The sequence below is a fragment of the Miscanthus floridulus genome, chromosome 12 (assembly GCF_019320115.1).
Source record: "Miscanthus floridulus cultivar M001 chromosome 12, ASM1932011v1, whole genome shotgun sequence".
In the NCBI taxonomy this organism is placed as follows: domain Eukaryota; kingdom Viridiplantae; phylum Streptophyta; class Magnoliopsida; order Poales; family Poaceae; genus Miscanthus; species Miscanthus floridulus.
In genome coordinates this window covers 80,511,775-80,580,921 of record NC_089591.1, presented here as the reverse complement: position 1 = coordinate 80,580,921, position 69,147 = coordinate 80,511,775, and the positions used below count along the sequence as shown (strand labels likewise).

The 69,147-nt window shown below is 47.9% G+C and overlaps 4 protein-coding genes and 3 long non-coding RNA genes across 11 annotated transcripts; 5 read left to right on the top strand and 2 right to left on the bottom strand.

Moving 5' to 3' along the window:
* The first annotated feature begins 11,028 nt into the window (after positions 1–11,028).
* On the top strand, positions 11,029–14,493 carry LOC136497938 (polyamine oxidase 4). Of its 2 annotated transcripts, XM_066493837.1 has the most exons (10): positions 11,030–11,495; positions 11,702–11,817; positions 11,951–12,039; positions 12,143–12,256; positions 12,351–12,438; positions 12,532–12,617; positions 12,719–12,821; positions 13,059–13,156; positions 13,382–13,811; positions 13,938–14,493. In XM_066493837.1, exons 1-10 carry the CDS (start codon positions 11,468–11,470, stop codon positions 14,247–14,249), a joined length of 1,464 nt encoding a protein of 487 aa, XP_066349934.1. In that variant the 5' UTR covers positions 11,030–11,467; the 3' UTR covers positions 14,250–14,493. The 2 variants fall into 2 exon arrangements, with proteins under 2 accessions (XP_066349935.1, XP_066349934.1); XM_066493838.1 differs by lacking the exons at positions 12,532–12,617; positions 12,719–12,821 and having other exon boundaries at positions 11,029–11,495.
* A 1,449-nt stretch (positions 14,494–15,942) lies between these two features.
* LOC136497934 (uncharacterized) lies at positions 15,943–22,988 on the top strand. Its single transcript, XR_010769468.1, has 3 exons — positions 15,943–16,314; positions 16,600–16,657; positions 22,441–22,988. It is a non-coding gene; the product is annotated as an uncharacterized lncRNA (long non-coding RNA).
* LOC136497936 (uncharacterized) lies at positions 17,164–19,340 on the bottom strand. The gene is made up of 2 exons (XR_010769469.1): positions 18,787–19,340; positions 17,164–17,450 (listed from the first exon to the last, which is right to left on the bottom strand). It is a non-coding gene; the product is annotated as an uncharacterized lncRNA (long non-coding RNA).
* A 2,690-nt stretch (positions 22,989–25,678) lies between the features above and the next one.
* Positions 25,679–29,811, top strand: LOC136497933 (polyamine oxidase 5). Its single transcript, XM_066493836.1, has 10 exons — positions 25,679–26,187; positions 27,393–27,505; positions 27,576–27,664; positions 27,760–27,873; positions 27,967–28,054; positions 28,139–28,224; positions 28,305–28,407; positions 28,568–28,665; positions 28,758–29,187; positions 29,291–29,811. The coding sequence occupies exons 1-10, from the start codon at positions 26,154–26,156 to the stop codon at positions 29,609–29,611; spliced, it is 1,476 nt and encodes a 491-aa protein (XP_066349933.1). The 5' UTR covers positions 25,679–26,153; the 3' UTR covers positions 29,612–29,811.
* Positions 29,812–38,107: 8,296 nt separating this feature from the next.
* LOC136497931 (polyamine oxidase 4-like) lies at positions 38,108–42,098 on the top strand. The gene is made up of 10 exons (XM_066493834.1): positions 38,108–38,566; positions 38,773–38,888; positions 39,558–39,646; positions 39,750–39,863; positions 39,958–40,045; positions 40,139–40,224; positions 40,326–40,428; positions 40,666–40,763; positions 40,989–41,418; positions 41,545–42,098. The coding sequence occupies exons 1-10, from the start codon at positions 38,539–38,541 to the stop codon at positions 41,854–41,856; spliced, it is 1,464 nt and encodes a 487-aa protein (XP_066349931.1). The 5' UTR covers positions 38,108–38,538; the 3' UTR covers positions 41,857–42,098.
* Positions 42,099–42,711: 613 nt separating this feature from the next.
* Positions 42,712–57,539, top strand: LOC136497930 (protein NARROW LEAF 1-like). 2 transcript variants are annotated; one of them, XM_066493831.1, is made up of 7 exons: positions 42,712–43,004; positions 43,290–43,347; positions 54,738–55,290; positions 55,376–55,519; positions 55,720–55,960; positions 56,122–56,622; positions 56,729–57,539. In XM_066493831.1, exons 3-7 carry the CDS (start codon positions 54,814–54,816, stop codon positions 57,109–57,111), a joined length of 1,746 nt encoding a protein of 581 aa, XP_066349928.1. In that variant the 5' UTR covers positions 42,712–43,004; positions 43,290–43,347; positions 54,738–54,813; the 3' UTR covers positions 57,112–57,539. The 2 variants fall into 2 exon arrangements, with proteins under 2 accessions (XP_066349928.1, XP_066349929.1); XM_066493832.1 differs by lacking the exons at positions 42,712–43,004; positions 43,290–43,347 and adding an exon at positions 54,296–54,370.
* A 1,749-nt stretch (positions 57,540–59,288) lies between these two features.
* Positions 59,289–62,696, bottom strand: LOC136497926 (uncharacterized). Of its 3 annotated transcripts, XR_010769466.1 has the most exons (5): positions 61,577–62,696; positions 61,376–61,477; positions 61,195–61,284; positions 60,725–60,814; positions 59,289–59,577 (listed from the first exon to the last, which is right to left on the bottom strand). It is a non-coding gene; the product is annotated as an uncharacterized lncRNA (long non-coding RNA). The 3 variants fall into 3 exon arrangements; XR_010769465.1 differs by having other exon boundaries at positions 59,289–60,814; XR_010769467.1 differs by lacking the exon at positions 60,725–60,814.
* Between the last annotated feature and the right edge of the window lie 6,451 nt (positions 62,697–69,147).

Sequence of the window (69,147 nt, the reverse complement as noted above, 5' to 3'; positions counted from 1 at the left end):
GCACCGTAGGGTCTGCTGGTATTTAGCTGAGTGTAGTAGCGCGACATCTTGGGCTTCCTCCAGTTGATCGAGGGCGTCCTCTCGGGTGGTGCGGTTACTTTGTTTGTTATAGGCTTGTAGCCTTGGGGAACCATATTCCAAATCGGTGGGGAGGATGGCCTCAGCCCCATAGACCAGGAAGAAAGGCGTGAACCCCGTGGCTCGGCTTGGAGTGTTCCTCAGGCTCCAGATGACCGATGAGAGTTCGGCGAGCCATTTCTTGCTAAACTTTTTCAACCAGTTATGAATTCTTGGCTTGAGGCCTTGTGGGATCATGCCATTGGCACGCTCTACTTGGCCGTTGGTCCTTGGGTGTCCTATGGCTGACCAGGCCACACGGATGTGGTGGTTGTCGCAAAACGTCAGGAACTTTTTGCCAGTGAACTGTGTCCCATTGTCGGGGATGATGGTGTTGGGAACCCCAAACCGGTGGATAATGTTAGTGAAGAATAGCACTGCCTGCTCGGATTTAATTCGATTGATTAGACGAGCCTTGATCTATTTGGAGAACTTGTCAATTGATACCAGTAGATGGGTGTAGCCTCCGGGGGCCTTTTGCAGAGGCCCAACCATGTCGAGTCCCCATACGGCAAATGACCACATGATGGGGATGGTTTGGAGGGCCAGGGCTGGGAGATGTGTTTGTCGAGCATAGTACTGACATCCTTCATAGGAGCGTACTAGCTTGGTGGCATCGACGACCGCCGTCGGCCAGTAAAACCCTTGGCGGAAAGCATTTCCTACGAGCGTCCGAGGCGCCACATGGTGCCCGCAAGCGCCTGCGTGCAAGTCCCAAAGCAGGGCTCGGCCCGCCTTGGTAGTGATACATCATTGGAGGACACCTAAGGGACTTTGCCTGTATAATTCGCCGTTGTAGAGGACGTAAGTCTTGGCTCGGCGTGCGAGCCATCGGGCTTTAGTCCTATCGCTAGGAAGCTCCCCCCGATCGAGCCAATCGAGAAACGGGATTCGCCAATCCATGTCCTGGTCGGTCTGTAGAGGCTCGGTGTTGACTTCCATAACCTCAGGCTCGGTCGAGGGGGTCTCGGTAGTAGAGGGGGCGTCGAACTTTGCCATGGTTTCCATAGGTGGGCCCTCCTCTATTACCAAGGTGTAGTCAATGGAAGGTTTATGGAGGTCTCTGGCAAAGACGTTTGGGGGGACCAGGGCCCGTGCCGAGGCCATCTTTGCTAGCTCGTCGGTGGCCTCGTTGTACTTCCGCGCGACATGGTTTAGTTCGAGACCATCGAACTTGTCTTCTAGGCGACGTACCAACTTGCAGTAAGCCTCCATTTTGGGGTCGAGGCAATTTGACTCCTTCATCACTTGATCGATGATGAGCTGCGAGTCGCCCTGGACATCAAGACGCTGTGCCCCAAGTTCGATGGTGACTTGTAAGCCATTGATGAGGGCCTCGTACTCCACCATGTTGTTGGAGGCGGTGAAGTGGAGCCGCACCATGTAGCACATGTGTACTCCGAGGGGCGAGATGAAGAGTAGACCCGCGCCTACCCTGGTCTTCATCAGGGATCCGTCGAAGTACATGGTCCAGCACTCCATCTGAATTTGAGCAGGTGGTAGTTGGGTGTCTGTCCACTCAGCCACAAAATCGGCTAAGACCTGAGACTTGATCGCTTTTCGAGGCGCAAAAGTCAAGGTTTCCCCCATAAGCTCGACAACCCACTTGGCTATCCTGCCTAAGGCCTCCCGATTATGAACTATCTCCCTCAGGGGGACAGATGATACCATAGTCACTAGGTGAGACTCAAAATAGTGACGCAGTTTGCGCTGGGCCAGGACTACGGCATAGACCAGCTTTCTGGATGTGGGGGTAGCGTGCTTTAGTCTCGGAGAGCACCTTGCTGATAAAATAAACAGGTCGTTGGGTGGGCAGAGCATGCCCCTCTTCCTGCCTCTCTACTACTACGGCAGCGCTGACCACTTGGGTCATTGCGGTGATGTAGAGTAAGAGGACCTCATCCCTGGTCGGGGGTACTAGGATGGGAGGATTCGTGAGCAGCGCTTTGAGTCTGTCGAGGGCTTCTTCGGTCTCGGGGGTCCAAGAAAAACGCTCGGATTTTCTCAAGAGTCGGTACAGAGGCAGACCTTTTTCGCCAAGGCACGAGATGAAGCGGCTCAAGGCCACAAGGCATCCCATGACCCTCTGTACTCCCTTGAGGTCTCTGATTGGTCCCATGCTGGTTATGGCTGAGACCTTCTCTGGGTTGGCTTTGATGCCGTGTTCCGAGACTATGAATCCCAAGAGCATGTCTCGGGGGACCCCGAATACACATTTCTCGGGATTGAGCTTGATGCCCTTCTCTCTAAGGCATCTAAAGGCTATCCTCAAGTTGTCGACGAGGTTCCCGGCCTTTCTGGTCTTGACCATGATATCGTCCACATAGGCCTCGACGGTCCACCCAATGTGGTCGCTAAAGACCTGGGTCATGCACCGCTGGTATGTGGCCCCTGCGTTTCTGAGGCCGAAAGGTATAGTCACATAGCAGTACATGCTGAATGGTGTGATGAAAGAAGTTGCAAGCTGGTCGGACTCCTTTATCTTGATTTGATGGTAACCGGAATACACATCAAGGAAAGACAGGGTCTCACACCCTGTAGTGGAATCAACGATTTAATCAATTCAGGGTAATGGGAAGTGGACTTTTGGATAGGCTTTGTTCAAACTGGTGTAGTCTACACACATCCTCCATTTGCCATTTTTCTTCTTGACTAACATGGGGTTAGCCAACCACTCTGGGTGGGACACTTCCTTGATGAACCCGGCCGCTAAGAGTTTCTGCACCTCCTCACCGATGGCCCTACGCTTTTCCTCGTCGAAGCGGCGTAGACGTTGCCTCGCTAGTCTAGAGCCGGCTCAGATGTCCAAGGTGTGCTTGGCGACCTCCCTCGGTATGCCCGGCATGTCCGAGGGACTCCATGCGAATATGTCGGCATTCGCACGGAGGAAGTCAATGAGCACGACTTCCTATTTGATGTCAAGGGTGGCGCTGATCCTCAGCGCCCGGTCATCGGGGCAGGCAGGGTTGACCGAGATGAGCTTGATGGCCTCCGTGGGCTCGAACGTCCCTGCGCGACGCTTGGAGTCAGGCGCCTCGCCACTAAATTGGTCGAGGTTGGCGATGAGGGTCTCGACCTCGGCGTACTTGATGCACTTGACGTCATAGTCGTATGCATGTTCGTACGTGGACTCAATCGTGATGATACCGCTGGGGCCTGGCATCTTGAGCTTGAGGTAGGTGTAATTGGGAACTACCATGAACTTGGCATAGCACGGCCGCCCCAAGATGGCGTGGTAGGCTCCTCTGAATCCGACCACCTCGAAGGTAAGGACTTCCTTACGGTAGTTGGAGGGGGTGCCGAAGCAGACGGGAAGGTCGATGCGCCCGAGGGGTCGCGTGTGTTTCCCTGGCACGATGCCGTGGAAGGGTGCGATGTTGCCTTGGAGCATCGATCGGTCAATCTCCAAGAGCTCCAGGGTGTTGGCGTATAGGATATTGAGGCCGCTGCCTCTGTCCATCAACACCTTGGAGAGTCGGGTGTTGCTGATGATGGGGTCGACAACAAGTGAGTACTGCTTAGGATTCGGAACATGGTCGGGGTGGTCATCTCGATCAAAGGTGATCACCTCTCGAGACCAGTCGAGGTACCGGGGAGTGGCCACTTTGACCAAGAAGACCTCTTAGCGTTCCCTCTTTCGCTGTCGCGCCGTAAGGCATGCTGAGGGTCCATCGAAGATCATGAAGGCATTGTGTACCTCAGGGAACCCATCATTGAAAGGTCCTTGTTTGGTTTTGGTAATTAAGTGACAACCTAGGTGGACTAATTGTGTTTATGTGAGATACATAGGTGATTAGTCCATAGGTACATGTGTGTGAGCAACATATGCCATGAAGGTAAAAATGGCTTGGAGATGTTGAAAAGCTCACACATGTGATGATGAAGGAGCTTATTGCACATGAGACATGACATTGAGTCATGTGATCAAGGTGGAGAAGATCAAGACAAGACTTGGCTTGATGGACCGGTTGCAAGCGTGAAGGGCAAGTCGAAGGCTTTGGAGTGATGGACCACGTGGCGGTGAAGCTTGAGCAAGACTTGGCGCCGATGGACGATGGCAACGGTGAAGAGCAAGTAGAGTCAAGATCGATGAACCAATATGATCATGTGATGATATAAAGTGGATCATATCATTGTTGATCGTGTTGGTGCATGTGTTGCATCAACATTGAAGGAGATGGAATGGAATGCGCAAGGCAAAGGTATAACCTAGGGCATTTCATTCCACCGGTCATAGGTGTGTAGAGAAGTTTATGACCGAGTTTAGGATAGATGGCCGTACTATCAAGAGGGGCAAACTTATTTGCATATCGATCATCTAGTGTCACTCGAGTGATCTAACTTTGCATTGTCGCTAGGATCGAGTGGCGTGGCAAGTTGAGTGGCTAACATCCTTTGGGAAATGATTGTGAAAATGCTAACACACATACACATGATGATGTACACTTGGTGGTGTTGGCACATTTACAAAGGAGGTGGTGTTTGTAGGGGTGAGATGGGTTTGGGTCCCTCTTTCCCTCCCGCCTCGCAAGCTCGGCGGGATTTGGCGCTTTTGGGAAAATGGAATACCTATTTTCTATTGCACCTGATGCAAATTCTTGATGGTTAGCTCATTGGAGCAAGGGTGAAGAAGTTAGAAGTGAAAACGAGTTGGTCACGAAGATGCTGGCGTCGGTCAACTGACCGGACGCTGGATCTAAATGCACCGGACGCTAGAAGGCTATGTCCGGTCAGGCTGACGTACGGTGACGCAGTAGCTGGAGTGTGACCGGACGTTGGCTGCGTCTGATCGTGTTCGACCGGACGCGTCCGGTCATGCTCGGGAGCTTACTGGAAACGACTGGACGCTGAGGGTCCAGCGTCCGATCAGTTGAAGTTGCTACGTCCGGTCAGGTCAAGTGACCGTTGGAACCGGGACACGTGGTCGTCTGCGGGCGACCGGACGCTGAGGTCCAGCGTCCGGTCAACACGATCGGAGCGTCCGGTCGGCCCGACCATTGCCTAGTGAAGGGGTAACGGCTAGTTTAGCCCTTGGGGCTATAAATAGAAGTGGCCTTCGGTCATGGCTGGTGCTGAGCACCTCAAGGGACTTAGTGTCCATGCTTGTGAGTGCTTGGGGAGCCCTCCATCACACATATACTTGATAGTGATCATTCGATTGTGTGAGTGAGCGATTCTAGTGCGATGCATCATGAGGTTGCATCGAGTGGCACTAGGTGATCGAGTTGCAAGCCGGTGGTGCTTGTTACTCTTGGAGGTTGCCACCTCCTAGACAGCTTGGTGGTGGTCTCCATCGAAGCGCGCAAGAAGCATGTCCAAGGTCCAGAGAAGTGCTTGTGAGGGGCATTGTGCTCGCCCCGCGGGAGCCACGAAGAGCAACTCTAGTAAAAACATGTCATTGAGCTACCCTCACTCAAGGGGTAGGTTCTTGCGGCGCCCAACGTGCGGGCTTAGCGGGTGATGCTAATTAGCTACCGAACCACCAAGTGAGCGGTCGACACAACAGGGACTAGCGTGTTGGCAAACACGTGAACCTCGAGAGAAAAATCATCGTGTCAACCTTGTTCTTCCCGTTGGTTTACATCCCCGTTACACAAGCTTGCGTTTACTTTCATATACATTAAGCTTGTGTTGTTGCTTTTGTAATTAGTTAGCTTATGTAGCTTGCTAGTTACCTTCATGCTTGTGTAGCATAGAAGTAGCTCCCTTGCGTGGCTAATTTGGTTTGTGTAACCTTGTTAGTCACATTACTTAGTTTGTGTAGCTAAGTAATTGCGCTCTCTAATTTGGCATTGGTTGCCTTGTTATTGAGCATTGCTAGTGAGCTTAGTTAGCTTTATGCTTTTGCTTACTAGCATGTGTAGGAGCTCCCTTGTTGCTTAAAGTACTAGTGGCATAGGTTTGTGTAACCTTGCTCCTAGAATTGTTTAGGAGAGCTCTAACTAGCCCGGCACCTTTGTTGCATAATTATTATCTTTGCAAGGTGCTAGTGAACATATATAGTGGGATATAGTCTTGGCTAGACCGATAGTTTTAATTCCGCATTTGTATCGGTTAGCCAACGTGATTAAGTTTTAGAAAAGACTATTCACCCCCCTCTAGTCGCCATCTCGACCCTTCAATCGTCCTTGTCATCATCCCAGTCGCCGGCACCCCTCTGCTTGGCGTCGTCGTCGGGGGGGGGGGGGGCCGAGCCTGGCATAGTAACACCGTAGCATGGAGCAATCCTCAAGGGCGTGCTTGACCGGGCCTTGGTGGTAAGGACAGGGTTTCTTAAGCATGTCATCAAAAGGTCTGGGACCCCTGGGGCCTCGGGGATTCTTGCGTTCTACGGCCGCGACCATATCGGCCTCGAGGGCGGCCCGCTTCCCCTGGTGATCCTTCTTCTTTCTTTTGGGGAGGCGGGGAGCCGAGGCCTCGGGGGCCTCATCCCTCTGTTTCCCCTTGGCGTCGTCCGTGGGGAAGATGGCCCCTACAGCCTCCTCGCCTGAGGCAAAGTTGGTGGCGATGTCAAGGAGCGCGGCGGCCGAGCGCGGCATGTTCCGGCCTAGTTCTCGGACCAAGTCTCGGCAGGTGGTGCTAGAGAGAAAAGCCTAGACAATCTCTGAGTCGCCGACGCTGGGCAACTCGGTGCATTGTTTCGAGAAGCGCCGGATAAAGTCTTGGAGAGACTTGTCTGGTTTTTGGCGACAACTCTTAAGGTCCCAGGAGTTTCCAGGGCGCATGTATGTGCCTTGGAAATTCCCAATGAAGATCTGAACCAAGTCACGCCAGTCGTGGATCTGAGAGGGGGGAAGGTGCTCAAGCCAGGCTCGCGCTGAGTCTGACAAGAGCAAGGGGAGGTTGCGGATGATGAGCCGATCATCATCCGCGCCACCTAGCTAACAAGCCAGGCGATAATCGGCGAGCCAGAGCTCGGGGTTGGTCTCGCCGCTATATTTCGTGAGGTTGGTCGGCTGGCGAAACTAGGCTAGGAACTGAGCGTTGCGGATGGCTCTACTGAAGACCCAAGGGCCAGGTGGTTTAGGAGAGGGACTACGGTCTTCCTCGCTGTCATTACAGCCGCCCCGATGTGGATGGTAGCCTCAGGTGGGCCCCTCACTGTCGTGGTGCCGTCGTCGGCCGACCACCTCGTGGTCACCCTATGCCTCGTGTCGGTTATCGAGGCGGTCGTGGACCGGGGGGACCCTATTGGTTGTCGGCACTCGAGCGGGCTCAGGACGAACCGCGGCCTCCCTATTCTACCAGCATGGCGTTGAGGGGTGGTCCGAGGTGGCTCCGCGCCGCCGAGAGGCGGAACTCTCTGCCTGCTGTGCCACGGCGGTCTCGAGGAGATCTCAGAGCTTGCCATGAACCCTTCATCCTTCCGTGGTGGAGGGCTTGGGCATCGCACGCACTAGCATCGCCGCAGCCGCGGCATTCTGGCTAGCACGATTGAAGATTGGGGGACGATCGTCCCCTTCGTCGTCGTTGATGCGATGGTGCACGTCGCGAGCCCGTCGCCGGGCTCCTTCACCGTCACCGCGGCCTTGCTGCTCCTGCTCAAAAGTGGTTCGGAGTTGTTGCAGAAGGAGTTGATCTTGCTCAACCTTGGCCTGAAGCTCATGAAGCTGTTCTAGGTCCGGGCGTCGAAATGGTCCGAGGGCAAGGTTCTCGTTCCATGCTGCCGGGGGGACAATGCACGAAGGTGTCGCATCGCCCGTTCCCTGATGAAGCAGAGTGCGGTCATCCACCCCCTCGTGTTCATCACCCGTGCTTGGCATCCCTAGTCCGACATGGAAACACTCACGAGTGGGATCGTAAGTACCTTCATCGTCAGAATCGGAGTAGCCAAAGCAATAGTCGCTTGCGGCCAAGAAGCGACGCATAGTTTTGTGGTCATGGAGGTCGGAGAAATCTGCTCCGGCCCATGCCTCGTCCTCCTCCGAGGAGTCGGCATGGGCGTGAGTCGACGCTGTGGTGTCGAAGTCAAAAACGAAGCACTGGTGGCGCTCCGAGAGATGCGCGTGAGCGAAAGCGTAGGCGTAAGCATAAGATGCAGCGGCATTTCTCAACCCGAAGGGGTATGGAGACAGTGCCGCCGTTGGGCTCTGTTCTGTCAGAGATGGCTCCTCAAGGATTGGTGGAGCGGAGCTTGATGTCGGGGCGTCGCCAGGTGCCACCGGCGTTTTTCCCTTGTCCATGCTCAGGCTAGATAGATCCGCAACCAGGGACCCTGTGCCAACAGCTAGTCATAGGGTGCCAGCGGAGAGCGGCAAGTCGCCCTGGGTTTGCGTGGCATCGGGATGATCTTGCTCACACCATGCCTGGCGAGCACGGCGAGAACGGCCGCCCGGGTGCTGCCTACGCCTGGGCTGCCGATGCGTGATGTCGTCATCGATAGGCGGGGCTCGGGGTGTGAGAAGTACCATGTCGTACTCGTGCCCTAGGGACATTAACTCTAGGCTCCCGAACCACACCACTGTGCCAAGACGCAGCGGTCGTGCGAGGTCTGCCATCCGGAACCTGTTGGGATGATGAAGCTGACACGCAGAGGCCCCTACCTGGCGCGCCAACTGTCGGTGTTTCAGACCGGGGGGTCCTCAACCAACTAGTAAATTTATCCTACGTGTTCCCGATTTCGGATGGTGATGCAAAGAGACACAAGGTTTATACTGGTTCGGGCAATTTGGGCCCTACGTCTAGTCTGGGAGATCGATCTTGTATTCCTTGCACCGAAATGCTTGTGGTAGGGGGTTACAAGCTAGGTGAGAGAGGGAGTTCATCCCAGGTCTCGGCGAGGTGAGGTATGGGCTGCTTGAGATGTTGCTTTCAGGCGGCTGGGAAGTGTGTGTTACAGGGCCTTGTTCTTCTTCGTCCCTCCTAAATAGCCCAAGTCCTCTCCTTTTATAGTTGAAGGGAGGACAAGAATAGTATATGTGCTAACTATACGGCGTCGTGCCAACAGGGGTGGCATGTCCGAGCCCTGTGGCCTGTTCCTATGGCGGCGTGGTCGTCGGAGTGGTCCGTCCTTGGAGCACTGGGGCGGCGTGCTGGTCACATCCGATCATGTGCGTCATGGGAGCTCCAGGACTGCCTCGGAGTGGGTGCGGCGGTGAACGTGCGAGCCGCTGTGGACTGACTGTGCACGAGGCCGAGGCTCGGTTGGTGCCGAGGCTGCACCGCCGTGGGGGGTCTCGACGGACACGAATCCCGAGATAGCCGAGACCCTGGTGCATAGTGCTGAGGCCCGGAGAGAGCGATTGATCCGGTGTGCTGGCTTGGAGATGGTGATGACCCGGGCCAGGCCGTCCATGTCGTGTTGTTTTCGAGGCGGGGATCACGGGGCACAGTGTAGTGCGGATGCTGATCGTGGGCACAGCGTTAGGATATAGTGACCGGTAATCTCCGCCGTGCCCTGTCTCAGTTGGTATGGTGCTGATGCGACCTCATGTTCCGTCGGCCATTCTACGGTGTCGAGCCATCGTCCGGCTGAGATTGCGGGAGCGGTTGACGTATTAATGGGACATGACGTGCTGTCGGAAAGATCGGTCGAGGCGGGGGGCGACGGGCTACGGACAAGCCGGCCTCGAGTGATACGGAGAATGAGGCCTCGCGCGAGACAGAGTTCGGACTCCTGGCCGAGGCCTTCCGTGAGAGGCCTCGCGCGAGGCGGAGATTGCACTCCTTGCCGAGGCCTTCCATGAAAGGCCTCGCGCGAGGCGGAGATTGCGTCAGGACGCCGAGACCTCCTGTGCGGGGCTCGAGGCGAGGCGGAGAGCCTGGTGGGCTCGGACGTGGTCGGTGAGGAGCCCATGGCTTACCTCCTAGCTTTGTTTTTTATGGGACTTGAGTGACCCTTTTGATGTTCGCTCGGGGTACCCCGTTCTACGGTACCCGACAATTCGGTTCGGAACCGGAACCGAACCGAACTAACCGAAGCCGAACTTCGTCGGTGCCGATTTTTTGGAAGAACCGATCGATACCGACTTTTCTGAGAACCGAAAAACCGAGGATTCGGTTCGGTTCGATAGTACCGAATGCCCAGGGCTGCCTATCCAGCACCCTTCATCGCCTTTAAACTTTATTAAACAAATTACGTAAAAGAGAGAGAAAAAATGAAGGATGAGGATGAGGACAAAAGAAAAGACATTTGAAGGAGAGCAGGTCCAACATGATCACTAGATTCAACGTAGGCGTAGCAATAATGCCGATGCACGTTTTGCCAATACGAGTTTATGTTTACTGCTTGTGCATGTTTATAAAAAAGACATGGTGCATTTACAGCTTGTGCACATTTTGCCAATACGAGTGATCAGTCGAAACAATGTTTTTCTCTCACAATAAATCAGTCAGAATAGTGTTTCGGTTTATTTTTTCAGCGAAACGAACGGGGCCATACGAATGCTCGCCTTCATTCAATCTTAAGTATATATTCATTGATTCATGTTTAGAAAAGGAATGCGTCGACCTATTGGACGATTACTTGCTCCAACAACAAAAAAAAACTCTCGCTAAATCAGACAATCTTAAGTATAATTGGATCATAAAAAATAACATTAATATTTGTATCTTTAAATATGTTTTTATGAAAATATTCTCTAATTAATCTAGTGATACTTATTGTTATTGCCCATCACAAATACTGATATTTTAAATATATTTTGCTACATTTAAAATTGTTTGTTTTTTAGAAAGGGAGATTTCTTTTTTCTGCAGGAGTTCGGACGTAGGGATTATTATTATTAGATATAGACAGAGAATAAAAAAATAAGAAATGCGTGGATGAAAACGAAACACCGGCGCTCGCACGGAGAAGCAAACGAACACAACGCAAGGCGCGCCTGGCCGCCAGCCGCGTGCCCGTTCCGTGTCTAACCCGACTTCCTCGTCCCCCAGTCTATTTAAAACCCACATCTCCTTAACCTCCTCTCATCGCCTTTAACTCCATCACCATCCCAGATCAGGACCACCCGGCGAAGAACAGAGAAAAATATCTCCTCTCTTCCTCTCTCCCTCTCTCCACCGGATCGGTTTCTCGCGCTTCGTTGTGGGAGGAGAGACCGTGGTGCGCGGAGGGGGCCGAGATTTTGCCGGTTTGGAGCCAGATAGGGGTATGAGCTGCTTCGCGCACCGCCGCTGCTCCGACGTCGCCCGCCGCCAGGACGGCCTCCTCGTCTTCGTCTTCTTCCTCTCGATTCCCATACCTAGTAGTAATTCTAATTTAAGTAGTAGTAATTGTAGTAGTAATCTCTTGTAAACTGCGCTCGCCTTTGCGTTTGCGTGTACGGGGACGGAGGGACCATCTGTGGTTGCTTGTTCCTCTTTCTCATCCTATTCTTCTTCTTCCACGGCGGCGCCGGCGGCTGGAATGGATCCTAATGGCCTCAAAACTGGAGGTATTGAAATTTCGCTTCATTTCTCTGCTTTTTAATGAATTTTATCTCTCTATTTGTATTCTGTATATATACTGTCCCGGACAGAAAGGGGATTTTTTTTGGTCCTGTTCTGTTTGTTATCGTTCCGATGAGCTCGTAGATATTTTGTTCTCACCTGATTCCGTATGAACTGAGTGCTGATTACAAATAAATAAATGAAAATTCAGGCCTTTTGCTCCCGACCATTGAGAGGCGGTGCACGTCGCCTCCATCCGTCATTGTCATCGGCGGTGGCATCTCGGGCGTTGCAGCTGCCCGTGCCCTTTCCAATTCTTCATTCAAGGTAACTGATCACTCACGGTTTTTCATCTACAAGTGATTCAGTACATGTGGTAGTGTTGCGTGCTCACTCATAGAGTCATATGGGGACACGTTTTAATTAATTAATGTTACTGAATTTGATTCCACATGATCAGGTGACTGTTTTGGAGTCGAGAGATCGTATTGGTGGGCGCGTCCATACTGATTACTCATTTGGATGTCCAATTGATATGGGAGCCTCATGGTTTGTTGCCTTCACTCAAATTGCTTAACACAAGACACAACCACTGAAGTTTCTGCCCGTGTAAGCTCTTACTTACTTTTCTGTTGATTTTTGTCAAATTCAGGCTACACGGCGTGTGTAATGAGAATTCATTGGCACCATTGATCGGCTATCTTGGGCTGAGGTTATATCGCACAAGCGATGACAACTCAGTTCTGTATGATCATGATTTAGAAAGGTTCTACCTAATATCCCGTACACTTAAAAGTTAAAATTCGTTTCCCATGCTAGTTTGTTCTTGCATCTCATTGTGTTCATTGATCCCTCTGCAGCTATGCTCTCTTCGATAAGGATGGTAATCAGGTCCCAAAGGAGACAGTTGATAAAGTTGGAGAAACATTTGAGAGAATTCTTGAAGAGGTACATAGTGAATTCTTTCATGCGATGTACTTTTTGGTACTTCTTTAAGAGCAATTTCAGCCCACTCTATCTATGGTACGTATTGCATTACAGACGGTTAAAGTGCGTGATGAGCAGGAACATGACATGCCACTGCTACAGGCAATTTCTATTGTGTTTGAGAGGCACCCCCATCTAAAGTAATTTTTCTTACACCACAGTGTCATGTGTTATAACTGAATATAATTCATGAAAGCTGCTCGTGCGATAGTACTTGACTGATATGGTTGCCACTTTGTAGGCTAGAAGGGCTAGATGATCAGGTCTTGCAATGGTGTGTCTGCCGGCTTGAGGCATGGTTTGCTGCAGATGCAGATGAAATATCTCTGAAGAACTGGGATCAGGTTCGTGCTATGCACTGGAGCAAAGTGAAAGCCAACCATCTAGTCAAAATTTTCCTGTTTCCCGCGTTTTTCCTGTGAAATTAAACTGATTTCCGTGAGATTCCTGTAGGACTCCTATGAAATTCCTGCATTTCGAAGGGGCCCTTAGAAATTTAAGTTCTCTACTAGGATAGAATTTGGTAGGTTAATTCAAGTTGTTTCAGTCGTACTAACCTTTCATCCCTTTTTGATCTGCAGGAGCGTGTTCTTACTGGTGGACATGGACTGATGGTAAATGGATACTATCCTGTTATTGAAGCTCTTGCTCAAGGTCTTGACATCAGGCTTAACCAAAGGTTTGTTTTTTTTCAAACATCTTATATTGCTGGATCTGGATTTTTACTCTTGCCAAGCACGGTACTCATGGTTCCAGGGAAATTTTAGTTGGTGAACAGAGCACTAGCAAATATAAGCATTTGAATCTTCATTCTGTCTTGAAAGGAATTACCACAGTTCTATTTTTTACTTTATCCAGTGATAAATAAATTTGCTTACTTTGTTTGAATGATGATGATATTTAGGGTCACCGAAATTACTCGTCAATACAATGGAGTCAAGGTCACTACTGAAGATGGCACAAGCTACTTCGCTGACGCTTGCATAATCTCTGTGCCACTCGGTGTTCTCAAGGCGAACATAATAAAGTTCGAACCTGAACTGCCCTCATGGAAGAGCTCTGCCATCGCGAACCTCGGCGTCGGTGTTGAGAACAAGATCGCAATGCACTTTGACAGGGTCTTCTGGCCCAATGTTGAGGTGCTGGGAATGGTTGGGCCGACACCTAAAGCGTGTGGGTACTTCCTGAACCTGCACAAAGCCACCGGCAACCCGGTCCTCGTCTACATGGCTGCTGGAAGGTTTGCCCAGGAAGTGGAGAAACTGTCGGACAAGGAAGCCGTCAGCTTGGTCGTTTCTCACCTGAAGAAGATGCTTCCAGATGCCACTGAACCAGTATGTTGCCGTTGCGCATGACTGTTGTTGCATTCTACTTGGGTTATAAGGGTTAAGGCAAATTTCTGAATGTTTATTCATGTGGCTGACACATTTGCATTTGTTGGTGATGTCTTGCTGTTGCAGACGCAGTACCTGGTGTCACGCTGGGGCTCCGACCCAAACTCTCTGGGGTCCTACTCGTGCGACCTGGTCGGGAAGCCGGCCGACGTGTGCGCGAGGTTCTCTGCCCCCGTGGAAAACCTGTACTTCGCCGGCGAGGCGGCCAGCGCCGAGCACTCGGGGTCGGTGCATGGCGCGTACTCGTCGGGCATTGCCGCTGCCGAAGAATGCAGGAAGCGCCTCCTGACGCTGAAGGGCATCCCGGACCTGGTCCAGGTCGCGGCGTGGGAGGAGATGGCCGGAGCTGTGGCTCCCCTGCAGATTTGCAGGACCTGACTACCTGAGTGAGCTCGATCAGTGATTCAGTGGCGACCTTGGAGTGGTTTGATCGCTTCGCTGCTTCTTGACGACTGCGAAGTCTTTTGTATTGTGTAATGTTTTTATATTATCTTGAACGTGTGTATTGTCTGGAATAAGTCAAGATCGACTGGTATTGAACTCAAGTGTTATTACGTTACTCTTTCATACGTACTTAAGAAATTATTATGAGTCCTTAATTCAAAGATATACATTGCCCTGATATATCTAGTTTTGAGTCCTATTCCAAAATTATATTAGCTAAAGCATGTCTGTATGTATACGATGGTTGTTCGTTCTCTCGTTAGCTGTGTGCTTGTTAGTTGTTGTTACTGGTACAAAATGAGCTGTTGAGCGAGAGCAAGATGTAACGTTACACGCGATAGCTGACGCTCGACCAAACCTTGCCCTTGCCGCAGAGAGAAAGCAGTAGAGTAGAATAAGTTTAGCAGTAGAGTGGTAGTAGTAGAGTAAGAGCAGCAGCCACTTAGGAGTAGTAGTAGGAGCATCACTGAAAGAAAAGCAGCAGTAGGAGTAGCAAGCACAGGGAGGAGGAGTAATAGGAGTAGTAAGAGGAGGAGGAGTAGGAGTAGTAAGAGGAGTAGTAGTAGTAGTAGGAGGAGGAGGAGTAGGAGTAGTGGTAGCAGCAGCAGCAGCAGCAGCAGCCGCCGCCACTACACATCAGCAGTATATAAGCAAAAAACAAAGGAGTAGTAGTAGGAGCAGGAGGAGTACTAGTAGGAGTAGTGGTAGGAGTAGTAGTAGTAGCAGCAGCAGCAGCAACAGCCACTACACACTAGCATTATATAAGAAAAAAATAGCAGCACCAGCTTGCCAAAACAAATAGAGCAGCTACTGCTGCCAAACATAGAGGAGAGGATAAGAAACACTAGCATTATATAAGAAAATTTGCAACAGCAGCCAAAAGTTAGTAGCTAGAAGTAGCAAGTAGTAGTAGTAAGTAGTAGAGTAGAGTAAGTGTAGCAGTAGCAGCAGCTGCAGTAGTAGCAGCAGTAGTAGTAGCAGTAGCAGCAGCAGTAGCAGCAGTAGCAGCAGCAGCAGTAGCAGTAGTAGTATAATAACAATAATAATAATAACTATAATAATAATAACAACAACAACAACAATAATAATATAAAGGGGTGCAATTTTCTTGCGTATAAAAAAAACACGATAGCAAGCAAATTCAGATTCTCTAGATTCACAACAAAAATTTAACTGTCATAAAATTTGACAAGTTTATAGCTAAAAAAATAGCGCTCACCAAGTGGAGTTCAATGCTTTGCAAATTTCTTATAAAAAAGACGCATGGTAATTCATTCTTGACTCGAGTCGGTGAATACTTAACACATACTACTTCCTCAGCCTTTTTTTTAAAAAAAAATGAAAGATTGAATGGCAGGGCGTTCAAGTTAAACTTATCTAATTTTATTTAAATTTACTAAAAAAAATATCAACATATATATAGAATAAAAAAAGGGAAGGGAGTGTCTTGCGTGCCCATCATTTTCCAACTCGCAATGCTCCTGCTGATGCCACGACCCACGAGTCCACGACTCCACGACTGCTATCCCAGGTAAGCTCGGCCATGTCCATGTCGTCACACGGGCTCAAGAGCAAAATATTCCGGTGCCAGTAGTATCTAGAGCCACTCGTGCATTTGCTTCGTTTTTTCTTTCTTCAAATTGACCGAAATTCGCTGGTGCCTGTGCGTTTCCTATTCTATCTCCGTCACCCTTTTTCCTCCCTTCCCCCTCCCCCACCTTCTTCTTCCTCCTCCCGTCCCCGACGGCGTGCTTCCTACTGCCGCCGTCGGCGAGCTGCTCATCCGCAGCATGACTCCACATCCTGGCCGCCTCGTCCTACCTCCGGCGGCTGCTTCTCCCTGAATCCCGCTGCCCGCCATCCACCACGCCGCCTCTGCCAGCACGCGGGCCTCTGCCGCACCGCGCGGCTTCCAGACGCCTCGCTCGTCCATCCTCTCCTCCTCCCTCCGCGGGCGAAAGTTCGGCCCCGCTCCGTCGAGCTCCCTCCGCTGTTCCGGGTGAGTCTACGCGCCACCTCCTCGTCCGGCGGAGTCCTTGTCGATTTTAGGCGCGCGCCCCTCCGCCGGCGAGTTGTGCTGCGCGGACGCGGTTCGCGGATCCGGCGGCCGGATCTGCGCCGTCCTCACCGCCGGCCTGTTCCCTCTCCTCGCGGCTGGGCGCACACCCCCTACTCCACTACCTACTTTTCCTGGACCGCGTGGAGTGGATTGGGGCCAGGGTTGGCCCTCCGCCGGCCGCCCAGATCCTCCCCGCCCTCACCTCTTTTACTCCTCTTGCTGCAGATCTGCTGGAGCGCCAGCAAGGCGGCCTCGCCATCCCTCCGGGGTCCGGAGCAGCAAGGTAAGGCCTGCTCGTTCTGTACCTCGCCTAGTCGCCCCTTGGCCCTTTGGTTTTGCTTTGAAAAAAATGCTAGCAGCTGGCGGTTACAAGGATGCAACACAAGTCATCAGGCCTGTATATAGAATTATGGACCCCCAAATTAGTTAAGAGTGTTATTAGTAAGCATTTAAGTGCAGTTGCCCATTATTAGCAAAGTGGGTGAAAGACTAGAAGCAGCACTAGTGCAGGCCACCAGCATTTAAAGTTTATGAACCCGAAATTTCAAAACCTCAAGGGCATGTACAACCCACAGACAGGGTCCGTCTCTAAGCACCTCGAATCTATCATACAGACAGGTATAAAGACAAGTCATACAACCCACAGACAGAGGGTCTGTCTCTAAGCTGTTTAATGCTTTGCATGTAGCTAGGATCAACTATAAATAAATTTTGTATACCATTGTGTGGCTATTTGATAGAAAATGTATCAAGGATAAATAAGAGCAACATGATTACAGTCACTAATGCTTCAGTTACGCATGAGAGACATTTAACTGGGAAATTCAGATAGCAGTAACATGGTCACACAAAAATTTAACTGGGAAGCATTCAGATAGCAATCACATGTTCACACAGAAAGATAGCAGAAATTTAACTGGGAAGCATTCAGATAGCATTCAGATAGCAGTCACTAGTAGATGACATTTAGATAATAACTAGTAGATAACAGATAGATCACACCATCAGGTAGGTCACAACTCATCCTCTGCACAGAAAAATTGTAGATCATAGCATCACGTAGATCACACCATGTCCTGCAAAATTGAGAGATAATTGTTAAATCAAAATTGCGAGATGAAGTCAAGAGCACTAGCTCTGTTCAAATGGCATTCAGATAGCAGTTCACAATCAGAATTCAGAAAATAGCAGTTCAGATAGCAGTTCAGATAGCATTCAGATAGTCTGTTGAATGTTCTATCCAAGCGCTCATCAGTCTAATCCTCGTCCTCTGTCCATAGGATCCTCCTCTCAGTCCTAATATTGTCATTGTCATTATAAGGCTGCTCAAGCAAGATTCCACTTCAGGCAGTGAACTTGCTTCACTGGACATTGGTCTATTAGCACATAGGTGGTATTAACAGCATGCAGTTTTCAGAATGGCTGACAGTATTATGAGCAAACATAGATAGTGACTGAAATTACTGTAAATCAAGGAATACAAGCTGAATATTTTTTTTATAGGGCAAACTAAAGTAAAAAGGGGGCGTACCCAGTGCAGAGAGCTCCCACTCTGTGCGGGGTCTGGGGAAGGGTGTTAGTAGCAAGCCTTACCCTTGCCTGTGCAATGCGAGGAGACCGTGACTCGAACCCGGGACCTTCCGGTCACAGGCGGTAAGACTCTACCGCTTGCACCAGGCCCGACCTTCATAGGGCAAACTAAAGTAATTTACTACAGGTAGGACAAAATCATTTGCAAACTAATGATTTACTAGCTCTGTATAACAAAAGTAACAGATATGAGCAATTCTGTTTTCAGAAAAAATTCACCAAAGCAAACACACATGAGCAATTCTGTTTTTAGAAAAAATTCATATGTTAATGGAAGCAACAGATATGATTTTCCTGGAACTGTGAAGAGGCAAGTGCATTGTGATTACAGCAAACATAGATAGCAGCTGAAATTACTGTAAATCAAAGAATAGAAGTTGAATAACTTTTTTTCACAGGACAAACACACATCAGTTAAAAACTTCTTTTACTGGTAATTTTTGGGTCCTCTTTTGTATTGCAGACATCTTAATTGGAAACCTCTCCAAGCTATTAGTACTTTCGTAGCAGGTGACAACAACTTAATTGGCGGACTTCCTGCTAGTGTATCAAATTTAACTAGCCTCCAAACCATATATCTCACAGGCAACAAACTGAACAGGCTGATCCCAGAATCAGCTGTGAACTAATGATTTACTCACAGACTTAATTGAAATACTCACAGACTTAATCGAAATAATCTTCTAGTGCATCTTAACTAGGATGGAACAACAACAACATAGCCTTTCAGGCCCAAGCAAGTTGGGGTAGGCTTTAACTAGGATTGAAAATTGAAATAATCCCAAACTTATAGACACAGATCCACGAGTTTTAAGTGAGTACCATGATGCATCCCAAGCTGCCGAACGCCCAAATCTAGGAGAAGAGGGATCACCGTCGGCGCCGAGCCGCCACGACGACCCAGGGAGAGAGCCGTCAGCGCCAAGCAGCCACCGCGGCCGCGACCGAGGGTATGGGCTAGGGCCGCCGCTGCCGCCGCAGCCAACGCCGACGGTGACGAGCCCTTCTTCCTAGCTGCGGGTGGCATGGACATCTCGGCGCACCAAATCGGAGACGAGGACAGTGCGAGATGAAGATGGATTTGGGGAAAAGTGAGGATGCGGGGATATATGAAGGTGGAGATGGATTTGGCGCGGAAAAATCCCTCGCGCGCCCAAATCGACTGCTGCTGCGAGCGCGGCTGCTGCCCGCGCGGGATCCGAGCGCGCCGTTGCCTGTAGGAGACGAGGCCGTACAATGGAGCCGCGGTCGTCTGTTCCGCATCGGAGCACGGGACAGGGCCGTCGCCTCGCGAGGCGACGATGCGCCCGTCTCTCGGCTGAGCTGGGGGGTTTTCTGAAAAAGGGCCATCACCGAGACGAGAAAAAGACGCCCGTTGTACGTGCCCTAACCTTCTGACTTGATACTATGACTACTTGATGAACTTGTGACAGTAGCGCTTGATCAATCGTGATAATACTATGGGAAATACATTTCAAATAATACTACGTTGATGATCTGTTTTCAGTGTGCTTAAGATAGCAATATTAAGGATACAAAACATAAAAAAGGTCACAATCCAGGAAATTTGTCCCACTCTCTCCTTGCCATTCCCTCTTTCTCTCTCCAGACTACAAGACAACAAGCAAGGGTGCCCTGCACTCCTACTGGCCACTGGATTGGTGGTCTCTGTGCGCTCACATCAACTACTTGCCATAGTCTTGGCTCCTCCGCTGGCCGTGGCGTTCCACTGCCTGGCGCCACTCCGCTCCCAGTCCCCGGTAGCACTCCTCCAAGGCAAACCAAGAGAGCGGTAGAGAGACGACCGGTCGAAAGGTGTATGAGGAGTTAGGAATATGAGACGGCAGAGAGAGAGGTCCCTGGCTTTCCCCTTTATCGCTGCTGCTGGATCCTCCGCCCACCATTGTGGCTGCTCCTCTTGTGGTCAAGTGGAGTGGCGGTGGAGATCTGTCTGTGCGGTCTTTAGTTGGGTTTCCCTTTTGCTGGTGACTAATCAGACTAATCAATCCATCATATCTTTGCTGTCTTGGATGGATTATTTCAGTTTGTGCAATAGCTGGATTGGTGCTCCCAATCAGATCCAAATCTTTCACCTGTCTTCCCCACAGTGGTTGTGAACTCGTGTGCTGCACAGGTGATTTGTGACAGCTAGGCTGAATCCGTTCATTCATAGTTCCATTAGATTCTTTGTTTTGTTTTTTTGAACCAAAAATCGATACTAGTTCATGCCCACCCACGGGAACCCAATTAAGCTGGGAACTGGGGAGCTAGTGCAGCTTTCCCGAAAACATTGGGGTTTAAAAAATGATGTAGGATTTAGGTCAACTTTTACTCCCTTCCCTTGTGCTAGTAAGGTTTATAGGTTTATTACATTCTGTATAGAAAATTGGATTAGGGTGTTCATTTATTGATTAGGTATCATGCTAGCTAATGTTTACATTGTAGAGCAAAAGTATATTTATAAAATGGACGCTCTTTTTTTGTTTCTGATTGGGGTTATGATAAGTTGATAACTGGAACACCGACTACCTCTAGTTTTCCAGATCAATGTTGAGGTTAGGCACCTTATTTAGTTATTACGCTGTGATTTGTGTGGTGGAGATCCACATGGAAAGATATGTGCTAGGGAGTAGGGAATACAAGCAAATGATCGTTAAGGATCCTGCATCTACTTACAACAACAACAACAACAAAGCCTTTAAGTCCCAAACAAGTTGGGGTAGGCTAGAGTTGAAACCCAGCAGAAGCAATCAAGGTTCAGGCACGTGAATAGCTGTTTTCCAAGCACTCCTATCTAAGGCTAAGTCTTTGGGTATATTCCATCCTTTCAAGTCTCCTTTTATTGCCTCTACCCAAGTCAACTTCGGTCTTCCTCTGCCTCTCTTCACGTTACTATCCTGGCTTAGGATTCCACTACGCACCGGTGCCTCTGGAGGTCTCCGTTGGACATGTCCAAACCATCTCAACCGGTGTTGTTGAACAAGCTTTTCTTCAATTGGTGATACCCCTAATCTATCACGTATACCATCGTTCCGAACTCGATCCCTTCTTGTATGACCGCAAGTCCAACGCAACATACGTATTTCCGCGACACTTATCTGTTGAACATGTCGTCTTTTCGTAGGCCAACATTCTGCACCATACAACATATCAGGTCTAATCGCCGTCCTATAAAACTTACCTTTTAGCTTCTGTGGTATGTCACATAGGACACCAGATGCTTGGTGCCACTTTATCCACCCTGCTTTGATTCTATGGCTAACATCTTCATCAATATCCCCGTCTCTCTGTAGTATTGATCCTAAATATCGAAAGGTATCCTTCCTAGGCACTACTTGACCTTCCAAACTAATATCTTCCTTCTCCCAAGTAGTAGTGCTGAAGTCGCATTTCATATACTCAGTTTTAGTTCTACCGAGTCTAAAACCTTTGGACTCCAAAGTCTCCCGCCATAACTCCAGTTTCTGATTAACTCATGTCCGACTTTCATCAACTAGCACTACATCGTCCTCGAAAAGCATACACCAAGGGATATCCCCTTGTATCTCCCTTGTGACCTCATCCATCACCAAGGCAAACAGATAAGGGCTCAAAGCTGACCCTTGATGTAGTCCTACTGCATCTACTTACTGGTGCGAATTTGTGATAGTCAATGTGTTTCCTGTTTTGTGGGAGCTTGCGTGTTGGCAACTTTAATATTATGTGAAGAATTCAAAACTCGTATAGTTTCTCCATTTTGCAGCTCATCAATTCTTCCCCCTTAGGTACATGCATTTCCAAGATGGTCTACGATAGTACTGTAGGTATTCGAGGCATATCAAACAATTTTTCATCACTATATGTATTCATACCTTTCAATTTTCTCTAGGCAAGTTATCTATTCAAGTTAGTCTATCATGGCACCTGTCCATTTGTTTTACCCTCCAATGTTATAGGTATCTTAGCTCCATTTTGAGTTTTTGATTAATAAAAGAGGATAAGATATGCTCTTGTTGCATGCCTTATCTTCCCAAGTTCAACATTGATTAATCTGCAGAATAGGAGACGACGTGGATCCTTGGTATTCTGCATGTTTCTACTGAATCCATGCTTCCCTTGTGCACTTTTACTGATAATATTTACCACTATAGTCCTCATGATATATCATTCTTCCAGCTGTTGTTATTCCACTGGGAGGAATGGTACGTCTAGAGAACTTTGCACTTATTCTCTGCAAAGATAACTTTATTCTTTTAACATCATTCCTATTGCAGCGCCTTTTGGTGCTGGCTGCACGCAACCATTTTTTTACTTATTTTCTTAGACAATGCGCTGAGGTGCTGTGATATTAGTTTTATATTCTCTCTGATTCGTGAACTTGTAGGTTTAATTCTTGATGAGCCATTTTCTGTTGATGAGCTATGGATTTTTTTTTACCTGTGGTCAGTCCTGCATCAATTTTAAAACAGAGTTAATACCTATTTTTTTCATCTTCAGGGTTCTGCTCTCTCATGCCGCAGTTTTACAACGTTGAAGGCTTCAAAAATCTACAGAACTAGATGATACTTGCATAATGCAGCCCTCAGATATTTGGAAGGCGCATGCTGGTTCATCACAGTCAGGGGGTTCGGGTCTGGATATGGAGAGGAACGGATGCAATCATAATTATTGTCCATCTCCTCTCCAACCGATTGCCTCAGCTGGTCAGCACTCTGAAAGCAGCGCTGCATACTTTTCTTGGCCTACATCTACTCTAATGCACGGCTCAGCTGAAGGCCGTGCTAACTACTTTGGGAATCTACAGAAAGGTGTACTACCAGGACATCTTGGTCGCTTGCCAAAGGGCCAGCAAGCCACCACCTTACTTGATTTAATGATTATAAGAGCATTCCACAGCAAGATCCTCCGCCGGTTTAGTCTTGGTACAGCAATAGGCTTTAGAATCAGGAAAGGAACATTGACTGACACACCTGCCATCCTTGTGTTTGTTGCTCGAAAGGTTCACAGGAAGTGGCTCAGCCCTACTCAATGTCTTCCAGCTGCCCTTGAGGAGCTATTGGAGTGGAGCGGCATGGCTGAGTGCAAGCCATGCGTGACTTCGATGGAGGAGTGGCTAAAACTGACGAAGGCCAGCACCGCGGTGAAGGTGGATGCAACACTTTACCGGAGCATCGTGGCGGTCTGCGCTACCTAGTCCACACGAGGCCAAACATTGCGTTCGCCGTGGGCTACGTCAGTCGCTTCATGGAGGATCACTGGGCTACGGTGAAGTGGCTACTACGTTATGTCAAGGGGACGGTAGATCATGGGATCATCTTCCCAAAAACTGGTTGGAGTAGGCTGTAGCTCACTGTGTTAAGCGATGCAGACATGGCGGGGAACATCGATAGACGACGAAGCACCTCTGGTGTGCTCGTCTTCCTCGGGTCAGCTCCAATTTCATGGCTGTCGCTAAAACAGAAGGTGGTGGCGCTATCTACGTGCGAGGCAGACTACGTAGTAGCAGCCACAGCGGTGTGCCAAGATGTATGGCTGCGCCGGCTGCTGGGTGAGCTGACCGGTGCGGAAGCTCACCCATCAGCACTGATGGTGGACAACTAGCCCGTCATCGCTCTCACGAAGAATCCGGTTCTGCACGACCGGAGCAAACACATCGACGTAAAGTTTCACTTCCTCAGGGACTGGGTCGATGGAGGGCAGATCGTCATTGAGTTCGTCGAAACTGGTCGGCAACTCGCGGACGTTCTCACCAAGCCGCTCGACGTCTTCGACTCACGGAGCTGAAGGAGATGATCGGCATGGAAGGGTTACAAGGGATAGCAGTAGGATTAGAAAAATATTGTTAGATAATCTATTGCTTCCTTGTGTGAACACACATCAAGGGAAGGCGACGCCGAAAAGACCCCCTGTTGTGGGACTGTTGCCGCTGCAGAGGCAGGCGCCGAACGGCTCACCTGCCCGCACTGTAGCCACATGTAGGGACAGGCACAGAAGTCAGTCCTGCTGTGTTATCTAGTTAATGTTGCAGCATGTGCGCTGTACTAGTATTAAATAGATAGAGTTGTATATATAATTTGCCACTGCAACTCAACAAAGAGAGTTCAATTTTGCCATCTCCTATACAGGACTCTGGCCAACGCTGGTATTTATACTGTGTGTGTATACTTAGTTCTCCCTCTTCTTCTACCTCTAGTCATAGTGTATGGTCGGATAGCCTCAGTCGTGCTCGGTCGTACTCGGCAAAACTAGTGAGTAATAGACTCACCTGAGCTGGTGATCCAGATCAGCATCGTCGTCGGATCTGGTACATGCTCTAGGTATGCATGACGAAACTGGACATGGAGAACCACGAAACATGTGATAGTTGTGATGATCCCAAAGGTTAGCACGCGGAGATGGATCCACGAAAACCACGGAAACACCAGCGGACGCCATCACGCCACGCATACTGTACGTGCTGCTTGTCCGGACCGGACCAGATACGACGTCCAACACGGCAGAGTCAAGCAAGCCAGGGCGACGCTAGCTGCAACTACGTACTCCGACATGGCCGGGACGCTAGCTATATATAAAGCCGGCCGGAATTATTGATTGGCTCATCAGCTGCCTCGACCACACCGTACCGTACGTGCATGTACACAGCTAAGCTAAGCACACGGCGCCTGTTGTCCTGCAACTTGGAACGGAGAGGATAACGGGAGCTTAAGCGGTGGATCGAGTCTATCTTGATCTTTGCATGCATCGATCGAGCAGGTCAATTTCCGGCCACCGGCCACCGGCCACCGGACCACGTACGTACTGTTGGACGGAAGCTGGTGCCTCTTGCTCTCCTGGAGCTTAACGGAAGCTGCTGCTGCTGTCCACTGTCGTCGTCGGCACTCGTCGGACGCAGGAAAGAGGCGGAGGCAAGATTCTCTTTCTCTAGCTAGGCGCGCGCTGACCGCCGTCGAGGAACTGATCGTGGAAGGAAGGGATAATGCACCCACTCACCAAACTCTCGCCGCCTGATGCGGAAAGTTTTGGCTTTTGGTTACTGTAGCATTTTCGCTTGTATTTGGTAAAAATGTCCAATTATGGACTATTTAGGCTTAAAAGATTCGTCTCATCAATTACGGGCAAACTGTGCAATTAGTTATTCTTTTTATCTACATTTAATGCTCCATGCATATGCCGTAAGATTTGATGTGACGTGGAATCTTGAAAATTTTTGGATTTTGAGTGGGATCTAAACGGAGCCTTACTCGTTCTTGCATTCCAATTTCCAAACCCCTTTCTTACTCCTCCGTCTGCATGCGATCCGATCCAACACCAGGTAATAAAGTAGGAACGACGGACGACGTACGGCCCGGCGGTCCACCTCGCAAATTGGAACGAAAAGCCGCCAATTTGATCGCCGAATTTGGCACAGCCACGAATTCCACGTCTCTCGGCACCCACGGTCTCGTCGGACCACGCCACGCCCCGGTGGCCCGGGTCGGAAAAGTGCCCGTCTCCCTCAGGAGACAGGAGCCAGCCAGCCAGGCGTGAAGGAAACCTCGTCGTCTCGATCGTCTGGTGGATCCAGATACGTGACGCTAGCGCGAGACGCAAGCGCACGCAGCCGCCCGCCCACCCGGTCCAGCCAGCCTCACCCTAGGGGACCAGGGCTTGGCAGCTGGCCGCCCGCCCCTGCACTGCAAACGGGCACGGCGGAGCGCCCGGGGCGAGGCCTATAAAAGGCGCGCCTCCTGCACGCCACCACCGCAGAGGCAGACAGAGCGAACGAGCCCGAGCCGTGCCAACCAAAGAACCACCCCACCCACTACCAGCCCGCTTCCTTGTCCCTGCCCCTCTCCTCTCTGTCTCCACCGCTCGCTCGGCTCGGCTCGGGCGGCGTGGCTCCGAGGGCGGGAAGCGCGGGCTCGGCGGGGCGACTCGCCGGCGGCGACCTGCAGGTTTGGGTATGAGAGGGGTCACCCACGCGGCGCCCACCGCAAGCGCCCCCTGCCCCATCCGCGGACGACTCGTCATGGACGGCCTCCTCATCTTCGTCTTCTACCTCTCGCTGCCTATACGTGGCGGCCGCGACCACTCGTTAGTCTCTAATTGTTAGCCGCCGCCGGTCGGCACGCCCCCTACGCACCCCGAAGCTTTGCGCTCTCGATCGTCTCGTCCACGGTCTACGCACGCCGTCGCCGCCGTCGCCAGCCTCACACACAGGATCAGGATCGATGGACCAGCCACCGAATGGATTCGCCGCCGGAGGTGCGTGCCGTGCGGGCATCAACCAAATCACTCCTTTTTTCCCCCACCTTTTGGTTTGGTTTGCTTTCCTTCTGAAATGCTCCTACTTAATTACGTCCATTTGCGTGCGATGGTGCGATTTTCCTTTGATATATACGCGATGCTACGTTATTAGGACTTAAGAGTGAAAAAAGAGTTTGACGTCCCGCAAAGATTGAAATCTGCTGCGCAATTTGAAAATGTTCCGTCCTGGTATATGTAGTAGCAATAAGTTAATTGAGTTACGCAAAACGCCTCTGTCACGGACTGCTGTCCTAATCCTTGTGGACTGTGTTGTGACAGCTTAGTGCCTTCCCCAATGCTGAAAGGGCAAAACGATGATTATGGGGACAAGAACTATGATTTGATTACCTATTTTATTATATATATTGGTTGGTGGGGGCCCCTTGATATATTTCAATTCAGGTCCGGGGAACAAGATAATTATGCAAACAGGGGGGGCCTTTCTAATTTGATTGACCACCTAAGTCATTCTGGTGACCTCACCTAGTCACCTGAATCGTTGTAGTTGTAGGGTACATACCGAAAAGTTATTTGTCGATCTGCAAGAATCTAGAACAGAGAATATTACACGGAACCTGTATAGGGAATGAGGAGGAAACTTGCAAGTGAAAGGGACGTATGAGTAGGCTCCAAACTAGATATCACTATGTTGTCATTTCTCAAAGAAAATAAATGGACTTCTGCGCTCCACAACTATCCACGTCAACTTGCTTCCTTGCTCTTGTTTGCAGAATATCATCTCCACCGGTTCATCCAAAATGATGCGCATCGATGAGTTCTTCAGACCAAGTATTTTATCGAAGTCCAAAACAATCACACCTTTTTTCACTAATCAACCAGAAATGATAACTTACCCTGACATATATTCCTAAGATTATCCTGACCCCATAATACAATACAACCCCCTTCAGCTAGCCACTGCATGCTAAGACAGCCAAACTTTTCCTAGCTCATAACTTAACCATTAATTGGTCAAGGAAAATGATAGGGATAGTTACCCTGAATGGAGAAATTGCTATGTGATTATTCGGGCAGATGGGTGAGAAACATGTGGTGCTAGTTACGGTTTTAATGCCTTATTGGCTTTATATATATGTTATAAGTTTCTATAAATTAAAGTTGATGGTTCTTATGCATTGCTCACCGTTCTTGTTTGCCATCAGGTTTCTTCACGCACATGGATGGGCAAAACCGTTCTCCCCCTTCTGTAATTGTAATTGGGGGAGGGATTTCAGGCATCGCAACCGCACGTGCTTTGTCTAATGCTTCATTTAAGGTAAATTTCTAGTTTACATTCCACAAGCAGCTCAGTTGTTTGATGCTCACATAAAGTCAAACAATTGCAGGTCACACTCTTGGAGTCGAGGGACCGACTTGGTGGCCGTGTGCACACTGACTATTCTTTTGGTTGCCCAATTGACATGGGAGCATCATGGTTAGTTGCATAACAGAGCTAATTTTTAGTTGCCTTTATCCACCTTGTCTTGAATTTGGTGCAGTATGGTCTTATGCTTTTATCTTGTCATTCAGGTTGCATGGTGTTTGCAATGAGAATTCTTTGGCGCCATTGATTAGGATGCTTGGGCTTAGATTATATCGCACAAGCGGTGATAACTCTGTTCTGTATGACCATGATTTGGAAAGGTAATAGATAATTCATAATTGGCAAAACGTGTGATCTCTCTTAAGTTGATTGGCTTCCCTTCCTTTACAATTACGATTTTTTTTATTTTTCAGTTATGCTCTATTTGATAAGCATGGTCAGCAAGTTCCCCAGGAGATAGTTAGCAAAGTTGGGGAGACATTTGAGAAAATTCTTAAGGAGGTACTGCAGTCCTTGGCACTTATATATTGTCTATTCAATGCTTTTGTGGAACTATAATAAGCTTACTTCTTGTTAATATTTCAGACTGTCAAAGTAAGAGATGAACATGCAAATGACATGCCTCTTATTCAAGCCATGGCAATTGTGCTTGACAGGAATCCACATATGAAGTAAGTGGAACTTAGGATCCACCTGATTGTGTTACAGGGATTTGTCAGGTCTTTGATGATGTGCACTTTTTTTTTCACAGACTGGAGGGCCTGGAATATGAAGTATTGCAGTGGTGTATATGTAGGCTGGAGGCATGGTTCGCTACTGACATGGACAATATATCTCTGAAAAATTGGGATCAGGTATGCAACGCGGAACTTCCAGAAACGCACATGCCCATACAGGATATGCTTTATTCTTTGCAGAATCAATTCAAGGATGAGTTCATTTGCCAAACCATATTCTCAAGATCAGCAAGCACACACTTGCATGAAAAGCGTGCTGAGCTTTGCAGATTTGCAGGAACATGTGCTTACCGGTGGACATGGTCTTATGGTTAATGGCTATGATCCTGTCATCAAAGCTCTCGCTCAAGGTCTTGATATTCACCTCAACCACAGGTGTGCAGAAGAACCATGCATGTAATCCTTCCGTTGTCAAATTGAATCCCAAATAGTTTCCTCATTACCTCTTCTTTCTTTTTGATCATCAGGGTCACAAAGATCATACAGCGTTATAATAAGGTTATTGTCTGTGTGGAAGATGGGGCTAGTTTTGTTGCAGATGCTGCTATAATAACCGTCCCTCTCGGGGTACTTAAGGCAAATATCATCAAGTTTGAACCTGAACTACCAAGAGAGAAGCTTTCAGCAATCGCTGATCTTGGCGTTGGCATCGAGAACAAGATAGCCCTTAAGTTCAACACTGTATTTTGGCCCAACGTTGAAGTGCTTGGTAGGATCGCCCCAACGTCAAATGCCTGTGGCTACTTTCTCAACCTGCACAAAGCCACAGGAAACCCAGTCCTGGTATGCATGGTAGCTGGAAGATTCGCATACGAGATCGAGAAGCTATCGGATGAAGAATCCGTGAACTTTGTTATGTCCCAGCTCAGGAAAATGCTACCGCAGGCAACTGAACCGGTAAATCAAGCACAGAAAAAACACATACTTCCAGTTCCAGTCTCTGTATGATATCGATGATTCGTAGCTATAGCTCCTGACATTTTTGGGTTGTCTTCTCCAGGTTCAGTATTTGGTTTCACGTTGGGGCAGTGACCCAAACTCACTTGGTTCCTACTCGTGCGACCTGGTGGGGAAACCAGCTGACCTGTATGAAAGATTCTGCGCTCCGGTGGGCAACCTGTTTTTCGCTGGGGAAGCCGCCTGCATCGACCACTCCGGATCAGTGCACGGAGCTTATTCGTCAGGCATTGCTGCCGCAGAGGACTGCCGAAGGCGTCTCTCTACGCAGCTAGGCATCTCCGACCTGTTCCAGGTTGGCAAGCTTATTGTGAGGGAGGAGATGACTGAGGTCATGGTTCCCTTCCAGATATCCAGGCTGTAAGAGAAATCTACTCACTGAATCACCGTGTTGTGTTGTGTTGTGTTGTGTCATCCTGAAGCGGCGGCAGAGAAGGTTAACGGTACAATATAGCTGCTTCGATTCGCGGCATATATTGCCTTCAAAACTGTTGTATTGTCGCATGCAGTTTGTTGTTTGATGTGTAACTCTGTCTAAAATAATTTAAGACCTTGTTGTTGGAATATTATTCTATGGATGCTGTTGTTCGTCAGTGACCGTAGTATTGGTTTAGGTCCTGATGTAAAACCCGAAAAAGGGTCCCGAAACACAAGAAGCCATAGCGGCCTTTCTTTCTTTCAGCCGGCGCCGCGGCAGCCAGCACTGGAGGAGCACTAGACGCCGCGCTAGCTAGCTGCTTTCCGGTCACGCCAAGTCGCCAATGTATGTCGTCATACGGCACTTACTATTATTAGGCTAGCTACTAAACCAGATGATGCAGCCACTCAGCAACTAGCGCGCCGTTGGTTGCTGATGATGACCTCCCTCCAAAGACCACCGGCAGAATTATTGGCGGCCGGCCGCCGGCCGCCGGCCGGGAGGGGAATTTGTTTCCGTCCTGGTGCGCATCTGGCCCATGCTGCATGTCTCCGTTCCAGCATTATAGGCCCTGCGTGTACCTTCACGTGCTACGTTATGTGCCAAGAATAGCTACCTAGCCGGTGGCCTAACTGTCAGCTACAGGCAGCTCTCGTCAGGGGCGGATCCAGCGGTGGGGTGGGGGCTCAAGCCCTCCTATCCAAACCGAATCAGTGCAAATTATTATAGAGTCTCTATAAATTTTTAGGTAAAGTTGTATAATATAGAAAGATTAAGACTTAAGATCAAGTAGTAGTATTGTTCAATCCCCTAAAATATTTCCTGAATCCGCCGCTGGCTCTCGTCGTCGTCACGCTGGACTCTGGACCACTCGTGCAAGCAGACAACAGTCAACAGACATGGGTAAAGTCCGTCGCTGATTCAGTACTCCGCGAGATATTTCATCCAGCAGCCAGCTACAGTAGTTCTGGCTACTCATTAAACTGCCGGTTAGGCTGTCTCGGATAGATGACTTATGGAGATCAAACTCAAAATAGGTCATAGATGATACTGTATCAATCTCCAACAGAATACCTATATGCAAGACCTATTTTGGGTTATAGCAGAGGCACAACCTAAATATAAGTATCCTCTCTTCTGAAGACTCATTTGCAGAAAGGGTTCTCTTTTGAGTCATGTTGTTGGAGAAGACCAAAAATAGATATTAAACCTTTTACCTATAACGCTACCCAAATATAAAATACGTCTTGTATTTTGGGTGATATTACTGGAGATAGTCTTACTCCACCAGATCTGCAGAGACCAGCCTAAGGAAACAAAACAAAAGAAAAGGGTGCAACAGCGGATATAGCTGGACAAGTGTCCTAAGGCCCTGTTTAGTTCCACTCCAAAATATCATTTTTTTCAAGATTTTCCTGTCACATCGAATCTTTAGACGCATGCATGAAGCATTAAATATAAATAAAAAATAAAACTAATTACACAGTTTAGACGAAATTTACGAGACGAATCTTTTAAGCCTAATTAAACTATGATTGAACACTAATTGTCAAATAACAACAAAAGTGCTACAGCGGTATTTCGCCAAAAAATTTGCCTAACTCTTGTAATAACAAAACAAAGCACGAAAAGTTGGGAAAGCCATAAAAAAAATCGTTCCCAAAAAAAACACAAGTCCCCACATTATAATAAAAATAATAAGGAATAGAACAAAGAAAATGCCAGTACATGCACATGGCACTGTTCCACTGTGTCTGTGTCTGTGTCTGTGTCTGTGTCGTTGCCATCAGTCTCGGCTGACAGGTCAGGTAGACACGTACGAGTCCTCACCATCAGCTGGGCCAGATGAAAATTCGCATCGCGCTGCCCGGTGGCCGGTTCCAATCCACAAGCTGCTCTCGCTGCAACTTGTCCCCTCCACTCCACAACGCAAAGTGACAAAGAGGGCAAAAGCGAACCAAATTCACTCGCAAAAGCGAAATCTAGACGGGACGGCCGCCGGGTCGCTTTTGCAAAAGCCCAAGAGGATTCCACCCGTACCAAGAATCTAATTGGTACAACGGCCGTGTTCGTTGAAATTTGGCTGATGCGGCTGCGATTTGTTACCACAGAAAAACACTATTATTTTATTAAAACATACTGGTAAAGTAATATTGAAAAATAGGACGAATAAAATCTGTACCACAAATCTAAAAACTCGCTTTTGTCATTCTGTGACGTGCTGTAGGCCTTCAGTAAAAAGCTTTACACAGCACAAATCGCAAAATAATAACAATACAGATTACCATGTACAGTAGCTAGCATCCATAGATTGGAACCAAGCCTAGGATATTACTTAGAGCATAGCCAATAATAAAGCACACTGCTGGCTCTATGTATAATTAGAGCGCTTTTATCGGTCCACTTGTACAGTAGTTACTCATTATTAATATACGGTTCACTTTCTTCTCTATTATAATAAAGTTTCTTGGAGCTCATACATGAGCTGATTGTAAATTTACATCCCATTTATAGGCTTTTATTATATTTGTTCTTAGGTTATGTATGGATTTGACTAAAATAAGTAGCTAACTGATGAAAAAGTTATAGCTGATCCAAATAACCTAGCCTATAGTCTATTTTAAACTATCCAACCGCCTAGTAGCTTATAAAAATCTATTACGTGCCTCTCTCTCTAGCTATTGGAGCATATAAAAAGTTCAATTCATTCAAACAAGGTATTATTCCATATTTGAAGCTATTCAACCACCTAGTAGCTTATAAAAATCAACGGCTAGAGTTGTCTAAATCAACTACCACTCTTCGTCTGTCACTCACTTCGATCCTTGTGGTTCCTACCCCTACTCTTTCACCACTTGGTTTGACATCTTTCACTTAGTTTGGAGTTAAAAAAAACTCACCAAAATCACAACACTCATGTGGTGGCCTAGCTGATCGAGTTCGAGCCCATGCGCATCACAACTTGGCAGAGACACGTGTGGTTAGTAGCCCTCCGTCTTTTATAACCTCATAATAGACGATAGCTGCATATTTAACCAGAGTCAATCTTCAATCAATTTTTCATACGAGATTAATCATTTATTGCAGCTATAATTTATTATAGGTTTTACTGTTAAAATATGATTGAGCCAAACTCATAAAATCCAACAAGATAGCTACCTGGTTATGGGCCTTACAAGTTGCATGTCACGTTAGAATGAGCGGCATTTAGTGTATTATTCAACGATGAGTCGTTGGTGGAACTCTTTTTTATCTTTGTGCACATCCGGCAATAATTCAGCGATCGAGTGAACCAAATGAAACAGCATCCAATCCGCATCTAACTTGTACAGCCACAATTTGCAACTAATTCCTATTCTATTCTCTAGCTTCTAGCACCATCACGGGCAGATTAACCGGACAATTAACGCTCTTGATTTCTTGAGCAAGCAACATTCTGCAGCCAAGCAAATTTGCAAGAAAGAAAAAGAAAAGAGAATACACCACGGTCTTGTGGCTGACGACGCTAGACTAAAAGGCTAAGGATTGTGGATTGGAATTAATATATCCTGTACGCCCCCTCTCTTCAAATGTACAATTGGTGAAATGTATGTCCATTGTCTAGGATTTAGGGTTTTGTTGATCTATGTGAGAAGATTTTTTTCTTAAGTTGAAATATCTTAGAGCTGTATGGCCAGCGCGGATCAAGTTTTTTTTATATCCATTGTCCAGACATGTGCGTGCATAGACTCACCGCATTCTTGTGCCTTGGATTGATATGACATCAAATCAGGAATCGGCACATTGAACCTTGACGTAGGTCTGTTCCAGTCCCAGCCGAGACCAGGAGCCTAGCTTTGACTATCGAAAAGAGCAGCAACCAGGAAACAGGCAGTCGACGTTACTCGTTACTATCTGTGTTCTAAATTAAGAGTCGCTTTGAATTTTTTTTATATATAGAATTTGTCATGTGTCTAAACTTTTTTTGGTACAACCACTTTTGTCATGTATCGGGATATAATATATGTCTAGATACATAGTAAATTCTATGTATCAAAAAAAGTCAAAACGACTTATAATTTGAAACGAATGGAGTAGCACGCTACAACATGCAAAGTAAGTGCACAAGGACAATATTGATTTTCTTCTTTTTTTTCCAAGGAAAATGAAGTGCAAGTAGGATTGAATAAAAAAGGTGCACAAAAAGTAGGCACAAAAGTATGCAAAGGGGAAATATATAACCTGACTTTCACTTTCTCCTCCCCCGCGTTTATTTAAAGCCCAGTTCTCTAAAATCCAAACCTTTGTCACTTTGAAACAAAACAAACCATCACGTCAGAGTAACTCTAGTAGTGATTCTATCTAGATCCCTAAACTCAAATTTGAAGACTTAGGTTAAAAACACACCTCCAACACGATTCCTACTCAGAACCCCCAAATCTCATCATCCAGTCCTTATTCTTCCCACATGCGTTCGTTCTCCTTGGCCCTATCCGCCGGTTGACTTGTTTACCCCTTCGGCGTGGCTTCTCCCTCTTCTCTCGCCTGCCCCTTCTCACCAACGAGCCCCTAAGGGCGTGGTTCCTCATCCGCCCGACCTCCTCCCCCAACAAGCCCCCACGACGTTGTCTTCCTCTGCCCGACCTCCTTTCCGAGGAGCCACACAACGTTCCAGCTCAGTCTACGAGGATGATAATGGGAAGAATAGGGAATTACTAATGGGTCACTATGTCAGTGTCAATTGGAATAAATTTGAGAGCCCTAGTTTGTTGGCTTTTGTTGTAGTAGATAAAAAAATTGGACCCTCAAAACTAAGGGGATCCTTAAAATAAAAAAAAATAGATACCTTAATTTGAGAACCATTGCTAGAGTTGCTCTAAGCGAAAGTAAGAAGGATGACGGGTCGTAAGAAAAATCATTTGACGGAGAGCAAAGAAATATACATTCTTGAGTGTCAGGTTCATAAACCCGAGGGTCCCTCGAGGACCGGCTTTTCAACAAAGGCTCGGCCCAAGCAGACAATGCGCAACTCATGGGTCGGCCTATGTATCTAAACAACGGGCCAGAAGGGCGATCCAATCACCGACCGAAAAGCCTGGCCGAGAAGGAGCGACACCCGTTTTCTGACTCTGGCCCATCTCTCCGATCGGAGCGCTCATTTCGATCTCTAGCCCACCTCCGGACGGCCTCTCCGACCGGAAGGTCTAGCCAAAGCACTACTTCCGACTCCGACCCCACGTCTCCGACCGGGGTACGCCAAAACCCTGCTCACAGCTATTTTCCGACTGGCGCAATCAGAGCCGGCTGGGACCAACCGACCGGGGACGCCCGCTTGGTAAGGACCAAGAAACGGGTGGAAAAAGCAAGGCAGGGCGCACAAGTCAAACCATGATACCAGGGACCGTACCTTGTACACCTGCAGAAACAGTACTCTGCACACTTGCACAAACAGTACTCTGCAACCTCCCTGGCACAACAAAGCATAAACAGTGTTGTAGGCGCCGGCATTTTCTTCTACAGTATTGTGGGCGCCAATAACTCCCATACGGTAAGGCTCCCCCACGTGCCTCTGGACATCGACAGTGTTGTGGGCGCCAACATTTACCATACCGAGTGAACATGGTAAAACTCCTCACATGCCTCTAGACATCAACAGTATAGCAGGTACCGACATCTGCCATACCCGAACAAAACGACGCAACCTCCCACGTGCATCTGACATCCAACAGTGCTGCGGTCGCCTACCATCATCCTGTACCCACCGCGCGTGGGTAATAAGGCTTAGAAGCATACATACTCTCTCTCTCACTTGTAAGGCCATCACCTTCATCTATGAAAAGGGGATGCCCTCTCTCCTAACATTTCAAATTCATTAGATCGATCAAGTTCACTAGCTCACAACCACAGAACCGCCAGGTTCGAACCTCAAACACATGCTTGAACACTTAGCTCATAGCGGAGCTCCCGTTGCTCTCGGCCCTTCCGACCAGAGTCCGACCGAACCTCTTGTACTCCATATCTTTCTCCTTCTCGTTTGTAACCCCACTGCAAACCTTGAACACCTGGGCTCAGGAATAAAGTCATCGACCGACTCAAACTGGACGTAGGGCACGTTGCCTGAACCAGTATAAACCCTATGTCATTGAGTGTTGGGCCACCTCCGATCACAACGTACGACAAAACTATAAATATTTACTTGTTGGTCACTTTCTACACCGACATTGAGAGAAAGTTCAAACGCGGTGACTAGATCCAGTAATTTCCATAAGGCAAAACAAATTCATCACGAACAATTCAGATGATTAGATTGGTTGCGGTGGAAAATGTCAACGTGAATGCAAGCCTCTAGCCTTGCACTGAATTTTAGGCGTGTTTTACCAATTTGTACAAAAGGACGCGTTATAACAAAGATATGTCGCATGTACTCCTCTGTCCCTGAATAAATTAATTTCTAGAGTATTCATGTGTCAAACTTTTTTGTATTTGGCTGACATTAAAAAGAGCAATAATATTTGCGAAACCAAATGAGTACATTATGAAAGTATGTTTCATGATGTATCTAATGATACAAATTTGGTGTCATGATTTTTGACGCCCTTATCTATATTTTGGTCAAATTAAAAAAATGTTGGACCTAAAACTTTAAAAGTTAGATTTATTCAAGAGACAAAGGGAGCATGACATATGTGTTAGTAGGGAAGGTGTGTATGCATTTCAATTTAGAAAAAAAGAGGTTATGTCTCACTTGTTTCAGCCTATTCGGCTCGACTTGTCAAGAGACAAAGGGAGCATGACAGATGTGTTAGTAGGGAAGGTGTGTATGCATTTCAATTTAGAAAAAAATGAGGTTATGTCTCACTTGTTTCAGCCTGTTCGGCTCGACTTGTCTCGCTTGTTTCGGCTTGTTTCAGCTTATTCTCTCTCATAGAACACTATTGAATCAGCTGAAAACAACCGATATATAAGGCGTTTGCCTAAGAAAGGCGTGGACGAAATAAGTACCGACCCTGCCTTGTCGACCCGGAAGACCCATGCACGAGCACGAAAGCAGTCCACGCCAGGCGCCAGCCATGTCATTGCCGACTTCCTCCTCCCACACCTATTTTAAAGCCCAACCTCCCTATCCATAGCCCTGAGCAAATTTTACCGAGAAACGAACCGAATTTATCGAGAACCGAAATCTCGGTTCCCTGTTCGGTTCTCATTTTCTAAGAACCGAAATTTGTTTGGTTAATTCAGTTCCTCCCCTCGGTTAACCGAACTAATCGAGGAACCGAACTCCTGCCTCCCGGAGACCCGGAGTCCCGGCGCCCCCCTGCGATGGCCGACCTCCCGCGGCACCGCATCCCCGCCCAAAGTCTGGCGCGCACTCCCAAGTCGCTGATTTTTTAGAAGCCGGAGTTGGTTGGTTAGTTCGGTTTGGAACCAGAACCGAACCGAACTAACCGAAGCCGAACTTCGTCGGTACCGATTTTTTGGAAGAACCGATCGATACCGACTTTTCTGGGAACCGAAGAACCGAGGAACCGAGGGTTCGGTTCGGTTCGGTAGTACCGAATGCCCAGGGCTGCCTATCCAGCACCCTTCATCGCCTTTTAAACTTTATTAAACAAATCACGTAAAAGAGAGGGAAAAAAAATGAAGGACGAGGGATGAGGACAAAAGAAAAGACATTTGAAGGAGAGCAGGTCCAACATGATCACTAGATTCAACGTAGGCGTAGCAATAATGCCGATGCACGTTTTGCCAATACGAGTTTATGTTTACTGCTTGTGAATGTTTATAAAAAAGACATGGTGCATTTACTGCTTGTGCACGTTTTTGCCAATACGAGTGATTAGCTGGAACCATATTTTTCTCTCACAATAAATTAATCGGAACAGTGTTTTGGTTTATTTTTTCAGCGAAGCGAACGGGGCTATAGGAATGCTCTCCTTCATTCATTCATTCAATCTTAAGTATATATTCATTCATTCATGTTTAGAAAAGGAATGCGTCGACCTATTAGACGATTACTTGCTCCAACAACAAAAAAAAAACTCTCGCTAAATCAAACAATCTTAAGTATAATTGGATTGTAAAAAATAACATTAATATTTGTATCTTCAAATATGTTTTTATGAAAATATTCTCTAATTAATCTAGTGATACTTATTGTTATTGCCCATCACAAATACTAATATTTTAAATATATTTTGTTACATTTAAAATTGTTTGTTTTTTAGAAAGGGAGATTTCTTTTTTCTGCAGGAGTTCGGACGTAGGGATTATTATTATTAGATATAGACAGAGAATAAAAAAATAAGAAACGCGTGGATGAAAACGAAACACTGGCGCTGGCACGGAGAAGCAAACGAACACAACGCAAGGCGCGCCTGGCCGCCAGCCGCGTGCCCGTTCCGTGTCTAACCCGACTTCCTCGTCGCCGAGTCTATTTAAAACCCACATCTCCTTAACCTCCTCTCATCGCCTTTAACTCCATCACCATCCCAGATCAGGACCACCCGGCGAAGAACAGAGAAAAATATCTCCTCTCTCCCTCTCTCCACCGGATCGGTTTCTCGCGCTTCGTTGTGGGAGGAGAGACCGTGGTGCGCGGAGGGGGCCGAGATTTTGCCGGTTTGGAGCCAGATAGGGGTATGAGCTGCTTCGCGCACCGCCGCTGCTCCGACGTCGCCCGCCGCCAGGACGGCCTCCTCGTCTTCGTCTTCTTCCTCTCGATTCCCATACCTAGTAGTAATTCTAATTTAAGTAGTAGTAATTGTAGTAGTAATCTCTTGTAAACTGCGCTCGCCTTTGTGTTTGCGTGTACGGGGACGGAGGGACCATCTGTGGTTGCTTGTTCCTCTTTCTCATCCTTTTCTTCTTCTTCCACGGCGGCGCCGGCGGCTGGAATGGATCCTAATGGCCTCAAAACTGGAGGTATTGAAATTTCGCTTCATTTCTCTGCTTTTTAATGAATTTTATCTCTCTATTTGTATTCTGTATATATACTGTCCCGGACAGAAAGGGGATTTTTTTTTGTCCTGTTCTGTTTGTTATCGTTCCGATGAGCTCGTAGATATTTTGTTCTCGCCTGATTCCGTACGAACTGAGTGCTGATTACAAATAAATAAATGAAAATTCAGGCCTTTTGCTCCCGACCATTGAGAGGCGGTGCACGTCGCCTCCATCCGTCATTGTCATCGGCGGTGGCATCTCGGGCGTTGCAGCTGCCCGTGCCCTTTCCAATTCTTCATTCAAGGTAACTGATCACTCACGGTTTTTCATCTACAAGTGATTCAGTACATGTGGTAGTGTTGCGTGCTCACTTAGGCATTGGATCAAGAGAAGACCTGATTTCTTTACGAGAAAACCATTTCTAGGATTTTTCTCTCTTTCTTCATTAATTACGTTGCCATGTCAGCGTTTTGTCTACGTGGCAAGTCATTTAATGAGGATAGAAACCATCATCAATACACCATTGGGACCGCCCTCAGGGCAGTCATGATGAAAGAAACTAGTAGTTTCTATAACATAGGATAACTCACAAAAAAAGTACTGCTTTTCAACCCATGGTTTTTATGAGTAATAATTATTTTCTCTTTCTCTCTCCCAACTCTATCTTCTTCCTTCAATGGAAGTGCGACACGAGCTCCCTAGAAACTAGTGGTTTCTCCCCAATGACGATTTCATGGTTTCTTGGTGCATTGGGTCAAGAGTAGACCTGATTTCTTCATGATGAAACCATTTCTATGATTTTTGCTCTTTTTCTTTATTAATTACGTTACCATGTCAGCGTTTTACCTACGTGGCAAGTCATTTAATGAGGATAGAAACCATCATCAATGCACCATTGGGACTGCACTCATAGAGTCATATGGGGACACGTTTTAATTAATTAATGTTACTGAATTTGATTCCACATGATCAGGTGACTGTTTTGGAGTCGAGAGATCGTATTGGTGGGCGCGTCCATACTGATTACTCATTTGGATGTCCAATTGATATGGGAGCCTCATGGTTTGTTGCCTTCACTCAAATTGCTTAACACAAGACACAACCACTGAAGTTTCTGCCCGTGTAAGCTCTTACTTACTTTTCTGTTGATTTTTGTCAAATTCAGGCTACACGGCGTGTGTAATGAGAATTCATTGGCACCATTGATCGGCTATCTTGGGCTGAGGTTATATCGCACAAGCGATGACAACTCAGTTCTGTATGATCATGATTTAGAAAGGTACTACCTAATATCCCGTACACTTAAAAGTTAAAATTCGTTTCCCATGCTAGTTTGTTCTTGCATCTCATTGTGTTCATTGATCCCTCTGCAGCTATGCTCTCTTTGATAAGGATGGTAATCAGGTCCCAAAGGAGACAGTCGATAAAGTTGGAGAAACATTTGAGAGAATTCTTGAAGAGGTACATAGTGAATTCTTTCATGCGATGTACTTTTTGGTACTTCTTTAAGAGCAATTTCAGCCCACTCTATCTATGGTACGTATTGCATTACAGACGGTTAAAGTGCGTGATGAGCAGGAACATGACATGCCACTGCTACAGGCAATTTCTATTGTGTTTGAGAGGCACCCCCATCTAAAGTAATTTTTCTTACACCACAGTGTCATGTGTTATAACTGAATATAATTCATGAAAGCTGCTCGTGCGATAGTACTTGACTGATATGGTTGCCACTTTGTAGGCTAGAAGGGCTAGATGATCAGGTCTTGCAATGGTGTGTCTGCCGGCTTGAGGCATGGTTTGCTGCAGATGCAGATGAAATATCTCTGAAGAACTGGGATCAGGTTCGTGCTATGCACTGGAGCAAAGTGAAAGCCAACCATCTAGTCAAAATTTTCCTGTTTCTCGCGTTTTTCGTGTGAAATTAAACTGAAATCCGTGAGATTCCTGTAGGACTCCTATGAAATTCCTGCATTTCGAAGGGGCCCTTAGAAATTTAAGTTCTCTACTAGGATAGAATTTGGTAGGTTAATTCAAGTTGTTTCAGTCGTACTAACCTTTCATCCCTTTTTGATCTGCAGGAGCGTGTTCTTACTGGTGGACATGGACTGATGGTAAATGGATACTATCCTGTTATTGAAGCTCTTGCTCAAGGTCTTGACATCAGGCTTAACCAAAGGTTTGTTTTTTTTCAAACATCTTATATTGCTGGATCTGGATTTTTACTCTTGCCAAGCATGGTACTCATGGTTCCAGGGAAATTTTAGTTGGTGAACAGAGCACTAGCAAATATAAGCATTTGAATCTTCATTCTGTCTTGAAAGGAATTACCACAGTTCTATTTTTTACTTTATCCAGTGATAAATAAATTTGCTTACTTTGTTTGAATGATGATGATATTCAGGGTCACCGAAATTACTCGTCAATACAATGGAGTCAAGGTCACTACTGAAGATGGCACAAGCTACTTCGCTGACGCTTGCATAATCTCTGTGCCACTCGGTGTTCTCAAGGCGAACATAATAAAGTTCGAACCTGAACTGCCCTCATGGAAGAGCTCTGCCATCGCGAACCTCGGCGTCGGTGTTGAGAACAAGATCGCAATGCACTTTGACAGGGTCTTCTGGCCCAATGTTGAGGTGCTGGGAATGGTTGGGCCGACACCTAAAGCATGTGGGTACTTCCTGAACCTGCACAAAGCCACCGGCAACCCGGTCCTCGTCTACATGGCTGCTGGAAGGTTTGCCCAGGAAGTGGAGAAACTGTCGGACAAGGAAGCCGTCAGCTTGGTCGTTTCTCACCTGAAGAAGATGCTTCCAGATGCCACTGAACCAGTATGTTGCCGTTGCGCATGACTGTTGTTGCATTCTACTTGGGTTATAAGGGTTAAGGCAAATTTCTGAATGTTTATTCATGTGGCTGACACATTTGCATTTGTTGGTGATGTCTTGCTGTTGCAGACGCAGTACCTGGTGTCACGCTGGGGCTCCGACCCGAACTCTCTGGGGTCCTACTCGTGCGACCTGGTCGGGAAGCCGGCCGACGTGTGCACGAGGTTCTCCGCCCCCGTGGAGAACCTGTACTTTGCCGGCGAGGCGGCCAGCGCCGAGCACTCGGGGTCGGTGCATGGCGCGTACTCGTCGGGCATTGCCGCTGCCGAAGAATGCAGGAAGCGCCTCCTGACGCTGAAGGGCATCCCGGACCTGGTCCAGGTCGCGGCGTGGGAGGAGATGGCCGGAGCTGTGGCTCCCCTGCAGATCTGCAGGACCTGACTACCTGAGTGAGCTCGATCAGTGATTCAGTGGCGACCTTGGAGTGGTTTGATCGCTTCGCTGCTTCTTGACGACTGCGAAGTCTTGTATTGTGTAATGTTTTTATATTATCTTGAACGTGTGTATTGTCTAGAATAAGTCAAGATCGACTGGTATTGAACTCAAGAGTTATTACGTTACTCTTTCATACGTACTCAAGAAATTATTATGAGTCCTTAATTCAAAGATATACATTGCCCTGATATATCTAGTTTTGAGTCCTATTCCAAAATTATGTTAGCTAAAGCATGTCTGTATGTATACGATGGTTCGTTCTCTCGTTAGCTGTGTGTTTGTTAGTTGTTACTGGTACAAAATGAGCTGTTGAGCGAGAGCAAGATGTAACGTTACACGCGATAGCTGACGCTCGACCAAACCTTGCCCTTGCCGCAGACAGGCACGTGCACCTTCCCATGATCCAGGTCAAAGACAACAGTTGGCCTGGTGGCCGGGGTGTTTTGTCCTTTTCTTTTGTCACATTCATTTTTTGGTTCTGTTTGTTTTTCTTGGATTTGAACTATTTCCTCCTCCTCCTCTTCTTCTTCTAATAATAATAATAATAATATAAAGGGGTACAAGGGAAGGGAGTGTCTTGCGTGCCCATCATTTTCCAACTCGCAATGCTCCTGCTGATGCCACGACCCACTACTCCACGACTAATATCCCAGGTATGCTCGGCCATGTCCATGTCGTCACACGGGCTCAAGAGCAAAATACTCCGGTGCCAGTAGTATCTAGAGCCACTCGTGCATTTGCTTCGTTTTTTCTTTCTTCAAATTGACCGAAATTCGCTGGTGCCTGTGCGTTTCCTATTCTGTCTCCGTCACCCTTTTTCCTCCCTTCCCCCTCCCCCACCTTCTTCTTCCTCCTCCCGTCCCCGACGGCGTGCTCATCCGCAGCATGACTCCACATCCTGGCCGCCTCGTCCTACCTCCGGCGGCTGCTTCTCCCTGAATCCCGCTGCCCGCCATCCACCACGCCGCCTCTGCCAGCACGCGGGCCTCTGCCGCACCGCGCGGCTTCCAGACGCCTCGCTTGTCCATCCTCTCCTCCTCCCTCCGCGGGGGAAAGTTCGGCCCCGCTCCGTCGAGCTCCCTCCGCTGTTCCGGGTGAGTCTACGCGCCACCTCCCCGTCCGGCGGAGTCCTTGTCGATTTTAGGCGCGCGCCCCTCGGCCGGCGAGTTGTGCTGCGCGGACGCGGTTCGCGGATCCGGCGGCCGGATCTGCGCCGTCCTCACCGCCGGCCTGTTCCCTCTCCTCGCGGCTGGGCGCACACCCCCTACTCCACTACCTACTTTTCCTGGACCGCGTGGAGTGGATTGGGGCCAGGGTTGGCCCTCCGCCGGCCGCCCAGATCCTCCCCGCCCTCACCTCTTTTACTCCTCTTGCTGCAGATCTGCTGGAGCGCCAGCAAGGCGGCCTCGCCATCCCTCCGGGGTCCGGAGCAGCAAGGTAAGGCCTGCTCGTTCTGTACCTCGCCTAGTCGCCCCTTGGCCCTTTGGTTTTGCTTTGAAAAAAATGCTAGCAGCTGGCGGTTACAAGGATGCAACGCAAGTCATCAGGCCTGTATATAGAATTATGGACCCCCAAATTAGTTAAGAGTGTTATTAGTAAGCATTTAAGTGCAGTTGCCCATTATTAGCAAAGTGGGTGAAAGACTAGAAGCAGCACTAGTGCAGGCCACCAGCATTTAAAGTTTATGAACCCGAAATTTCAAAACCTCAAGGGCATGTACAACCCACAGACAGGGTCCGTCTCTAAGCACCTCGAATCTATCGTACAGACGGGTATAAAGACAAGTCATACAACCCACAGAGGGTCCGTCTCTAAGCTGTTTAATGCTTTGCATGTAGCTAGGATCAACTATAAATAAATTTTGTATACCATTGTGTGGCTATTTGATAGAAAATGTATCAAGGATAAATAAGAGCAACATGATTACACTCACTAATGCTTCAGTTACGCATGGGAGACATTTAACTGGGAAATTCAGATAGCAGTAACATGGTCACACAAAAATTTAACTTGGAAGCATTCAGATAGCAATCACATGTTCACACAGAAAGATAGCAGAAATTTAACTGGGAAGCATTCAGATAGCAGTCACTAGTAGATGACATTCAGATAATAACTAGTAGATAACAGATAGATCACACCATCAGGTAGGTCACAACTCATCCTCTGCACAGAAAATGATGGATAAGTCATGTGTGGCTGGTCTTTGTGGGGCTGTTATTGCTCACATGGTCCTTGTGGCTGTTTTTCTGTTTTTAGGACAGCATCTTAGACTAGAGGACAGCATCTTAGAGGACAGCATCTTAGACTAGAGGACAGCATCTTAGCTAGGACAGCATATTAGCATCTTAGACTAGCATCTTAGACTAGCATCTTGGCATATGCTTGGCTGGCTAGCAGCCTATAAATATGTAACCCCAACCCCTCAGGTTGGTATGGCATTTGTGTGAGCTTGTGTGAGAAATAGACAAGAAAATTGCCCCAACTCCTAGTGTCATCCTCTCTCGATGAGAGTAAGAATTCTCCTACTACCAAGAGTGAGACTTCAGCGACTAACAACTGGTATCAGAGCCGTATTATCCTGTAGCTTGAGCATCTCTTGCTCATCTTCTCTCCCAGCCCCACAACAGCCCCAGCTGTTGGCAGCAGCAGCTCCTCCGGCCGCTCCTGTTCACTCCTCTCCCAGCTCATCTGAAGCAGCCCTCTCCCCACGCAACAGCCCCCCGGTAGCGCGTCATGTCCGCAGGGCAGTCTCAGCGCTCGGTCGCCTCGAGCACGCGGCGTCGGCAGGAGGCCGAACTTGCCGCGGCAGAGGAACGCGAGCGAGCGGCGGCAGAGACCGCTGCGGCGGCGGCAAGGGCGTCGAGGCTGGCAGCGGCGGAGCTGGCAGCAGCCAGAGCGGAGGCGGAAGCAGCGGCGGCGGCGAATGCAGCGCGTGCGGCGGCGGCGGAGGTCGAGGCTCTGCGCGGCAGCATCAGCAGCTCCATTTCCGCTGACGACACCGCCGACGCGGACCGCGAGCTGCTAGAGAGGGAGGCGCAGCGCGAGCGCGGGCGGCGCAGTGGACAGCCGCGCACGTCCACGAGCGTGGTGGCAGCCCAGACAGGCGCGGACGCGCTGGCGGCGCTCCTGGAGGAGGCGCGCACGGCGGTGGCGCTCCTGGGACAGCCGCGCATGCCCACGAGCGCGGCGGCAGCCCAGACAGGCGCGGACGCGCCGGTGGCGCTCCTGGAGGAGGCGCGCACGGCGGCGGCGCTCCTGGAGGAGACGCGCACGGCAACGGTGGCGGACGGGTCGATGGAGAGCGCGGCCTTCACAGGCAGCATGGCTCTCTCTCCCCGGATCGGTACCGACGGGTCGATGGAGAGCGCGGCTGTTAGTCGCTGAATTCTCACTCTTGGTAGTAGGAGAATTCTTACTCTCATCGAGAGAGGATGACACTAGGAGTTGGGGCAATTTTCTTGTCTATTTCTCACACAAGCTCACACAAATGCCATACCAACCTGAGGGGTTGGGGTTACATATTTATAGGCTGCTAGCCAGCCAAGCATATGCCAAGATGCTAGTCTAAGATGCTAGTCTAAGATGCTAATATGCTGTCCTAGCTAAGATGCTGTCCTCTAGTCTAAGATGCTGTCCTCTAGTCTAAGATGCTGTCCTAAAAACAGAAAAACAGCCACAAGGACCATGTGAGCAATAACAGCCCCACAAAGACCAGCCACACATGACTTATCCATCATTCTCCCCCTAAGTCTTGTGCGTCGTCTTGTGGGAGAGTTGAACCATCCCGGTCCTGGAGCAGAGCTCAAGGAACTTGATCCTCCCAAGGGGCTTGGTGAGCAGGTCCGCAAGCTGGTCCTTGGTGTTGATGTAGTTCGCCTTGATGCTCCCTTCCTCCAAACAGCCTCGGATGAAGTGGTACCTCACCCGGATGTGCTTGCTGCGTTCGTGGAACACGGGGTTCTTTGCCAGGGCCAGAGCGGACTTGCTGTCCACCCTGAGCTCCACCGCTCTAGTGTCTCTGCCGAGGAGATCACCAAGCAGTCGAGCGAGCCAGAGCGCCTGAGTCGAAGCGGTGGAGGCCGCTATGTACTCGGCCTCGCAGCTGGACAGGGCCACCACCTGCTGCTTGACCGACTGCCAGCTAACGAGGCACTTGCCGAGGAAGAAGAGGATCCCGCTCGTGCTCTTGCTGGTGTCGATGTCGTCGGCGTGGTCGCTGTCGCTGTACCCGACGAAGTGTGCCGCCCCAGGACACCTCGGGTAGTAGAGGCCGTGGTCGAGAGTCCCCGCAACGTAGCGGATGATCCTCTTCACAGCCTGCTGGTGCTCCGTCGTCGGTCGCTGCATGAACCGACTAACGTAGCCGACGGAGAATGCCAAGTCCGGCCGTGTGTGGGCGAGGTAGCGAAGGCTCCCCACAAGACGCTGGTACTGCGTAGCGTCCACCTCCTCCGTCGTGTTGTCGCGGCTCAGCTTCAGCCTCTCCTCCATCGGAGTAAGAGCTGGGTTGCAGTCGGTGAGCCCAGCTAGCTCAACGACGCGCTTGGCGTAGGCGGTCTGTCGAAGCGTGATCCCAGAGTCATCCTGGTGTACCTCGATTCCCAGGTAGAAGGAGAGAGGCCCCAGGTCACTCATCTGGAAGGTGGCCTTCATCTCTTCCTTGAATGCCGCCACCTCCGCATCCTTGGTGCCGGTGATCACCAAGTCGTCGACGTAGACACCCACCAGTAGGGCATTACCTCCATTGCCCCGTCGGTAGATGGCCGCCTCGTGCGGGCTTTGCTCGAAGCCCATCCCCTTTAGCGTGGAATCTAGCTTGGCATTCCACGCCCTCGGTGCCTGCCGCAAGCCATAGAGGGCCTTGCGCAGGCGGAGCACCTTGCCCTCCTTGCCGGGGATCGCAAATCCCGGCGGCTGGTGTACGTAGACCTCCTCCTTCAAGTCGCCGTTAAGGAACGCCGACTTGACGTCCATGTGATGAACACGCCAGCCCTCCTGGGCAGCTAGCGCAAGTTGGAGTCGCACGGACTTCATCCGTGCCACGGGAGCAAAGGCGTCGTCGAAGTCGACTCCCTCCTGCTGCACGAAACCTCGTGCCACCAAGCGAGCCTTGTGCTTGACGATGGCGCCAGCTTCATCCCTCTTCAACTTGTACACCCACTTAAGGGTGATCGCGTGGTGACCACGAGGAAGGTCAGCAAGCTCCCAGGTGCGGTTCTTCTCAACCGCATCCATCTCCAACTGCATCGCGGCGCGCCATGCCGCGTGTCTCTCGGCCTCTGCAAACGACCGAGGCTCGCCGTCGTCACACGCAAGGTGCAACTGCGCCTCCAGGTCGTGAGGCACCGGTCCCGGCACCGGCTGGTCGCAGAGAAGGTTCTCCACCGTACGGTACCGCAACGGCTCGCCGTCGTGGTACGCGTCGACGCGCTCCTCGTCGTGAGAGAGCGGAGTAGCGAGCTCAACCGGGCCGTGCTCGACACGAGCTGGTGGTGGAGTAGACGTGCCCGGAGTGGTGCCTGTCGGTGCTGGAGTGCGTGGCGTTGCCGGCTGTGGTGGAGCCGGCGAAGTGCTCATCGCAGCCGAGGTCCTGGCTGGAGAGCGTGGTGCTGTCGGAGTAGCAGGCTCGGAGCCGAGGTCCTGGCTGGAGAGCGTGGTGCTGTCGGAGTAGCACCACGCTCTCCAGCCAGGACCTCGGCTGCGATGAGCACTTCGCCGGCTCCACCACAGCCGGCAACGCCACGCACTCCAGCACCAACAGGCACCACTCCGGGCACGTCTACTCCACCACCAGCTCGTGTCGAGCACGGCCCGGTTGAGCTCGCTACTCCGCTCTCTCACGACGAGGAGCGCGTCGACGCGTACCACGACGGCGAGCCGTTGCGGTACCGTACGGTGGAGAACCTTCTCGGCGACCAGCCGGTGCCGGGACCGGTGCCTCACGACCTGGAGGCGCAGTTGCACCTTGCGTGTGACGACGGCGAGCCTCGGTCGTTTGCAGAGGCCGAGAGACACGCGGCATGGCGCGCCGCGATGCAGTTGGAGATGGATGCGGTTGAGAAGAACCGCACCTGGGAGCTTGCTGACCTTCCTCGTGGTCACCGCGCGATCACCCTTAAGTGGGTGTACAAGTTGAAGAGGGATGAAGCCGGCGCCATCGTCAAGCACAAGGCTCGCTTGGTGGCACGAGGTTTCTTGCAGCAGGAGGGGGTCGACTTCGACGACGCCTTTGCTCCCGTGGCACGGATGGAGTCCGTGCGACTCCTCCTTGCCCTAGCTGCCCAGGAGGGCTGGCGTGTTCATCACATGGACGTCAAGTCGGCGTTCCTTAACGGCGACTTGAAGGAGGAGGTCTACGTACAGCAGCCGCCGGGATTTGCGATCCCCGGCAAGGAGGGCAAGGTGCTCCGCCTGCGCAAGGCCCTCTATGGCTTGCGGCAGGCACCGAGGGCGTGGAATGCCAAGCTGGATTCCACGCTAAAGGGGATGGGCTTCGAGCAAAGCCCGCACGAGGCGGCCATCTACCGACGGGGCATTGGAGGTAATGCCCTGCTGGTCGGTGTCTACGTCGACGACTTAGTGATCACCGGCACCAAGGATGCGGAGGTGGCGGCATTCAAGGAAGAGATGAAGGCCATCTTCCAGATGAGTGACCTGGGGCCTCTCTCCTTCTACCTGGGAATCGAGGTACACCAGGATGACTCTGGGATCACGCTTCGACAGACCGCCTACGCCAAGCGCGTCGTTGAGCTAGCTGGGCTCACCGATTGCAACCCAGCTCTTACTCCGATGGAGGAGAGGCTGAAGCTGAGCCGCGACAGCACGACGGAGGAGGTGGACGCTACGCAGTACCGGCGTCTTGTGGGGAGCCTTCGCTACCTCGCCCACACACGGCCGGACTTGGCATTCTCCGTCGGCTACGTTAGTCGGTTCATGCAGCGACCGACGACGGAGCACCAGCAGGCTGTGAAGAGGATCATCCGCTACGTTGCGGGGACTCTCGACCACGGCCTCTACTACCCGAGGTGTCCTGGGGCGGCACACTTCGTCGGGTACAGCGACAGTGACCACGCCGGCGACATCGACACCAGCAAGAGCACGAGCGGGATCCTCTTCTTCCTCGGCAAGTGCCTCGTTAGCTGGCAGTCGGTCAAGCAGCAGGTGGTGGCCCTGTCCAGCTGCGAGGCCGAGTACATAGCGGCCTCCACCGCTTCGACTCAGGCGCTCTGGCTCGCTCGGCTGCTTGGTGATCTCCTCGGCAGAGACACTAGAGCGGTGGAGCTTAGGGTGGACAGCAAGTCCGCTCTGGCCCTGGCAAAGAACCCCGTGTTCCACGAACGCAGCAAGCACATCCAGGTGAGGTACCACTTCATCCGAGGCTGTTTGGAGGAAGGGAGCATCAAGGCGAACTACATCAACACCAAGGACCAGCTTGCGGACCTGCTCACCAAGCCCCTTGGGAGGATCAAGTTCCTTGAGCTCTGCTCCAGGACCGGGGTGGTTCAACTCTCCCACAAGACGACGCACAAGACTTAGGGGGAGAATGATGGATAAGTCATGTGTGGCTGGTCTTTGTGGGGCTGTTATTGCTCACATGGTCCTTGTGGCTGTTTTTCTGTTTTTAGGACAGCATCTTAGACTAGAGGACAGCATCTTAGCTAGGACAGCATATTAGCATCTTGGCATATGCTTGGCTGGCTAGCAGCCTATAAATATGTAACCCCAACCCCTCAGGTTGGTATGGCATTTGTGTGAGAAATAGACAAGAAAATTGCCTCAACTCCTAGTGTCATCCTCTCTCGATGAGAGTAAGAATTCTCCTACTACCAAGAGTGAGAATTCAGCGACTAACAGAAAAATTGTAGATCATAGCATCACGTAGATCACACCATGTCCTGCAAAATTGAGAGATAATTGTTAAATCAAAATTGCGAGATGAAATCAAGAGCACTAGCTCTGTTCAAATGGCATTCAGATAGCAGTTCACAATCAGAATTCAGAAAATAGCAGTTCAGATAGCAGTTCAGATAGCATTCAGATAGTCTGTTGAATGTTCTATCCAAGCGCTCATCAGTCTAATCCTCGTCCTCTGTCCATAGGATCCTCCTCTCAGTCCTAATATTGTCATTGTCATTATAAGGCTGCTCAAGCAAGATTTCCACTTCAGGCAGTGAACTTGCTTCACTGGACATTGGTCTATTAGCACATAGGTGGTATTAACAGCATGCAGTTTTCAGAATGGCTGACAGTATTATGAGCAAACATAGATAGTGACTGAAATTACTGTAAATCAAGGAATACAAGCTGAATAATTTTTTTATAGGGCAAACTAAAGTAAAAAGGGGGCGTACCCAGTGCAGAGAGCTCCCACTCTGTGTGGGGTCTGGGGAAGGGTGTTAGTAGCAAGCCTTACCCTCGCCTGTGCAATGCGAGGAGACCGTGACTCGAACCCGGAACCTTCCGGTCACAGGCGGTAAGACTACCGCTTGCACCAGGCCCAACCTTCATAGGGCAAACTAAAGTAATTGAAACTAAAGTAATTTACTACAGGTAGGACAAAATCATTTGCAAACTAATGATTTACTAGCTCTGTATAACAAAAGTAACAGATATGAGCAATTCTGTTTTCAGAAAAAATTCACCAAAGCAAACACACAAGAGCAATTCTGTTTTTAGAAAAAATTCATATGCTAATGGAAGCAACAGATATGATTTTCCTGGAACTGTGAAGAGGCAAGTGCATTGTGATTACAGCAAACATAGATAGCAGCTGAAATTACTGTAAATCAAAGAATAGAAGTTGAATAACTTTTTTTCACAGGACAAACACACATCAGTTAAAAACTTCTTTTACTGGTAATTTTTGGGTCCTCTTTTGAATTGCAGACATCTTAATTGGAAACCTCTCCAAGCTATTAGTACTTTCGTAGCAGGTGACAACAACTTAATTGGCGGACTTCCTGCTAGTGTATCAAATTTAACTAGCCTCCAAACCATATATCTCACAGGCAACAAACTGAACAGGCCGATCCCAGAATCAGTTGTGAACTAATGATTTACTCACAGACTTAATCGAAATAATCTTCTAGTGCATCTTAACTAGGATTGAACAACAACATAGCCTTTCAGGCCCAAGCAAGTTGGGGTAGGCTTTAACTAGGATTGAAAATTGAAATAATCCCAAACTTATAGACACAGATCCACGAGTTTTAAGTGAGTACCATGATGCATCCCAAGCTGCCGAACGCCCAAATCTAGGAGAAGAGGGATCACCGTCGGCGCCGAGCCGCCACGACGACCCAGGGAGAGAGCCGTCAGCGCCAAGCAGCCACCGCGGCCGCGACCGAGGGTATGGGCTAGGGCCGCCGCTGCCGCCGCAGCCAACGCCGACGGTGATGAGCCCTTCTTCTTCCTAGCTGCGGGTGGCATGGACATCTCGGCGCACCAAATCGGAGACGAGGACAGTGCGAGATGAAGATGGATTTGGGGAAAAGTGAGGATGCGGGGATATATGAAGGTGGAGATGGATTTGGCGCGGAAAAATCCCGCGCGCGCCCAAATCGACTGTTGCTGCGAGCGCGGCTGCTGCCCGCGCGGGATCCGAGCGCGCCGTTGCCTGTAGGAGACGAGGCCGTACAATGGAGCCGCGGTCATCTATTCCGCATCGGAGCACGGGACAGGGCCGTCGCCTCGCGAGGCGACGATGCGCCCGTCTCTCGGCTGAGCTGGGGGGTTTTCTGAAAAAGGGCCATTACCGAGACGAGAAAAAGACGCCCGTTGTACGTGCCCTAACCTTCTGACTTGATACTACGACTACTTGATGAACTTGTGACAGTAGCGCTTGATTAATCGTGATAATACTATGGGAAATACATTTCAAATAATACTACATTGATGATCTGTTTTCAGTGTGCTTAAGATAGCGATATTGAGGACACAAAACATAAAAAAGGTCACAATCCAGGAAATTTGTCCCAGTCTCTCCTTGCCATTCCCTCTTTCTCTCTCCAGACTACAAGACAACAAGCAAGGGTGCCCTGCACTCCTACTGGCCACTGGATTGGTGGTCTCTGTGCGCTCACATCAACTACTTGCCATAGTCTTGGCTCCTCCGCTGGCCGTGGCGTTCCACTGCCTGGCGCCACTCCGCTCCCAGTCCCCGGTAGCACTCCTCCAAGGCAAACCAAGAGAGCGGTAGAGAGACGACCGGTCGAAAGGTGTACGAGGAGTTAGGAATATGAGACGGCAGAGAGAGAGGTCCCTGGCTTTCCCCTTTATCGCTGCTGCTGGATCCTCCGCCCACCATTGTGGCTGCTCCTCTTGTGGTCAAGTGGAGTGGCGGTGGAGATCTGTCTGTGCGGTCTTTAGTTGGGTTTCCCTTTTGCTGGTGACTAATCAATCCATCATATCTTTGCTGTCTTGGATGGATTATTTCAGTTTGTGCAATAGCTGGATTGGTGCTCCCAATCAGATCCAAATATTTCACCTGTCTTCCCCACAGTGGTTGTGAACTCGTGTGCTGCACAGGTGATTTGTGACAGCTAGGCTGAATCCGTTCATTCATAGTTCCATTAGATTCTTTGTTTTGTTTTTTTGAACCAAAAATCGATACTAGTTCATGCCCACCCACGGGAACCCAATTAAGCTGGGAACTGGGGAGCTAGTGCAGCTTTCCCGAAAACATTGGGGTTTAAAAAATGATGTAGGATTTAGGTCAACTTTTACTCCCTTCCCTTGTGCTAGTAAGGTTTATAGGTTTATTACATTCTGTATAGAAAATTGGATTAGGGTGTTCATTTATTGATTAGGTATCATGCTAGCTAATGTTTACATTGTAGAGCAAAAGTATATTTATAAAATGGACGCTCTTTTTTTGTTTCTGATTGGGGTTATGATAAGTTGATAACTGGAACACCGACTACCTCTAGTTTTCCAGATCAATGTTGAGGTTAGGCACCTTATTTAGTTATTACGCTGTGATTTGTGTGGTGGAGATCCACATGGAAAGATATGTGCTAGGGAGTAGGGAATACAAGCAAATGATCGTTAAGGATCCTGCATCTACTTACAACAACAACAACAACAAAGCCTTTAAGTCCCAAACAAGTTAGGGTAGGCTAGAGTTGAAACCCAGCAGAAGCAATCAAGGTTCAGGCACGTGAATAGCTGTTTTTCAAGCACTCCTATCTAAGGCTAAGTCTTTGGGTATATTCCATCCTTTCAAGTCTCCTTTTATTGCCTCTACCCAAGTCTGCCTCTCTTCACGTTACTATCCTGGCTTAGGATTCCACTACGCACCGGTGCCTCTGGAGGTCTCCGTTGGACATGTCCAAACCATCTCAACCGGTGTTGAACAAGCTTTTCTTCAATTGGTGCTACCCCTAATTTATCACGTATACCATCGTTCCGAACTCGATCCCTTGTATGACCGCAAGTCCAACGCAACATACGCATTTCCGCGACACTTATCTGTTGAACATGTCGTCTTTTCGTAGGCCAACATTCTGCACCATATAACATATCAGGTCTAATCGCCGTCCTATAAAACTTACCTTTTAGCTTCTGTGGTACCCTTTTGTCACATAGGACACCCGATGCTTGGTGCCACTTCATCCTAATATCCCCGTCTCTCTGTAGCATTGATCCTAAATATCGAAAGGTATCCTTCCTAGGCACTACTTGACCTTCCAAACTAATATCTTCCTCCTCCCAAGTAGTAGTGCCGAAGTCACATCTCATATACTCAGTTTTAGTTCTACCGAGTCTAAAACCTTTGGACTCCAAAGTCTCCCACCATAACTCCAGTTTCCGATTAACTCCTGTCCGACTTTCATCAACTAGCACTACATCGTCCGCGAAAAGCGTACACCAAGGGATGTCCCCTTGTATCTCCCTTGTGACCTCATCCATCACCAAGGCAAACAGATAAGGGCTCAAAGCTGACCCTTGATGTAGTCCTACTGCATCTACTTACTGGTGCGAATTTGCGATAGTCAATGTGTTTCCTGTTTTGTGGGAGCTTGCATGTTGGCAACTTTAATATTATGTGAAGAATTCAAAACTCGTATAGTTTCTCCATTTTGCAGCTCATCAATTCTTCCCCCTTAGGTACATGCATTTCCAAGATGGTCTACGATAGTACTGTAGGTATTCGAGGCATATCAAACATTTTTTCATCACTATATGTATTCATACCTTTCAATTTTCTCTAGGGCAAGTTATCTATTCAAGTTTAGTCTATCATGGCACCTGTCCATTTGTTTTACCCTCCAATGTTATAGGTATCTTAGCTCCATTTTGAGTTTTTGATTAATAAAAGAGGATAAGATATGCTCTTGTTGCATGCCTTATCTTCCCAAGTTCAACATTGATTAATCTGCAGAATAGGAGACGGCGTGGATCCTTGGTATTCTGCATGTTTCTACTGAATCCATGCTTCCCTTGTGCACTTTTACTGGTAATATTTACCACTATAGTCTTCATGATATATCATTCTTCCAGCTGTTGTTATTCCACTGGGAGGAATGGTACGTCTAGAGAACTTTGCACTTATTCTCTGCAAAGATAACTTTATTCTTTTAACATCATTCCTATTGCAGCTCCTTTTGGTGCTGGCTGCACGCAACCATTTTTTTTACTTATTTTCTTAGATAATGCGCTGAGGTGCTGTGATATTAGTTTTATATTCTCTCTGATTCGTGAACTTGTAGGTTTAATTCTTGATGAGCCATTTTCTGTTGATGAGCTATGGATTTTTTTTTTTCCTGTGGTCAGTCCTGCATCAATTTTAAAACAGAGTTAATACCTATTTTTTTCATCTTCAGGGTTCTGCTCTCTCATGCCGCAGTTTTACAACGTTGAAGGCTTCAAAAATCTACAGAACTAGATGATACTTGCATAATGCAGCCCTCAGATATTTGGAAGGCGCATGCTGGTTCATCACAGTCAGGGGGTTCGGGTCTGGATATGGAGAGGAACGGATGCAATCATAATTATTGTCCATCTCCTCTCCAACCGATTGCCTCAGCTGGTCAGCACTCTGAAAGCAGCGCTGCATACTTTTCTTGGCCTACATCTACTCTAATGCACGGCTCAGCTGAAGGCCGTGCTAACTACTTTGGGAATCTACAGAAAGGTGTACTACCAGGACATCTTGGTCGCTTGCCAAAGGGCCAGCAAGCCACCACCTTACTTGATTTAATGATTATAAGAGCATTCCACAGCAAGATCCTCCGCCGGTTTAGTCTTGGTACAGCAATAGGCTTTAGAATCAGGAAAGGAACATTGACTGACACACCTGCCATCCTTGTGTTTGTTGCTCGAAAGGTTCACAGGAAGTGGCTCAGCCCTACTCAATGTCTTCCAGCTGCCCTTGAGGTAGGCATTATTTTGTTTCATGTAGTTTACAAAGTTATTTAAGCCATCTGAAATCACATTCAGTTTCGTTGCATTCCATAAACAGGGACCTGGGGGGGTGTGGTGTGATGTTGATGTTGTTGAATTTTCTTATTATGGTGCACCAGCCCCGACACCAAAGGAACAACTTTATGATGAGCTCGTTGATGGATTGCGTGGTAGCGACCCTATTGTAGGCTCAGGTTCACAGGTAACATTCTTTTGTTCTCTTATATGCTGCATCTTGTTTGGACTGCTTCATTACTTGACCACCTTTCTTTTTTCATCAAATGGCATGCTTTGCTATAATCATACAATGACTGGTCTTACTGCAGGTCTGCAGTGTTTCCTTTTGCATCAAAATCACTTGGACATCAGCTAAGAGTTGTCTTTTTTTTTTTCAATCTATAGGTGGCTAGTCTTGAGACCTATGGGACTTTGGGTGCCATTGTGAAGAGTCGAACTGGCAATAAGCAAGTTGGGTTCCTTACAAACAGGCATGTTGCGGTTGATCTGGATTATCCCAACCAGAAGATGTTCCATCCGCTGCCTCCTAATCTTGGACCTGGAGTTTACCTAGGTGCTGTTGAGAGAGCAACATCATTTATAACAGATGATGTTTGGTACGGGATCTACGCAGGAACAAACCCAGGTATGATGTCAATAATAGCTCTGGTCAAGCTTTTGCACTTTATGGCATTCCCCACTGCTCATTTCAGTGTTTACTTCGACTTTTATTGTGATAAACATTTTTTCTTCAGGGTATATTGATATCCTTATCCTCGTGTCCTCTACGTTGTAATGTGACTGCAGAAACTTTTGTCCGAGCTGATGGTGCATTTATACCGTTTGCTGATGACTTTGACACTACTAGTGTCAGCACCTCGGTTAAAGGAGTTGGAGTCATTGGTGATGTAAAGGCAATTGATTTGCAATCCCCAATTGGCAGTCTCATCGGGAGACAAGTTGTCAAAGTTGGAAGAAGTTCTGGTCTGACGACAGGGACTGTTGTCGCATACGCACTTGAGTACAATGATGAGAAGGGAATATGCTTCTTCACTGACTTTCTTGTTGTTGGGGAGAACCAACAAACGTTTGATCTTGAAGGGGACAGTGGAAGCCTCATAATCTTAACAGGACAAGACGGTGAGAAGCCGCAGCCTATAGGGATTATATGGGGCGGTACAGCTAATCGGGGAAGGTTGAAACTTAAAAGTGGCCAGGGTCCGGAGAACTGGACAAGTGGAGTTGATCTTGGCCGCCTTCTTGATCTCTTGGAGCTAGATCTGATCACAACAAGTGAAGGGCTACAAGGTTGTTTTTCCCAGCCAAAAGTCTCAATCAAAATTAAATATGTTAGGTCTTGTTTGTAGCATCATCTTCGTTTCCTCTGATGGTCATTTTGTTCTTTTGTACACAGCTGCCTTGGGTGAACAAAAGATTATTGTAGCTGCTGCTGCCGCTGCGGCTAATAATTCAACTGCCACAGAATCGTCACCTGTTGCTGGCCCTCAAGAGAATGATAAAATCGACAAAATCTATGAGCCTCTCGGCATCAACATCATTCCCCGAGATGGTTCTGCCATATCAACGGACCAACCCAACGAGAATATGGAAGAGCTAAACCTAATGTCTCCTATGCGCAACGGTGAAGAAGGCAATGGTGACTTGAATAGCTTGGTGGACTTGGAATTGGAAAATTCACCTGATGGTATTTCTATTGCTCTGAACCTGGGAGAGCGGGAGCCAAAAAGACTCCGCACTGATTCTGATTCGACGCTGAACATAGACTTGCAGAAATGAGGCTTCCATGCTGCAGACGTGTTGCAGGAGGCTCCACATTATTCTTATTCAGCTTTTGTATTGATCATTGAAGGTATGGCCATAAAGGAAATAATCTGTTTCTGGACGACTGGACCTGTTGTCCTGCTTGGAGCCGGTCTGGGTTCAGCTGTGAAGCTCCTGAAGCCGGTTGCTCCTGCAGTTTTGCGTCTAGTGTCTAGTGCTCTAGTATATGTAGTGTTGCGAAAGGTGTCGGCACCTCAATTAGACAGAGGCGCCATATTTCTTGCCCATGTAATGTTGTCATTTGTTGTATGCTCGTGTATGTCCTACGTGAAGCATTGTAAAATTGAGCAACAGCAACCAGAGCTCGAGAATCTTAGGCGCAACCAACCAACCCCGTACCTGATGAATTGACAACAAAGCTGAATATTTTAGGTGTTTGGAAAGTGGTTACTCTTGGAATTTTGGGGAGAGTTTTGGATAGAGACTCTCTCTGATTCAGGCAGGCCCTTGTTGTCGTCCTGGTTTGCCAGATCAAACGACCTGCTGGCTAAGGTTTGGACAGAGCAGACACTCTAGCTGGTTGAGTTCTCAGTAGTTCCCAATGGATCCGTTCATTTCGCTGAAAACCGAAACACTGATCCGGCTGATGTTTCGCTGAAAAAAAGCTGTTGATTTGTTGTGAGATAAAAATACTGTTCCGGCTGAAAAAACAAGCTAAAAAAGACAGATTATAAGAGAAGCGAATAGGGCCATTGTTTTCGTCAAAATCACTCGGAACTTTTCAAAGTTTTGAAAATATTTAGTTTCAAAACAGAGCCGTGTCATGTGTATGTAGGTTTGTCTTGAAAGCTAGTTTTGTACTTTGTAATATCATGCTTATTAGATATTAAATTTATATTATAATATTAAAAAATAAAAAATAATGGTACTCGCACCGTTGAAACCCAAAGGCCATAGAAGGTCAACAGCGATATTAGAAAATTATGTATGATATGACTGGAGGAAGTGTTCATAAAGAGACATGATTTCTTAGCAAATAGTCCCTCCGTTTATAACATAACATTATTGGAAAGGCGAATGTCATCTCTCTAGGACAAGACTTGCCTACAATTTTTTCTTCTATTTATATATGTCTTATGGAATGCAGATTGATTCTATCAGATTTGCAGTGAAAGATAGTAGCTCATGATTATGTCATTGTATCATATAAGTGATATTAATGGAATAATTTTCGGTTAAAGTCTCGCACAACGACACAAAAACACACGTATGCTAATTTCCGGAGGGGGAAGCACGTATATTTGACATACTCCAGTCCTAGACATGGTGGATTTAATAGAACTAATATGATGCTATAGTCAGTGTAGGTTTTCTATAAATTTGATTAAAGTTGGAGAAGCTTGACACGTGGTGTCAGAGTAGGCCGCATGCATTTTATTTATTGGATGTATTTTCAGTAAAGGGCAAAATTCCCTTTTTCTTTTTTCCTTCCCGGGCGCACAGCTGGGTTTGACAATCGAACTAGGCAGAATCCGGAAGACTAGCACCATGGGCGCGCTCCGCTGCGCCTGCTCTGGTTCGCAGCCTATGATTGCGGTGAAGAATTGTGATTATAAATGCTCTCGTTGAATAAGAAGCGGTGATTAGAAATGTTAAAACTATGGTGGATTGGATGGCACCGATGTGTGCCGTTCAAAGCATCTGAGTGTCTTGTGCGCTGTTTGTTTTTGCCGTGGCTCTATATTGGAAGTGTTAGATTGATTAATTGACTAATTGGTAGTACCTTTATACCATTTTGCAGCATATATACGTAATACATATGACACTGCCTTGACCTGAATTCAAAACTTCAGAGCAAGACAATTGTACTCATTGCAGTGACCAACTAGGTTGAAACTAACTCAAAACATTTTTGGAAGCAAACTAAACGATGCATGATAGAGCTTATGAGAAGAGAGCAACCTGTAACATAACTTGGCAAATGCATCCATAGAAATATGTTACCATGGTACAGCATTGAAAATGAGATGCAGATCTAAATGAATTTCTAACCCGGCCATAGGAAAGAAGAAAATGGTAATTACATATGGATGACTGTTTTTAAACTAAAAATGGAAAACTTTTAACAACCTTTTCTTCTCTAACCACTCAGAGGCAGCCATTAGTCGATACATGAAAACTAAAGGGAATCCTTTTAGGTGTAGCCAGTAAAATGTTTTCCTCATCTGGTAGCAAGGAGCATATCAAGTGTACAGTAGTAAGATCCTATACAGTGAAATAGCTATCTTGAACAAAGAGGTTCTCCATATAGACATTGTGAATCACTGAATCGCCTAATCAGGTAGCACATTATATCCTAAAAAAGGTAGATTGGTAAGGAGATAGCATGGGATGAAAAGAACTCAACACTCTGCACGATGCTAAACAATTCAGGTTGGAGTAATCTCCACTGTTTTTCACTTATCTGATGGTAGGAGACCTCTGCATATATGAACACAAAAGTTAGTTTCTTGTGCAGCATCGCTTTGTAACGCTGCAGTGACATAAGATACCATTTATATTAACATTTAGGGATATCATCTCTCAGCTTAAGTACACATTTATTATCCACAAAAGGCATATGTAGTCTTCTGCTGTGAAAACATGAGCATATAACTAAATGGTAACCTATAAGGCACTACTGGCTTCAGAAGTAAAGCAATACTGAATATGAATCTCAATATTCAGGCTGCAATAGAAATTGCGAATCCTCTAATGTAAAATACAATGTACACCTAAAGTGACACACTACAGAATACCTAATGACTAATGAGGCAACGTTGGAGGTTAATTAAAGAAATAGCTTGAATAAGGCCAGCAGTTAAATTAAAGGTAAAATAGAATAAACATGGAAAGGCAAGGAGAAGAAATATGTACAGTCGACCCCGGTTCCAGGAAGGTTCGTGTGTTTTTCGGGCAAGTGTCATGGCAGAAAAAATGCTGCGAACAAACCAAATAAAACCACTACACCAAACTGTACTGAACTTATCAATAAAGAACTCCGGTCGATAAATGATACTAAGTACAGAAATAGGAATTGTTCTCTGTAGTAGGCAAAATTCACCGTGTAATCCTTGTCTTTGTAGCCAAACATGCTACCTATATTCATCCTATATCAATTTACGTAGAAGATTAGAGCGATAGAATGGGATCTGCATTTCAGCATGGTGACTTATTCAGTTGCTTCTTCCTTTTGAAGGAAAAAGATCTGGATAACTTGGCCAATGCAAAATAGTATATGGTCTAGAATTACATGTTTGAATAGGAAATAGGACGTTGGAATTTGTTTGAGCTGTAACAGTCCTATTGTATGTTGCATCAAAAATTGGACTCATAATTCATAAACAGTACTTAAGGAGACCTAGCTAGAAGTAAGGATGACTAACTGTAGAACAAATGAACAAAGAATATAGAGTTCTTTTGCAAAGTAAAATAGGGATGAGAGCTGAGCATAGAAACATGGTTGTAGCGTAGAACCAACCAATCAATCATCAAAGCAACCAATGAAATACGTATATAGAGAACAGAAGGACGTATAACACTGATGAGAATTAAACTGAGCAAAAGGGTTAACATTTTTAAGATTTACCATGTAGTATAGAATGAAGTGTAACACATTAGAAGGATATAGATTATAATACATTATGTAGCTTTGTGCTAAGGGGTGAAGCCTTGTAACCTTGCAATAGCAGCAGTCTGTCAGGACACCAATATGTAGCAGAGTTGTATTGTGGTAAATAAAAAATAAAAACATATTTAGCTGATAGTGCAAGAAACTGAATATACATGAGAATATCTATAGAAGCTTAAGCTGATATGACATATCACTGAAAATTTCATAGTACAGAACATCATGTGCTGTAGTTTCGTATTAAGAGAAATTGATTCTCAATAAGGCTCTATTTGAAAGGCAATTGGGGCTAGTCAAGACAGATACAATAGCTGCATTTGTTTCCCCATGCTGCTGTGTGCAGCCATACCAACAGCGGTACTACAATGACGTTTAGACTCGAAGATGCGACACAGGACTCTTTCCTTTAATGAGAAGTTGAGAACTACCTGTGAGAGAGATTTAGGATCGACATGAGCTGTAGCAACATCTATTTCTGCATGTCTGGCAGGTCCAAGAATACATGTGAAATTACTGTTCTGTCAACACATGCGAGAAGAAACATATTACTGGATGAGATACGAAATGCATAACACTTTTTCCAAAAGAAAACACTACAAATAAACTGACCAGCTTTCCTGTGATTTGCATCAGTTCTGACATTTTCCACATGCTCAAGAACCAATAAATGTTTCTAGAGCTGGAACCATATAATATAGTATCCGAAAGAACCTGAAAAGAGCAGCCAGGATAATGGAAACAAATGTTAATAGAACCCAGAAAGTGACACTTAGAAAACAAACACAGGTATCATAGCGCCGAGAGCCGAACCAGAAGACACCTCAATTCCAGGTCCAACATATTCCCCACCATAGGTGGCACGCACATTCGCACAACATGCACAAAAGGGGGGAAAGAAACATCAGAGAACGCGAAATAAAAATGGAAAGAAGCACAATCTTATTGGCAACTGGACACAACAAATCCACAGGTCAGTCATCAGTATTTCCACGGCCAGCAAACCCTTGAGGTCCACGATGAAAGGAACGACAATAAAAAAATCCAAACCAAAAGAAAAAGCAAGAACACTTAAGGCAGTATAAAGAGCAAATAGGCAAACACCACTGCAGAATAAAGCAATCCAGCGTAACCCGACAGCATAGAGCACGGACCATCTAGTGTACTGGCGCCGTAAAATCAACCGAACTGAGAACCCAACAGGAACACAGAGCAGCCAAAGCGAGCAGATGCGCCGGCGGACCAAGGAAAGGAACAGCCAGGTGTACCCTAGAAGGCGACGATTCACGGCGAAGGCGGAATGAAACGAACAGGCTTACCCGGCGGCGCGAGGAATGAAGTTGGCTGGGATTGACGGAGAGGTGGACAGAAGAGCCTGGTAGATGGATCGGGGAAAGGGAGATCTCGTTGATGAACCCACCAGATCCTGATGATTGCCGGCGGCGGTGGAAAAGGACGAGGCGGGGCGACTGCCGGCGTCGCGGGCTATGGCCTCCAGCCCTCCATCCCCAAAGGAGGGGAAGGAAGTGGGGGAAGCAGTGGCGACATCGCCGCCGAGGGAGGATGACGGAGCGAGCGAGAAGGACGGGACGCGACGGACGGAGCGAGGAGGGCAGACGCGTCTGACGTGATTTGTTTGCTGGGCTCACTTTTGAACCGTTTTTTTTCCGCTTTGTAAAGCACATGAATTTGGCGTTGGGTCCTCTACAGTAGCATAGAACAGTGCGTGATGCTCTGGGAGACCAACGATTTTTTCTTGTGGACGAGGGTTCCATGTGGTGACGTGGATCTCTCCTCCACCGGTCCTCCCAGACGACGTCACGACGACAGTTTCCAATTCAGCACGTGACACTACCGGTGTGAGCCCACGCGCGGGTCCCACTATCTGTGGCCCACTCGTCATTGAACTAAAGCACATGTCCCCACACCCCTCCGCTCTTCCCCAATTTTTTACAATTTGGTCAGTTTTTAAGAAAATTTACGTTTGGCCCCTATGAGACGTAAACTCATCTTTGAACTCTGGGGTCGACGTCAAGACTCATCGCTCCGAGGTAACACGTCTCGGCGCCACAGATCTTGGCTCCTGTAACACTTCTAGTGTTACGAGCTCACTTAGCACCCAGATTTACACCTAAGAGGATTTACCGAAATGATTTTCTTGGATTTTAAAATTTAACTTATGTTTAAAAGTGTCATTGTGGCGAATTATATTGAACAACGGATTAATTAGTTCCTAGATGTTTTGTTTCTACGAGTTAGTATGACGTATGGACTAGTGTATGAAATGTGCTGGTGGTTGAAATTAATTCGGTTTAGGCATATTAAAAATTACGGTGAAAGCGCTAAAGGTTAGCAGTTCTAGCTAAGTTATTATTCTTTTAAGTGTGAAACGATAGTAGACAATGTCATTTTAGCACTTGATTTCCAACGAAATGGTTAAGCACTACATCTATATTTTCGTACGATCGATTGTAGTTAGGTGTATAATAGGACATGGTGCAGATCGGGGTTACCTTAGAGTACGATGCTCACGCAAAATTGACCAAACTTTGCTAGAGCGCAATGAACTGTGTCGTTGGTGCCTTGTTCAGGAACCGGCACCTATGGCAAGTGATCTCTGTTGCTCACCTCAACTACCTTGCCCCGCTCGCTCTCAGCCGTTCATCCCACCTACTCACCGAGCTACTGTTGCCGAAGCCACCAGCGCATAGCGCAAATATGCATGCATCATTACTTCATTAGCAGCTCATAGTACTAGCAGCGCTCAGCGGGTACACCTTATCGGCAGCACGCCATCAGCAAGAGCAAGCCTTAGTTGCTTGCCGCCCCCACTAAGCACCACCGTCCAATTGCCAGCTTCGTCGTATCACCCTGCAGCACCATCAATGCCTCTTATATTGCCTCTATTGTCTGTCCTTGCTTGTCTCTGTTGCTTGTCTTGTCTTGCCTCTATTGCTTGCCTCGCTGGCACTGCCCCTGCGTGCGCCTTGCCTGGCAGCCCACGTCTTGCTCGGTTCCTCGTCAACCCCGCTGTTGTCCTTCCGACCGTGGCCGCACAAGCTACTGCCCCCTATGCTCTGCTTCTTGAGGACACCGAGCTACTGCTCTCGCTATGCTCTCCCTCTCTGGCTGCTGCTCGCCTTGGCCTGCTCCTTGCGCCCTAGGCTCGAGCTCACCACGCGCGCGAGCTCTGTGACCACCTACGTCTACGGTCGTGTCAGCCGCAGCACCACTGAAGGGTCGAGATGGCGGACTAGAGGGGGGGATGAATAGTCTTTTCTAAAATTAATCGCGTCGGCTAACCGATATAAATGCGGAATTAAAATAATCGGTCTAGCCAAGACTACACCCCTTTATATATGTTCACTAGCACCTAGCAAAGATACTAATAATGCAACTAAGGTGCCAGGCTAGCTAGAGCTCTCCTAAACAATTCTAGGAGTAAGGTCACACAAACCTATGCCACTAGTATTTTAAGCAACAAAAGAGCTCCTACACATGCTAGTAAGTAAAAGCACAAAGCTAACAAAGCTCACAAGCAATGCTCAATAACAAGACAACCAATGTCTAATTAGAGAGCGCAAATACTTAGCTACACAAACTAAGCAATGTGACTAACAAAGTTACACAAACCAAATTAGCCACGCACGGGAGCTACTTCTATGCTACACAAGCAAGAAGGTAATTAGCAAGCTACACAAACTATCTAATTACAAGAGCAACTACATAAGCTTAATATGTATAAAAGTAATTGCAAGCTTGTGTAATGGGGATGCAAACCAACGGGAAGAATAAGGTTGATACGATGATTTTTCTCCCGAGGTTCACGTGTTTGCCAACACGTTAGTCCCCGTTGTGTCGACCGCTCACTTGGTGGTTCGGCGGCTAATTAGCATCACCCGCTAAGCCCGCACGTCGGGTGCCGCAAGAACCTACCCCAAAAGTGAGGGTAGCTCAATGACACGCTTTACTAGAGTTGCTCTTCGCGGCTTCTACGGGGCGAGCACAATGCCCCTTCACAAGCACTTCTCCGGAGCTGCTGCACAAGCCTTCTTGCGCACTTCGACGGAGACCACCACCAAGCCGTCTAGGAGGTGGCAACCTCCAAGAGTAACAAGCACCAGCGGCTTGCAACTCGATCACCTAGTACCACTCGATGCAACCTCATGATGCAATCGCACTAGAATCGCTCACTCACACAATCGAATGATCACTATCAAGTATGTGTGAGATAGAGGGCTCCTAAGCACTCTCAAGCATGGACACAAAGTCCCCCAAGATGCTCCACACCAGCCATGGTCGAAGGCCACTTCTATTTTAAGCCCGAAGGGCTAAACTAGCCGTTATCCCTTCACTGGGCAAAAATCAGGCCGATCGGACGCTCCAGTCGTGTTGACCGGATGCTGGACCTCAGTGTTCGGTCGCCCGCAGACGGCCACATGTCCCGGTTCCAACGGTCAATTGACTTGATCGGATGCAGCAGCTTTCAATTGACCGAACGCTGAACCCCCAGCGTTCGGTCGTTTCTAGTAAGGTACCGACCTCGACCGGACGCATCCGGTCACACTTGATCAGACGCAGCCAGCGTCCGGTCACACTCCAGCTTCTGCGTCATCGTACGTCAGCCTGACCGGACGTAGCCTGCCAGTGTCCGGTGCATTCAGATCCAGCGTCCGGTCAGTTGACCGATGCTAGCATCTTCGTGATCAACTCGTTTTCACTTTTAACTTTTTCACCCTTGCTCCAATGTGCTAACCACCAAGAATTTGCATCCGGCGCAATAGAAAATAGGCATTCCATTTTCCCGAAAGCGTCGAATCCATCTCACCCCTACAAACACCACCTCCTTTGTAAATGTGCCAACATCACCAAGTGTACACCATGTGTAAGTATGTTAGCATTTTCACAATCATTTCCCAAAGGATGTTAGCCACTCAACTTACCACGCCACTCGATCCTAGCGACAATGCAAAGTTAGATCACTCGAGTGGCACTAGATGACTGATATGCAAACAAGTTTGCCCCTCTTGATAGTACGGCCATCTATCCTAAACCCGGTCATAAACTTCTCTACACACCTATGACCGGTGAAATAAAATGCCCTAGGTTATACCTTTGCCTTGCGTATTCCATTCCATCTCCTCTAATGTTGATGCAACACATGCACCAATATGATCAACAATGATATGATCCACTTTATATCATCACGTGATCATATTGGTTCATCGATCTTGACTTTACTTGCTCTTTACCATTGCCATCGTTCATCGGCCCCAAGTCTTGCTCAAACTTCACCGCCACGTGGTCCATCACTCCAAAGCCTTCGACTTGCCCTTCACGCTTGCAACCGGTCCATCAAGCCAAGTCTTGTCTTGATCTTCTCCACCTTGATCATATGACTCAACGTCATGTCTCATGTGCATTTAAGCTCCTTCATCATCACATGTGTGAGCTTTGCAATATCTCCAAGCCATTTTCACCTTCATGGCATATGTTGCTCACACACATGTACCTGTGGATTAATCACCTATGTATTTCACATAAACACAATTAGTCCACCTAGGTTGTCACTCAATTACCAAAACCAAACAAGGACCTTTCAACCACGTCGCCTCCTACCCATTCGTCATCGGTCCTCGTGAGCCCCCATGGCCCACGGTCGACCGTAGCCCTACCTCTCCCAAGTGCCAACGCTGACCCCACCCTAGCCGGCCAGCTTTCCCGGTTGTGTCTAGCACGCCACATCCCCTTTTCCCTCTCTCCTCCGTGTGAAGCACCGGCGCCCCCCTCCTCTTCCTCCCCATGGCGCCGTCGTTCCACCTCCGAGCGCATAGCCTGCACTTCGGCGGTCATCACCGGTGAGCGCAACCACGACACCGCCCTTCTGTTGATGCGTTCGGTCACCATGGTCCGCGCTAGCCCGCCCTTCTGCTGATGCCACCATGGGGCTCCGTCTCCATGACACCGCCCTAGCTGGGGGCACTAGGTCCACCCGGTGCCAAGGAGACTACCCCCACCAGCTGTCGTGCCGTAGTCACCCCCGGTGCGCCGTGGCCGCTCGTCGTCGCCTGTCCTACCGTGGCCGTGTGTGGCCGCTGTGCCAAGCTCTACCTCGATCCGCGCTGTGGCCAGGCCGGGCTCGGTCGTGGTCCACTCACCTCCTCACGCCACTCCGTCTCCACGGCCACGCCCTGCAGCGCCCCGCCGCGACAGCGTCATCGGCGTCAAGCCGCCCCACCGACCGACGGAATATTTCCCCCACTGCGTGCTCTATTTTGAGGTAGTAGAGGAATCCTAACGCAAATAGCAACTTTTACTATGTTCACTTTCAAAAATGCTAGACTCATAGATTTACTAATAGGGGCTTAGTTAATTCATAGAAAGTCTAAGGGTCTTAGTGCAAGATTTCCACCATGCCTAGGCTCGATCGCGCTAGGGCGGTCTGCTGTCGTCGCGCCTGGGCTGCTTGCGTCTGCGTCGCTTGGGCCGGCTTGTTGGGCCACGCTCGCTGTCCGCGTGGGCCGCCGACCACCTCTATGGCCGTGCGCGTGCCCCGCCTCGCCTAGGCCACTATGCCCTTTATCCGTGCCGTTGGGCCGCGTTTGGCCAGCAGGCCGCGCACGCGTCTGCGTGCCGAATCAAGCCACGTAGGCCCTTTTTCTTTTGGTGTTGATTTTTGGTTTGTTAATTCAATGTTCTTCAAAACTTAAAAATAAAGCGTAGAAAAATCACAAAAATGCCAAACCAATTTTGTTAAGTTTCTAAAATTATGATCTATCTGAAAGTGTATTTTGTTCACATAGGTTTGGTATGTTTTTAGGGTTGCTCTAATTATTTTAATATGCTTAATATTGTTAAAAGGTGAACTTGTAGGGATTTCCGTGATACATCGGTGATAGTATTAACTCTAAAAAATTATAGTAAATTTCTAATGTTATTTATTGCTCACTATAAGTTTTGTAGCTCCCGAACTAATTAGTTTGCTAGACGAATAATGATGCCCTACTTCGGATGAATATTAAATCGATAGAATGAAATAAAGAAACATCTTGGGATTGTATAACTAAAACATCTGTTAGAAAATAATGCCTTATTCGGCAACATGGATATGTAGCCTAAGTACGGTTGTTGTTAAAACCAGCTCGTTAGCTTGGTGTCATAAATCATATTTTACGAGTCATAGTTGCAGTTGATTAATCATGTCTTTGCATTGCATCGCATTGCATATCATGATAGGGACGTCAATAGATCGCAGAGTCATCAGGGAGTTGCTGGAGAAATGGTGCTTTTAGGAGATCATGTCGCCATGATGGAAATCTATCTTCTGATTAAATCTTACTCAGGCAAGCCCCGGTGCATTACCTCTATTTTTCTGCACTTTAAATTATATCTATGCATTAAGTTTTAAGGAGTTAAATGAAACTCACTTGCATATAAATCTTTATCCTATGAGTATTACTAGTATGATAGGATCGTGTAGATTGTTATGCTATAGGACTTCGGTAGAAGTCGAGTAATTGTCTGCCACTCGCGAGAGATAGCTCGCGATAGGAAATATATTACTGTATTATTATCACTTGAAAAATATAAATGGTGGAAATAAAAAAATAGAGACCGGGTAGGGATATGATTTAGGGTGTTGGTGGGTGTAAAAGGTTTTGTCCCACGGCCAATGGGACATAGCTTGGTTACACTATTTTTTCTGTCTGTGTCGATTAAGGACTAGGCCACTGCATTTGATTCTAGGTAGGTCCTCTGTTGTAGAACCGTCTAATCTAATGACTCTCAGGAGCGCTCGTCTTCCATTAGACACTAAGCATCCAAGAGAGAACACCAAATTACTCGGTTCTATCGGGCACACCCTAGGGGAGAACCCAAAAATCCATAATTTTGCCATTAGGATCACAAATGAGAGAATAAAGCTTACATGATTCTTAACTATTTCTTACATCACTTTTAATAAAACGTCAGAGTATAATATTTATTATTATAACAGCGGAATAAAATCATATTATCAGAGTTATAAACAATTTAAATTGACAGCGGAATATAAACATGTGATCAGAATTACAGTGGCAATAATTATCTATTCATGGCATGATGAAACATTGATAAATGAACTATGACAACAGATTATAAACTTTCTTTTATAAAAATATTTAGTGAGAGTTATAAATAACAACTACGATCGCAACATAAAGAAATCCCCTATGAGCCCACTAGGAGGTATCTACACACAAGGGTCAGCTCTAGCATCCACCTGTCACCTACAATAGGAAAATAAAATCCTGAGTACTCAATTGTACTCAACAAGACTTACCCGACAGGAGGAAAGAAAAGACTCCAAGGATATACAAAGTTATCTGGCTTGTGGGTTTATTGTA

What these genes read in the sequence shown, in the direction of transcription:
- LOC136497938 (XM_066493837.1), top strand. Translation starts at nt 11,468, where the DNA reads ATGGATCCTAATGGCCTCAAAACTGGAG. An exon ending in ATTGATATGGGAGCCTCATG is followed by an intron (nt 12,040 to 12,142) that starts GTTTGTTGCCTT and finishes TGTCAAATTCAG; the next exon opens with GCTACACGGCGTGTGTAATG. An exon ending in GAGAGGCACCCCCATCTAAA is followed by an intron (nt 12,618 to 12,718) that starts GTAATTTTTCTT and finishes GCCACTTTGTAG; the next exon opens with GCTAGAAGGGCTAGATGATC.
- LOC136497933 (XM_066493836.1), top strand. Translation starts at nt 26,154, where the DNA reads ATGGACCAGCCACCGAATGGATTCGCCGCCGGAG. An exon ending in GAATGGATTCGCCGCCGGAG is followed by an intron (nt 26,188 to 27,392) that starts GTGCGTGCCGTG and finishes GTTTGCCATCAG; the next exon opens with GTTTCTTCACGCACATGGAT. An exon ending in CTCTGAAAAATTGGGATCAG is followed by an intron (nt 28,408 to 28,567) that starts GTATGCAACGCG and finishes GCAGATTTGCAG; the next exon opens with GAACATGTGCTTACCGGTGG.
- LOC136497931 (XM_066493834.1), top strand. Translation starts at nt 38,539, where the DNA reads ATGGATCCTAATGGCCTCAAAACTGGAG. An exon ending in TATGATCATGATTTAGAAAG is followed by an intron (nt 39,864 to 39,957) that starts GTACTACCTAAT and finishes ATCCCTCTGCAG; the next exon opens with CTATGCTCTCTTTGATAAGG. An exon ending in GACATCAGGCTTAACCAAAG is followed by an intron (nt 40,764 to 40,988) that starts GTTTGTTTTTTT and finishes GATGATATTCAG; the next exon opens with GGTCACCGAAATTACTCGTC.
- LOC136497930 (XM_066493831.1), top strand. Translation starts at nt 54,814, where the DNA reads ATGCAGCCCTCAGATATTTGGAAGGCGCATGCTGGTTCATCACAGTCA. An exon ending in GTCTTCCAGCTGCCCTTGAG is followed by an intron (nt 55,291 to 55,375) that starts GTAGGCATTATT and finishes TTCCATAAACAG; the next exon opens with GGACCTGGGGGGGTGTGGTG. An exon ending in TTGTAGGCTCAGGTTCACAG is followed by an intron (nt 55,520 to 55,719) that starts GTAACATTCTTT and finishes TTCAATCTATAG; the next exon opens with GTGGCTAGTCTTGAGACCTA.